Raw genomic sequence first — 69,056 nt, 5'->3', positions numbered from 1 at the left:
CCTGAGGCAGTGAGGGTCTGACTACCTTGCCCAGGTCCCAACATTAGGGCTTGGCCTCATGTCTAGAGTCTGCACTCTTGGTCTGGGCTGCCGCTGGCCGGTCAGGGTTGAATTTGGGCAAAAGGCTCTGGAGTATCAGCGCCTGTGAGTTCTGGATGTTTACTCTCAGAGCACTGAGGTGGGGCGACCGAGCACACAGGAAGCACACCAGTGATTGTTTTCACTGTGTCTGGCTCGCTCCAGGATTGCTTTTTCATGATTTGTTATGTCTGGGTTTATACCATTGACCTTCACCAGCCTGGAAGCAAGGCTCTCCCTTAGTGTCTGTCCTCAGTGGGGACACAGGGTGATAGGTAGACCCCTGTTCCATGGACTCAGGATGTCTGAGTAACTAGACTATAGGGGCCCCGAGAGGTGGTTACAGCAGGAGAGCATTTGCCTTGCATGAGGCCGACCCGAGATTGATCCTTGGCACCACACATAGGCCCCTTAACCCTGCTCCTCTAGGCTACCAGCAATCACTGAGCACCTGACGGAGCAACACTGACAAGATCCTGCCCTGTGGAGCCCTGGGGTCAGAGTTCAGGAAAGACAACTAAAAATAGGTCAACAAAGACCATAAACCAGGAAACAGTGACAAATGCCTGAGAATAACAAGGAACATAATCTGGTAACGACGTTAGGCTACCTCTGGACAAGATGACACTTAAATCCCAGAGTTGATAGAGGAAAAGGTGTCCTGTGGGATAGGAACGGAGAAGGGTATTCCTTCCTGGGAGCTCTGTGTGTGTTGGGGGGGGGGTGTACATATGTATATATTTTGGGCAAGACATTTCTTTTTTCTTTTTTTGCGTTTTGGGTCACACCTAGCAATGCTCAGGGGTTACTCCTGGCTCTGCACTCAGCAATTACTCCTGGCAGTGCTGGGGGACCATATGGGATTATGGGATGCCGGCGATTGAACTCTGGTCGCCCGTGTGCAAGGCAAATGCCCTACCAACTATATTATCGCTCTGGTCCCTTCATTTATTTCTGATTGTGACTGGTGGATAGGAAAGGTTGAAAGTCGTTATTGTGAGAGAGGAAGAATGTAGGGAAAGAGGTCAGCCAGGGCAGTCATGTATGGCTCTGTGAGTCGAAATAAGAAGGTGAATTTTATTCCAAGTAGACCTGATTCCAAAGAACAAAGCAGGAATGGAGACCATCCACATACTTGTTTTGGCTTTTCTTTTTTGATTCCTTTTTTTTTTTATTTTTGGGTCACACCCGGCAATGCACAGGGGTTACTCCTGGCTCTGAACTCAGGAATTACTCCTAGCGGTGCTCAGGGGACCATATGGGATGCTGGGGATTGAACCCGGGTCGGCCGTGTGCAAGGCAAACGCCCTACCTGCTGTGCTATTGCTCCAGCCCCTCTTGTTTCCTTTTCTTGTCCTCTTGGTTGACCCTCTGGTCTCATGCTGTGGACCACTATTTACATGACTTTAACCTGAGGTCCACATGGAGTATCCTGGGGGGGGCAGCGGGGGTCATATGGTGCCAGCAGAGAAAGGCATTCGAGCACAAGAAAGAGCAAAACTTGAGGAACTGGCCTGGCTTTCTTTCATAGTGAGGCTTTGATATCCCCCCGTTGAACACGAACAAGTACACAGAACGCCAACGTCACTCTGCCCATCACTGACTGTCATAGGTCAAGAACAAGACCTCATTGTAATCATATCCAACTAAGAAAAAAAATCATTGTCCAAAGCTCAAAGATGACCAAGCAGATTTCCCCCACCCCATCATAGTTACTATGGTGGCTGTTGCTTCCTTACCAATCACTGCTTTAGCCCCACTTCATTGTTTCTACCTTCTAGAACCAATCCAAGAACCAAGAACCACCCAGCTTCCTGACAGCCAGGAAGGCTCAGGTTTGATTCCCAGCACCACATGGTCCTCTGGCACTGCCAGGAACAGTACTGAGCATGATTCCAGGAGTGGGACCACCACCTAGAATGACTGACTGTCCTTCTGAAATAAAAATGACAACAAAACAACACAACGGTGCAAATTAAATAGAGGTCTGAGGAGCTAGTCCAAGGGCTGGAGCAGGCATGCTCTGCATACGGGAGGCTCAGGCTTGATTCCGGGTTTTGTTTGTTTGGGGGCCACACCTGCCAATGCTTAGTGATCACTCCTGGCTCTGCACTCAGGCATTACTTCTGGTAGTGCTTGGGGGACCCCCTGGGATACCAGGAATGGAACCTGGGTGACCACATGCAAGGCAAGTGCCCCATACGCTAGCTCTTCTCACCTTTCAGGCTCAAATCCGGCACGATGCGTTTCCCAGAACCGCTGGGAGTGACCCCGGCACTATACCTTGAGCACTTCTGGGTATGACTCTTAAAATGAAACAAACAATTTGCTGTCACCCTAAGCACCTTCGTGTATTCTCTCACTGTCCCAGCAGAATATTCAGGGGTCCCCACAATAGATGAGACAGCTCTGGGCAAACATGCGCATGCATGCTTGCACGCACGTGCGTGCGCGCACGCACACACACACACACACATTATTCTGGTTAGAGAATTTTATTTGTTTTTTTTTTATTGCTTTTGTTTTGAAACCACACCCTGCAATGCTCAGGGTTTTCTCCTGATGGTCCTCAGATTTGGTGACCACATGTGGTGATGGGAATTTGAACCGGGATCCTTTACATGCAAGGGAAGCACCTGATTATCTCAGGAAGATAAGACCGAAACATCTTTGTTTTTTTTTCCAGCATCTTTGGATTCTGCATATGATTTGGCTTGTAACATGTTGTGTTATTTACACACCAAGGCTGTGGAGCTGCAAACATCCATGGGGCTGCTGGAATCTAGTAACTGGAAGACACTATAAAATAAACAACATGGTTACTCTAAATAAAGTGCAGGAGAAGAAAATAAGAAGGTGGAATATGTCAAATAAGATACTAGGTAAGAGGGACAAGGACGTGGCTCAAGTGACAGATTCCTTAGCATTCACTTGACACGTGGAAGGCCCTGGGTTCTATCCCTGACACTGCACGGCCTCCTAAAGACATTTAAGAGCCATAGAAATTATACTTAAGATGTGGATTTTGTGTGGCTGGAGTGATAGCACAGCGGGTAGGGTGTTTGCCTTGCACGCGGCCGACCCGGGTTCGATTCCCAACATCCCATATGGTCTCCTGAGCACTGCCAGGAGTGATTCCTGAGTGCAAAGCCAGGAGTAACCCCTGAGCATCTCCAGGTGTGACCCGAAAAGCAAAAAAAAATGTGGATTTTGTTAATATGGATTATGATTTTAATAAATCAATGTGTAACACATTGCTTTGCTTGGGAAATCTCAGCATGGACTAGAAATTTAGTGATGCTAAGGAGCGATAGCACAGCGGGTAGGGCGGTCGCCTTACAAGCGGCCAACATGGCCAACCCGAGTTCGATTCCTCCGCCCCTCTCGGAGAGCCCGGCAAGCTACCGAGAGTATTCGATATGCCAGACACAGTAACAACAAAGTCTCCAATGGAGACGTTACTGGGCCCGCTCGAGCAAATCGACGATCAACGGGAGGGCCTTTACCTTTACCTTAAGGAGTTATTTATTCATTTTCAGTTGTGGTGATATTTGTGTTTATGTGACCAAGACTTACAGAGATGAACACTGAGACATCTGTAGACTAGATAATATTCTATCTGGGAGCTAGAGCGATAGCTCCAGGTAGAGTACATACTTTGCATGAGGGAGGCCTGGGTTTGATTCCTAATACATGGTCCTTGAACACTGCTCGGAGTAACTCTTAGCACATAATAAGGAATATATACCCTGAGCAATAGTGGATGTGGCCCCAAAAACAAAATAAATATGGTGCTTAAATTTTGTTAAAATAATTCAGCAGGGAGCTGGAGAGATAGCACAGCGGGTAGGGCGTTTGCCTTGCACGTGGCTGACCTGGGTTCGATTCCCAGCATCCCATATGGTCCCCTGAGCACCGCCAGGAGTAACTCCTGTGCATCGCCAGGTGTGACCCAAAAAGCAAAATAATAAATAAATAAATAAAAATAAAAATAAAAATTTCAGCAAAGGGGTACAAGGGGTGAGGTTACAGATGAAATAAGATTTTGTTGGCAGTTTTTAAACCTGGAGTCCTTCCTCCCTTCTTTCCTCCCTCTCTTCTTTTCTTCTGGTTGCAGTGCTGGGATTTGCTACTTTGCACTTGGGCACGTTGTGTGATGCGGGGGTTCAAACTGGTGACTTCACTAGACTCAGGCTTACATGGGAGGCTTTCACCACCAGACCCCTAACCTTATTTTTTAAAGCAACAGTGTTATCAGATATACTTGATAAACACAACTCATAACCATATAATTCAACAATTTAAACTGCAATTCAGTGTTTTTGGTATATTCGTAGAGTTGTATAATTATCATAATTAAATTTAGACCATTTTTATCACCCTCAAAAGAAATCCCATTAACAGTCATTTCCATTTCCCCACAAATCCAGTAGCTCTAGGCAACCACTAATCTATTTTCCGTTTCTATGTATTTTCCTATTCTAGACATTTCATACAAATGAAATCATACAATATGTGATTATTTGCGACTGATTTCTTTCACTTTTCAACGCTTCGGGAGGGCTGGCATTCCTGACGGTGGTGGTGGTGGAGGACCATAAGGTGTTGGGGATTGAACTCAGGGCTCCTACATACAAAGCATGGGTGAGAGCAATAGTACAGCAAATAGAACGTTTTCCCGACATGTGGCCAACCAGGGTTCAGTCCCTGGCACCCCGTATGGTCGCCTGAGCCAATCAGCTGCGTGTGGGCTAAAAACAAATCAACAAAAGAATGCATGCACCTTAACCATTTATAATCTCTCTGGCTGACCCCACTTTTCTGGTCTTGATAAGAAGGACACATACTCTTCTTTAGTCTTTGTAGTTTGTGGTTTGTTTGTTTATGTGCAGGTGTCATACCCAGCAGTGTTCAGGGATTACTCTTAGCTCCGTGCTCAAGAGTAATAGTGGATGCCCCCCCCCCAAAAAAAAAAGAAGTATGGTGTATTTTTGGTGGGTTTGGGGCACCATATTAGGTGTAGGGGATTGAACTGGGACTAGGTGAATGCAAGGTTACTTACCCACTATACTATCTCTTTGGCCCAGGTAAAAGACATATTGTAAAGATTCTTGGAAGAGGTTTGAACAGACTTAGGAGGGGAGTGTTGGGAGGAACCTGGGGACTTCGGTGCTGGGAAATGTCGGAACATTTTCTGACTAAAACCCAATCATGAACAACTTTGTAACTGTATATCTCACTGTGATTCATTTAAAAAAATAAATTAATTAAGATATAAAAAAAACAGATCCAGGAAAGGAAGTCTAGCTGCTAAATAAATAAAACCTAAAAAATCTGGAGCTGGAGAAATAGCATGAAAGGTAGGGCATTTGCCTTGCACACAGTTGACCTGGGTTTGATTCCTATATGGTCCCCCTGAGCACTGCCAGGAGTAATACTTGAGTGTATGAGCCTGTGCATCTCCAGGTGTGACCCAAAAAGCAAAACAACAACAACAACAACAAAAACCCTAAAATATCCCTCTTTAGGAACATTGTCTGACAGAAACCTGATCATGAACAACTTTGTAATTGTTAATTGTGTATCTCACAGTGATTTAATAAAAAACAAACAAAAAAACCCAACATTAGATCAAACCTCTCTTCACACTTAAAGAAATAGGGGGACATAAGAGGAAAAACTATATTCCCATATGTACATAGTCCCATGAGGGTGAGACTGGGTGCAATCTGCAGTCTGCTGAACTTTGGTTCTATCTACTTTTCATGTTGTCACACTCCCTTTTGATCTTCCACACACACACACACACACACACACACACACCCCAGCAGTACCACCACTTTTCAACCATCATTTGTAAGTATGTGACCTGCAAATAGCTTTGGAGACACAGTTTGAGAATCAGCTGGGCCAGATTCAGACTTTCATGGGCCCCAGTCTTGAAGTGTGGTCATCCATGGACGAGCAATGTTGGCACCAGCTCGGGCTTTGCACCACAGCTCAGTTTTCTAAGCCCCGATTCTGAAAAGTGACCACTCACGAATGAACAGTATTACCACCAGTTCCCAGAATGTCACTCCCAGAGGAACACAAGAATGGCAATGCTGTTAGAAGTTAGAGGCTGCTATTTCCACAAGAGGAACTGTTCTGTTCTTGACTTACATTGAATGTTTATTTGGAGTGGCTGGGGGAGAGTGTGTGCAAGAAGAGACCAGAAGACAACATGGGGGAGTAGATTGAAGTCTTTGGGATTGCCCCTGGAGGGAACCTAGTCAATGGTTAAGGGGCACCGTGGGAACCCCTTTATGCCTCCAGCACTGATGAGACTGTATGGAGAATAGGAGAAAAAGGTCAGGCTGAGGAAAAGACTCCATGTTAGGGGAGTCTCTGACTCTAGGTTGAGGTATTCAATGATCTTTTTGTTGTTATTTGCTTTTTTTTTTGCCACATCTGGCAGTGCTCCAGGCTTCTCTGCATTCAGGGATCACTCTGAATGGGGCTCAGGGGACCATATGTGGTGCCAGGGATTAAACCAGGGTCAGCCAAATGCAAGTCAAGTGCCCTTCCCACTGTACTAGCTGTCAGGTAGTCTCTGGCCTTTTGGCTATTCCCAGGACTCCCCTATTTTGTAGGTATTGCAGAAAGGCAGCCAGACTGCTGCAAAAGGGCAAGAAAAAGACATATTTCATAGACAGAACATTTTCTGAGGAGCTGGGAACATTCAGTGATAGAATGCATGCTTTGCATGAGTGAAGCCCTGGGTTTGGTTCCTGGAACTAACCAACCATCCAACAAAACCAAAACAAACAAAAAGTAGTATCTGCAGCTGAGAATGAGACTGAGAGCAAGATGGGAGACATAAACCTAGGACAGGAGGATGACAAACTGGTAAATGGAAGCCTCAACCTTAATATCCTTGGTGTTTCCCAAGTGGGTGGCCCGATCTTTCAGGATGCTCTAGAACCATGGTGGGGAGGGAAGCAGTCATCTCTTGTACTGTTTGGGGGTGACTTCTGTTTGTTGCTTAAAGAAGATAGATTTTCAGAGGGATGCTGAGAGATTTTTTTTTTTTTTCGGAAAAGGGGAAGGTAGGCCAGATTCCTGATCCCTTTGAAAATGAGTCGAAGGCAACAATGCCCCAGGGTTGCCACCCTCAAACGCCTCCTCTGGCTCCTGAACGACCATGATCCCAGAGGCACACAAACCAATCTCAGAACCCAGGGGCTTTTGGCATTAATTCCTCTAGGCTTATTACTAAAATATCAGAAATCTGAATTCGCGTGGCCGCTATTGCAGCCACACATCATATGCTCTTCATAATCAGCAATAGAAAACAAATGATCTAATGTTGAATGTGACCAGCGGGGAGAGAGAGAGAGAGAGAGAGAGAGAGCGAGAGAGAGAGAGAGAGAGAGAGAGAGAGTAAAGTGGAAATCTGCCACACAGGCGGGGGGGTGGGTAGAAGGGGGGTTATACTGGGGTTCTTGGTGGTGGAAAATGTGCACTGGTGAAGAGACGGGTGTTTGATCAGTGTATGACCGACTGAGACTTGAACTGAAAGGCTCTGTGACTGTTCTCACGGTGATTCAATAAACACAGTAACAACAAGTCTCATGATGGAGACGTTACTGGGTCCGCTTGAGCAAAATAAATTTAAAAAAAAAAAGAAGAAAGGTTTTGTGACTGTTCCCATAGTGATTCAATAAATAAACTAAAAAAAAAAAGAAGAAAAGAAAAGAAAATGAGTCGAAGGCAAGCCTTAGCACCAAGCTCCCAGCCAAACACCACAGGGTTTCATGGGCAGCATAGTGGTTAGGCCACATTCTCAAAATATCCTCTTTTTGCTCCCTTCTGTGGTAGTATTAGAAATCTAACACCCCCTCATCCTTCTCCAGAGCTCTATCTCTGGGTTTAGAAAGGTTTTAGGGGGTCTGGAGTGATAGAACAGCTAGTAGGATGTTTGCCTTGCATGCGGCTGACCCAGATTGAATCCCCAGCACCCCATATGATCCCTTGAGTCTGCCAGGAATGATCCCTGAGCTCTATCAATGTGTCCCTTTTTGTTTTCAAGTATTCCTCTAATGGGAAAAATATCCCTGGGGAGGGCAACAATGATAGCGAATCAGAGTGAAAATCAGATGGAATCAGACTCACAGCACAGTCAAGAGGAGCTGAGCTACCTACACCCGGTTAAGATCTGAAGATAAACTCTGGAGTGCTCTTGCTTTCGCCCAAATTCAGTACTCCCTGACATCCAAGAGGCCTTATTTGGACAGCCTTGGCTCCCGAATAGTGAGCCTGTATACAGCCACAGTCTGGCAGAGAGGCTCCTCAGGATGCTAGGGGTCTGAGGGGCAGGACAGGTGGGTAGCATCTCCCAGTGTGTTTCAAACTCAGGTTGAGACTCCAACTCTCTAACCCCAAAGTCCCAACCTTGAAGTCTGAACTTCGACCTGTGACACAAGCAGTGCCTTGGCGTCATTAGATATCAACCTGGAACTAGAACCTGTGCCTGATTCATCCAGGAAGCTGAATCCAGGCAAAACAAACATAGCTAAACAGTTCCTGCCAGCCTAACCAGCGCTGTGAGAGGTTGTTTGGCAAACAGACAGTAACTGTTTGCTTTGTCCTCCAGATTCCTGCATTCCTTTCACTCTGCCTGTCTCTGGGTTGGGAGTTTTCTGGGGCTTTTCCCGCTAATATGAGAAAGCGTTTTTATTTTTTAAGACCTTTTTCCCTCCCCCTCTGTGAAAGTAATTCCTGAGAAGGAGATGTGGCATTCAAAGGAATACAGTAGGAACCGATAGAGGAGTTCAGCCGTTTCTAGGAGGGAAGACAGAAGAGGGAACTGATATGGATTGGGGATTAGATGGAACAAAGGGTAGAGATTTCTGGGTCTCCTGCATCTTTCTGCCCCTCCTCCCGGTCCCCTGGGGAGCCACCTGTTCCATAGTTTAGTTCTCAAACTCCAGCTTAAACTCACTTTTTTCTTTCATGGTGAGTTTATTGTTTGGGGCACTAATTGGTGGACACCCATGACCATTTCATCTGGCTTCAAGTCCCCTCCCTCCCGGCTTTCTAATAAGAACGCGAAATAGCGTGGGAATCCCCCAGCAGAGGAAGCAACGGTGCGGCTTTAAGAGGAAGGGCGGGGGGACGAGGGCTCTGACTCAGACAAGCCTGCCATTGGCTGCTGGAGGGGATCCCACCGCCGGGATTGGCCGCGGCAGAGCCCGCCTCCTCCTGCGATTGGCTCCGACAGAGCGATATAAGGCGCTGGCTCGGCCTCCCGTTCCGCTGGAGCGAGCCGGCTGGGCATCGTGCAGAGGCGGCCGCCCCGCCGCTCCTGGCGCAGTCCGCACGCCTCCGACTCGGGTTCAAGTCTCGCAGGTGCTGCAGCCATGAAGGAGAGACGGGCCCCGCAGCCGGTCGTCGCCAGGTGTAAGCTGGTCCTGGTGGGGGATGTGCAGTGCGGGAAGACGGCGATGTTACAGGTGTTGGCCAAGGACTGCTACCCGGAGGTGAGCGCCACCGCCCGCCCGCCGCTCCTCTCCCCTGCCGGCCCGGGGCGCACCCCCGCCCGCCCGCCCGCCCGCCCGGGGAAGCGTCTCCCTCCCGAGCCCCGGCCGCGGGCTGGCTGGAGGAGCGCCTTCCCCCGAGACCTGTTCCACTTCTGCCCGCCAGCCTGGCTCCTCCTCGCAGCTTCCCCAGAAGCCCCAATCAGATGCCCTCCTCGCTCTCGGGAGAGGGGACGGGGACACCCGAGAGGATGGGGTTTCTTCTTGACGCAGTACCTGCTGGGCCCCTGTCCTCCTCCCAAGTCGGTCCTCGCAGGCCTGCAGGGATCAGGGGCTCGCAGGGAGAAGATCCAGGCTAGACTTGGTCTGTGGCTCTGAAACTGGGTGACCCCCCACCCTCCAGATCTGGGGGGGGGGCGAAAGGAATGCAAGTGTATCCCCACACACCTAGTTGCTGGGGGGCTGCACCCTGGCTGGAAGTCGGTCTTGGTCCCCGTTGACTCATGTGACTTCCCTGCCCCAAGCATCCCCCCTCCGCTGCTGCCACGTTCGCCTCTCACTAGACCGAGTGGCCCAGTGGGTAGCCAGCAGCAGCTGAGGGTTAAGAGGGGGCCGGTGGGGCTGAGTACTTCCTGTCTCCTTTCAGACCTATGTGCCCACGGTGTTTGAGAACTACACAGCCTGCTTGGAGACGGAGGATCAAAGAGTGGAGCTTAGCCTCTGGGACACCTCAGGTAAGAGTCCTGGCTCCAGACACCCCCCCCCCCCACACACACACACCCCAGTAGTCCCAGACCTCTCCTGGTCTGATGCAGCTGCTTTTAGAAACACTTTCCCCCTTGACTGGGGAGAAGGACTATGAGAAGGACCAAAGAAGGGGACCTGAAATTTCCTTGGCTGGGACTAGAGAAGGGGCTGGGTCAACTCAGTCTACTGACTGGTCGAGTAGTACAGAGTGGCTGAGCCCAAGAAGTCACCAATTTCTCTGCCTCTAGCTCCATCTCCCAGAGAGCTGGGATGGGGAGGCGAATGAACCCACGAATACTAATGGGATGGGGGGAGTCAGAGAAGGTGCCTCCATTTCCATTCCTGGCCACCCGACATGCTCCCCACCCCACCCCCCGAATTGATTGCCCAGAGAATTGCCACATGAGAGGACAGAGACACGATTGCTGGAGGCAGCTGTTTTGAGGGAGGGTTGTTCGGCTCAGTTTTCTCTCCTGTATCCTAACTCCACCGCCGCTGTGCTCTGCTGCAGCCGGGCTCCACTCGTCACATGCTGCGGCTCAGAGGCTCAGCGATGCATCGCCCATGTTTTGGAGGTTGGGGAGATGGCTTCATATAGCGCACTTCCATCGTGGGTGGGAGTGGCAGGGGATATGTTGGCTCCAACCATTGCCCCTCACCCCCAGCTCCCCATACTGGATCGCAGCAGAAGATGCCCTGTCTTTCTGGAATGTGGAAAGCAACGTATTTCCCCAGCCTTTCAGCCTAACCCCTACAGGCTAAACTGACCTCGGCTTTGATTCTGGCTCCCTTCTGTGACCCCTTTTCCCCCAATCATGATCAGAGATTGGCCTTAGAGTGATGATTAAGGAATAAAGACTAGGAATCGGAGAAAGAAAAGAAAAACCCACTCCTCTCCAAAAAAAAAAAATATGATATTCAGGCTGTTTAAAGAGGAGCTGAAAATCACAGGGGCTCCTGACACGTATAACAAAAATGCCAGCCTGCCCCTCCGAAGAATGGTGCCTCCCACGATTCAGTTTTGAAAAGACGGGAATGGGTCAGGGAAATGGATAAGCAGAGAACGAGACTTCTCTTTCTCCCCCCACCACAGCCAAGCCCAAAACCCAAGCCCAAATTCCTCAACCTGGTATGTCTTCCACTGCGGTCCGGCGGTTGGGAGGCGGCTCTGGTTCCCGGGCTGTGCCATGCTGGCTCGGCTGCCTGGAATGCAGCGTGGCTTGCATGACTTATGGTTTTTCGCCCGCTCGCTCGCTCCATCCTGCCTACCTTTCCATCTTCGCAGAATCTTCCTGCAGCTGCGCTCTCTTTTCCCTCCCCTGCCCCCAAATGCCACCACCCCACTACTTCCCCCACCCCCACCCCCACCCTCATCAGAATGCAGCCCTGAAATCCCAACCCAGATTGCTGAAAACCAGCAAGGGTGGTCTCTGTTCCCCACGTTGCATTCCATCCCCCCCATCTTAAAGGACACAGGTTCTCAGTACCCCACAAACTCCCTCTTTCAAAGTAGGTGCGTATAAGGAGGAGGAAGTGGTCAGGGGGATGTGGGGGGGCTTCCCCACCCCCAGGGCTTTCATTCTTCACTTGTATGCTTTAGGGGCGGAGAGGAGAGGGAGGGCCTGGAGCCCCGGCCCCCTTGGTGATGCGCAGTGACAGTGTTCTCTGTTCCCTGGCGCTGCAGAGCTGAGGCTGAGACCCCACCTCAGGGAGGGGATGGGGGCGGGCCGCAATCCTAACTCCCCTTTTCTCCTTTTTTTTACAACCAACCCCCCCCCAGCTTGGATTCCCCCCAGTTTCCATGGTGATTGCAATGAAGGGAGAGGGGCTGCTTGCTATTCTGAGCACGAATTGTCTGGGTTCCAAATCTGCTACTGTTTCTTCTCTGGGCTGGCACGGGGGGTGGGGGGGTCCAGGCTTGCCCCGGTATTCACTCAGGTGGACCACCTGGGTCTGCCCTGATCACGCCCCTCCTGAGAAAGGGCACAGTGAAGCCTTGTGATCCCTAGGTACTGGCGCTGCTGTCTTTAAGTGCCTCCGATGATCTTAGCATGATCTTAGGCGGATGGGGCAACAGCTTCCCTTTCACCCATTTCAGTGTAAGCCCATTTGCGGGGGAGGAGGAGGACCCCAAATCCCTGTCAGCTCTTCCCGTTCTGACCCCTAGGAAGAGAAGCATACCGCCAGTTATGTAACAGGCAGGTCTGATTCTTCCTTGGGAAGCCCCTGGAGCAGAAGCAGGGAGCAGAGGTTGGGTGAGCAGGGGAGGAGGCGCCTTCCTCTGGCATAGTGTGACCTTAAATTAATCCTGATGGGCACCCACAAAGCGACCACCCCCTTATTTTGCCTAGTTTCCCCTTTTTGAGACTAAGGAAGATGGTCTTCTTGGACTGCTGCCTGGTAGGGGGGGTCGATCCCAGGCTGCAGCATCTCCCCCTGGGAAGTGGGGCGACCAGTCTAAGGGACCCACACTTCTGTTCTCTGGGGTCTTTGGAGGCATTCGCAATAGCTCACCACCAGCTCTTTTTTCCTTCTGCCAGGATCTCCCTACTATGACAATGTGCGTCCACTCTGCTACAGCGACTCGGATGCGGTATTACTGTGCTTTGATATCAGCCGTCCGGAGACAGTGGACAGTGCACTCAAGAAGGTAGGGGTGGGTAAATGCTATGATATTTCATAGCCTAAGAACAAAAGGAGTCCCGGGACCTTGCCTTCATAGCCCCCTGGGTAACAGGAAGAAACGGGCTGGGCAAGGAAGAACTGACCCAAGGCCAGACCACTAGCTTGGTTCTGAGACTGGCATTCAGCTCCCCTGTCCACTCTGCTCCTGCCCTTCCACTCTCCTGTTCGGCTCTGCCAGAAACCAGAGAGAGAGAGAGAGAGAGAGAGAGAGGCATTGAAGATTCAGGAAGTCGAGGCTTGAGAGTCCGATAACCCTTTGACACCCAGATGTCACTCCCTACTGAGTCCCAGGATGCCTTGTGCATCTAGCCCTGTTTTCCAGAAAGCTCTGGGATTATTTCCTTGGCTGCTTCTTGTCATTCTGGTCTTGCACAGCTCATTGGACTGGGTTAGGGTCCAGATCCCGGCTGGTCTGCTTGGCAGAGACTGGAAGGAGACTTGCCCTGTGTCTCTGGTGGCTGTGTGGTTGAGCAGCCTCTTGGGCAGCATTCCTGTGGCCCCAGAAGCCTTGTGTGCAGGAAGATGATGTAATTAGTGCAGTGGTGGCGTTATGAGTCAGAGCAGTACTGGCAGGCAAGAAGTTGGATGTTGTGTTCTCCTGGTACCTGTCAGTCTGACTCTCCTTCCTTTTCTTTTCTTCTTGTACGGTTCTTCAGTGGAGGACGGAAATCCTGGATTATTGTCCCAGTACCCGTGTTTTGCTTATTGGATGCAAGACAGATCTACGAACAGACCTGAGTACTCTGATGGAGCTATCCCACCAGAAACAGGCACCGATCTCCTATGAACAGGTGTGTGTGTGTGTGTGTGTGTGTGTGTGTGTGTGTATGTAGGGGGGCTGGTTTCTGGGTATGGGCTGGGCAAGGCTCTCGGCAGACTTGACATGTGACCCTTGGTGGGTAGGGGATGTTTTGGGCACAGCTGTCATCAGCAAACTGATTACCAGGCTAGAGGTGGTAGGTTCCCGTTTGCTCTGATTTATGCTATTGGTTGACAGGTGAGCTGTTCCCACCTGTGCCCCCCCCCCCCCCCCATATTGCTTTCTGTGGATCCTCTGCATTAGAACCTCCAGAGGAGAATCATCAGGATTCTTGATTCCAAACCTAGAGTCACTGGGATGAAGAGCAGAGCTACATTTTAATGGAGTCCCTGAGTGGTGTCTTATGCTTATGGGAGTCTTTTAAACCCATGCGACACATTTGAGTCAACTGGGGAGCTCTTAAAATACTGATGCTGGGGCTGGTGCGATAGCACAGCGGGTCGGATGTTTGCCTTGCATGCGGCCGACTTGGGTTCGAATCCCAGCATTCCATATGGTCCCCTGAGCACCGCCAGGAGTAATTCCTGAGTACAGAGCCAGGAGTAACCCCTGAGCATTGCCGGGAATGACCCAAAAAGAAAAAAAAATACTGATGCTTTGGGGACTGGAGCGATAGCCCAGCGGGTAGGGCATTTGCCTTGCATGCGGCCGACTCAACCGATCCAGGTTCGATTCCTCCGCCCCTCTCTGAGAGCCTGGCAAGCTACCGAGAGCAGAGAGTATCTCGCCCGCATAACGTATTTGATATGCCAAACACAGTAACAAGAAGTCTCACAATGGAGACGTTCCTGGGCCCGCTCAAGCAAATTGATGAGTAACGGGAGGACAGTGCTACTGATGCTTTGGGTCAGAGACATGGCTCAATGGGCTGAGCATACACTCCACATGCAGGAGATCTGGGTTTGATCCCTGGCACCACATAGTCCCCAAGCACTGCTGAGAGTGACCGCCCCCCGCCCCCCCCCCCACACACACACCAGGCATTGAGCCAGTAACAGACTCTGAGCACTACTGGGTGTGGTCCCCAAACAAGTAAGACTTCCCCTGCAGAAAATAATTAGCAGAGGGTGATGCTGGGTCCCATTTGGAGTATCCCTGGGGAGTGACCCTAAACAAACAAAGGTGTGTTGTTAAGACGTTTTGGAGGGTTGCACTAATGACCTGACTGCTCCCCCATCCCCCTGTAGGGCTGTGCGATAGCCAAGCAGCTGGGTGCGGAAATTTACCTGGAAGGCTCAGCTTTTACCTCAGAAAAGAGCGTCCACAGCATCTTCCGGACGGCGTCCATGGTGTGTCTGAATAAGCCCAGCCCGGTGCCCCAAAGGAGCCCAGTGCGAAGCCTCTCCAAGCGGCTGCTCCACCTCCCTAGTCGATCTGAACTCATCTCTTCCACCTTCAAGAAGGAGAAAGCCAAAAGCTGTTCCATCATGTGAAGTGGGGGCCGGAGGGGAAGGCCACCTCCCACCTCCTCCCGCGGGGAGTGGAGGCACGGGGAGGGGGAGGAGGAGACCGTTTAAGACACTGGACTTGAGTTTTTCAGATGGCCACAGTGAGGGCTTGGAAGGAGACAGGAGTGGGACAAGGAAGGCGCCAGGCCCGGCTCGAAGAGCTAACGCCGAGAAGGAACCATCACACCCCACGCCAGGCGCTAGGTGGTGGAGGGGTCAGCTGCCCCTGTGCCCCCTACTCTGGAGGAAGGGAAGGTGTGGGGGGACGGAGGCCTGCAGGAACCTCACCTTCAGCGTCACGCCTCTTCCACACAGCGTTTGCACACGGGCCCCGGGACTTGAAGGACCCGGACCCCTTTCTTCCCCAGCGGGATGGCGAGTGGGGAAGCCCACAGGCATCTCCCCTGGGCGCGGAGCCCGGCGATTCACCGTGGAAAGCAGCCGGGCAGGAGCTGGCCAGAGCTTGTGGCAAGGAAAGTCCATCTCTGCACAACCCATGCCTCATGGAGCGGTGATGTCACGCATCTCCATGCTTCTCGCCTGAGTCCCAGGTCCACGCGAGATGGCCAGAACCCCGTCTCTCGTGTGTGGGGGGTAGTGGTGCCTCGGGGGGTAGGGCTGAGCAGGGGTCACCAGGCTTTTCTGCCCCTTAGGCAGTACGAATGGCGTTTGTTTTATAGACTCTTGTCTTTGGAATGGGGGAGTATTTCAATCTGTTATATGTTCTGTGTTTAAAGAAGAAAAACTATTTATTAATGAAAAATATAATGCATATAAAGCTCACTGCTTCTTTGATCATTTCTTTGGGTGGAGGTGGGGGGTTGAGCTATGCCTGGCTGTGCTCAGGGCGTATTTCTGGATCTGTGCTCAGGAATCACTCCTGGCAGTGCTTGGGGGACCATATGGGGTGCCTGGGATCGACCCCTAGTTTGACCATGTGCAAGGCAAATTCCCTATCCCCTGTACTACAACGCAGGCCCCAGCTCACTGTTTCTTAGATTTTTTTTCTGTTTCCTTTGAGGGGAAAATAGCCCTGTGGCACTTAGAGGAGACTGCAGCAGGGCTGCCCCGCCACTTCCCCACACCTCCAACAGGGGTCTCCTCCTACCCCGGCCCTGTCTTTGTCCCCAACTCCAACCAAGTCCGACTCAGCCAGTGAAGATGTCCTTAGCCCTAACATAGGTTTCTCTCAACCTTGGAACTAGTGATATATATATATTTTTTAGATTTACAAATTTTTGTGCTTGGATTTCAATTATACAATGATCAAATACTCATCCCTCCACCAGTGCCCATTTTCCACCACCATGGTGATATTTTTGCCTAGATAATGCCTCACTGTGGGGAGTTGTGTCACTGAGGAAGATTAATAGCATCCCTGGCCTCCATTTGCTCTTAGTACCACTACCAACAACGTCTTCACATACTGCTAAACATCCCTTGGGAGCAAAACTCACTCTGTGATGAGAACTGTCGCCACAGAGTCTGGAGGAGAAAGGTCAGATTGGGAAAGGTCATCAGGAGCAGATCCAAGCTGCTGAGAGAAGAATCCCTCCAGAAGAGGGACTGACTGACCCACTGCTGGGGAGAGGAACCCAGGGCTCTGCCACTCTCTGAGACCAAGGAGAGCTGATGTCTCGGGCTTTCTTGCTCTCTAATTCCTTTGCCTGTTGCTAGTGGCTCCCCTGTCTTTTCATTCCTGCTCTTTAATGACCTGAAACTCTCTTTTCTCTCCATTTCACAATATACTGGATATAAAATGTTATTACAGGGCCAGAGTGATAGATAGCACAGTGGGGAGGATGTTTGCCTTGCATGTGGCCGACCTGGGTTCAATTCCTGGCATCCCATATGGTTCCCCAAGCACTGCCAGGAATGATTCCTGAGTGCAGAGCCAGGAGTAACCCCTGAGCATCACTGGATGTGACCCAAAAAGCAAAAAGAAAAGGTTATTACGTGGGCCAGAAAAAAAAAAGGCTATTACATGGGCCAGACTCGGCTCAGAACACTGGTCTTCCATGAGTGAAGCTGCTGGTTTATTCCTTGACATTGCAGCCCTCTGTGCTATGCAACAAAGTGTGTATGACCATCTCCATTCCCGCATGGCAATGCAGAAATCAAAAGGGAAGAGAAGGGGAAAAATAATTTTTCTAAAAGCCATTGAGTATTGAGTAATTATTATATGATTGACACTATGTGGAGAGGTTTATTTATCACACTGAGTATCATAAATTATGATAGCTAACATTTGATTTTTTTTTTTTTTGCTTTTTGGGTTACACCCGACAATGCACTGGGGTTTCTCTTGGCTCTGCACTCAGGAATTACCCCTGGCAGTGCTCAGGGGACCATATGGGATGCTGGGAATCGAACCCGGGTCGGCAGTATGCAAGGCAAACGTCCTACTTGCTGTGCTATTGCTCCAGCCCCACATTTGATGTTTTCTATGGGTGAAGGATGCTAATGAATTAATTAAGCACTGCACTGCACTGTCCTCCCATTGTTCATCGATTTGCTCGAGCGAGCACCAGTAACATCTCACAACAAATTGTGAGACTTGGTGTTACTGTGTTTGGCATATTGAATACGTCACGGGTAGCTTGCCAGGCTTTGCCTTGCGGGCAAGATACTCTCAGTAGCTTGCCGGGCTCTCCGAGAGGGGCAGAGGAATCGAACTCGGGTTGGCCATGTTGGCTGCGTGCAAGGCAAATGCCCTCCCCGCTGTGCTACCGCTCCAGCCCAGTGAGATAATTATGTGATTAATACCTGTTACAACTTTGGGGTGTTACATACCTCATTTTATAAACAGCAGAACAGATCCAGAGAGATTAGTTAGGAGAGATTGGTCATCACTAGAGAGCGATCGAATCTGGATACAAAACTTGACAACCTGGTTCTAGGACATGTATTTTACTGTTTTTTTCTTTTTAAGACTACTCTTTTTGTGTGTGTGTGTGTGTGTGTGTGTTTGTGTGTGTGTGTGTGTGTGTGTGTGTGTGTGTTTTAGGTCATACCCGGCAATGCACAGGGGTTACTCCTGGCTCATGCATTCAGGAATTACTCCTGGTGGTGCTTGAGGGACCATGTATTTCATGTATTTTTTAACTGCTATGTTAGCCTATCTCTGGTGATGGCCATGGATCTGTTTTATTTATTTATTTAGGATTTTGGAGGGGTCACACCCAGCGGTGCTCAGGGGTAACTCCTGGCTTCGCACTCAGGAGTCACTCCTGGCAGTGTTCAGGGGACCATAGGCATGCCAGGAATTGAACCCCGGTTGGCTGCATGCAAGGCAAACACCCTACCCACTATACTATTGTTTCAGCCCTGCACATGTTTTATGTTTATTTAGCCAATTCTGATGGTGTTTGGGTGCTACTTCTGGCATTGTACTTGGGGGTCACTCCTGGCAATGATCAGATGACCATGTGGTGCTGAGACTTGAACTTGGTTCTCCGGCATGCAATGTGTGCACTCAGCCCATTGAGTGTATCCCTGGCCCTCATTTTCTGTACTTTCTAAAGGAGGAAATTATATAAATATCATGATATCAGGAGCTGGAGTGATAGTACAGCATGCAGGCTGTGTGCCTTGCATATTGCCAACCTGGGTTCGATCCCTGGCATCCCGTATGGTCTCCTAAGGCTGCCAGGAGTGATGCCTGAGTTCAAAACTGGGAGTAAGTTACCCGAGCACCTCCAGGTATGTCCCCAAAATAAAAAAAAATAATGAAATCATACTTCTAGTAAGTAATCAAACCAGAATTTAAACTGGGTCTCAGTGTTAACAATCATCTTGTGGACCTCTTCCTGCAGACCATGCTGAGCCCAAAGTTTGTCTGTGATTCTCACTGGACAGCAGTTCGTCTGCCTACATCACTGAACATACGTTAGTGAAGGAACTAGAAGACTGTGAGATGGCAAAATGATTAGGATGCATGTAACAACATGTGCTCAACCTGGATTTTACTCCTAGCACCATACCTCATGGTTCTCTGAGCATTAGCTGGCACAGCCCTGGAGATCCCTTACCACTGGGTGTGGTCCCAAGAGACCCCAGAGTACTGCAGCTGGCCTGTGTAATTCTTGTCACTATGGGGCCTGAACAGTATCACATCCTGAGGCCCTGGCATTGAACCACTGGCGCAGTTAGCCAAGTATCAATGTGCATGATCCCTGAGCATCTCTTGGAAGGCCCCTACCAAAGCCAAAATAAAACTAGCAATCAAGGCAATGATAATTCTTTGAGCACACGTAAGAGAGTTATGCACAAGTCTTAGGGCAACTCTATAGACTTGGACAAGCTTCATCATACTTTGGGGCTTTATTTTTAAAGCTGATAAGTTCCGGGTGGGGCATATGGTTCAGCACCTGAGAAAAAACCTGAGTTTAGTCTCTGGCACGAAACAAAACCAAACTAAACCAGACTGAACCAGGCCAATGCTGGTGAATTTCACGCTATGTAATCATTGTTGAGCACCCATGGCTTATGTGTGTGTGATCCCTGGTCATTGGCACCAGCAACAAGAGAAAGAGATTAAAAGAAAAAGGGGGGGGTGAGGAGAGAGAGAGAGAGAGAGATGGCAAATAATGGTGTCCTAGAAATAGGGAAAAAGTGTGAATTCTGAAGTTAAATGAACCTGGAGTTGAATCCTGGCTTCATTCTTTTACCTATGTGGACTTTGAAAGAATTGTTCGTCTTTTTGGACCACAATCTGATTTATCAGTAAAATGAAGAAAACACCCATCTTATACTATTAGGGGAACTAAGTAAAATAAGTGTCCAGCACAGGGATGGGCATTTAGAAAATTGTCAGGTAACAGTAGCTACTTTTGCATATTCAATTTATCCCTTTAGGCTTAGTGGGGATTCTGTCCTGTGAGTGGAGCGCCCTCCAGTGTTCCACAAGTGAATTACAACAAGGAGATGGCAGACTTTTTTTCTGTTCTCAGAATAGAGTGCAGAAATGTGCCTCTCCCAGGGTTACTTTGAGCCTTCTACCTGATGCTCAGGGCTGCAGGATTATTTTGGTCTATTGCAAGGTTCGATCTGAGGAGAAAACCTGGAGAGAGAGAAAAGCTGATGCCCCTCCAACATGCCATCCCCCCAACACTCAATATTCTTTCTTGTGTCTGTCATCTTAGAAGCTTAAAGTTTTGTTTTCTGATTTGTTTTGATAGGGAGGTACCAGAAGATTATTAAGTCTAAATCCAAAGAGAAACAACGTGATTTGGGGATGAAAAGCTGAGTAGGAGAATAAAGAAAGGGACTAGAAGAAGAAACACTATAATGCTAGTTCACCACCTAGTCAGATTTCAAAAGGCTATGATGCAGTCGGGATGCCAGTAAGATGTTGAAACACATGCTACATCTCAGTGATCTTTCTAGAACAATATTCCCCAACACACTGTCCACTATTGGTTACCAGGTATAGACAGGTTGAAAACCATAATGACATTCCAATATGGAGCACTCCATTTGGAAGACATCAAACAAGATGGGAAAATAACAGAGAAACCAGCTAAGCCCATTAAACAGAAACAATAATACAGAAGGCTCAACTAACAACAGTTTAGTAAACCCTCAGATAAGGACTTAATAACTCCATGGTGAGGTGTAAGTATTTTCACAAATTTCCTTTTTACTTTGGACAACCTGGCAGGCCACCGAATGTAGCCTGCCCACCCGGCAGAGTCTGGCAAACTCCCCGTGGGGTACCCAATATGCCAAATACCAGTAACAATGATGGGTCTCATTCTCCTAGCCCTGAAAGAGCTTTGAATATGGCACTTTAAAATCTCAAGGCTAGGATGAAGGAGACGTTACTGGGGCCTGCTCGAGGCAATCGATGAACAACAGGATGTTGATCGTGATCGTGATCCTTTTTACTGTGGTGCTTTTTGATAATTCTGTTAGCCATTTAGTTGTAACAAGCAATCACTGTATCACTGTCATCCTGTTATTCATCAGTTTGCTCAAGTGGGTACCAGTAAAATCTGCATTCGTCCTAGCCCTAAGATTTTAGCAGCCTCTCCTTACTCATCCTTCCTAACGGTGCCGCATTGGAGGCTCTTTCAGGGTTAGGGGAATGAGACACATCATTGTTATTGCTTTTGACATATTGAATATGCTACGGGAGCGTGCCAGGCTCTGATGTGATGTCAGGATACTCTCGGTAGCATGATGAGTTCTCCAATAACGAGAACTAGACTATAAGAGGCCTGGCATCCAGGAGCTTTGTTTTATAGTCTCTGGATCTTGGCTGCTGATGGGATTTCATGGCGCTGGGGGCAGTTTGTGGGTGTAACTGCCTAGCTACTGGAAAATGGGGGATCTGGGTAGAGGAGGCCCAGTCCTGATCTGAGCAGGCTTGGAGATCTCAGCCCCCGGACCCATGCACCTGGGTTCCTCTGCCGGTTCCTTCACGCGTGAGGCTCATCCGAGCGTGTAGAGTGTGGCCTTGAGCATGGCTGTGTTCAAGCAATATAAAATAAATTATTTTGTGCCTGCTAAGGCGGCAGGCATGGAGGATGATTGGGAAAGTGGGGACAATGATGAAGGGAAGATCACTCAGGTGGCGGGATTGGTGTTGGAACATTGAATGACTGTAACAACTGTATTATAAACGACTCTGTAAACCACAGTCTTTAAGTAAAGAAAAAACATCAATTAAAAAAAAAGGTTGAAAACCACTGGCCTATCACTTAAATTATAATGGCTGGTTGGTGGACTAGTCTGCAGGTGTAAAAAAGAATAAAAGAATGCTGTTTTAGAAGACCTTGGAATCCGTTCCGAGAACACATTATCCACAACGTGTTCACAATAACTAGGATTAAGGCATTTATTTGCACCATGGTTTCTAATATGTCCTCCTAAATCTGGGACTATCCCACGCAATGAATAATTCACAAATCACCACCGAATCACGACCATCCTGTTATTCGTCGATTGCCTCAAGCAGGCCCCAGTAACGTCTCCTTCATCCTGGCCCTGAGATTTTTAAGAAAGTGCTATATTCAAGGCTTTTTAGGAGAATGAGACCCATCATTGTTACTGGTATTTGGCATATTGGGTACGCCACGGGGAGTTTGCTAGACTCTGCCGTGTGGGCAGGTTACATTCGGTAGCCTGCCAGTGTGTCCAAAGTAGGAATAATAAGATATCATAATAAGATGTCGCAATAAGGATAATGAATAATTATCCCACTCTTATTGTAAAATAGTAGGCTACTGGCGGGGGCTGGGGGGCTGCCACACCTGGTGGAGCCCACACCCGCTCTGTGCTCAGGGATCAAGTCCGGTTGATACGGGGTGCTGGAGATGAAACCAGGGTTGGCAGTTTGCAAGGCAAGCACCCTACCCGCTATACTATCGCACAGGCCTACCCTGGCTACTACTAACCTTCAGTTTGTCCACCTGAAAAAAAAACAAAACAAAAAACAGGGCCAATGATTCAGTGAAGACACAAAAATCTCGTCTTTCCACTAATAGTTAAGTAATCAATTCTAATCTCGTGTTCATTATAACTAAAAAAGTCCTTAAACTTCTCGTTGTAAGCATAGGCCATCAACTGCATCAATTCCATCAATTGCAGTTTCTGGGAAAACCACTAAATTCCAGGAAGGTAGAGCGGCCGGAAAAAAAAGGACACACACACACCAAAAAAAAAAAAAAAAAAAAAAAAAAACCCACAAAACTCTTCCTCCAGCCAGCTCAAACGCGCTGGGAACCACATCGCCCGGCAGCCCCCGCGGCTCGGCCGGCGCCCGCGCCGTGCATTCTGGGATTGGTAGTTCTTCGCCTCGTCGGCCCGCCCGGCCGCTGAGCACCCGGGACTCGCCTTCCCAGCGGGCCGCGCGGCCGGGGCGGCATTTCGGCGACCAGGAAACAGGAAAGATGGCGACTGCTCGGCGACGTTGAGGCCGCGTTGGGCGGTTCAGACTCAGAGGGGTGAGTCGCGGGCGAGGGAGGTGGCACCGCGGACCGTGCAGAGAGGGCGAGTGTGGTGGCGGGGCTGTGGTCCCTCTGCCTCCGCTCCGTGGCGACCGAAGAACGCTGCGGGGCCGGGGCCCGAGCCCCGGAAGCTTGGTCGGGCGGAGCGGAGGAGCGAAGGTGCTCGGGCCCCCGCGGGAGCGCCGGCGCCTGGGGGCGCGGGCCGGGACCCCGGGAGGGGCCGCACGCCGGTCCTCGGCCCCCCGGGGCCCCGCACCCGTGATGCTCCGGCGTGATCCGGTTGCCCCTTGTTTCTCGTGGCTCCCCCTAACTCCGGCCAAACTTGATCCCTGGCTTCTCTTCCAGTTATTCTTTCCCGCCTCTGGACCTCCTCCTGGGTTTTTTCTTTTTCTGACTTCTTTTCCTCGCACACCTTCCAATTCCGCCTAAACTTAAATGCGCAAGCTCCACTCCCGACGGTCCTCCTGAGTCACCTTTACACATGAAAGGGAGCCCCTCGGTGTCCCATCGTCTTGGTGCTTATCTCCTACCTTTTTTTTTCTTTCTTTGCATTTTTGGGTCACACCCGGCGATGCACAGGGGTTACTCCTGGCTCTGCGCTCAGGAATGACCCCTGGCGGTGCTCAGGGGACCATATGGGATGCTGGGAATCGAACCCGGGTCGGCCGCGTGCAAGGCAAACGTCCTACCCGCTGTGCTATGGCTCCAGCCCCCATCGCCTACCTTCTGTTGTTCGGGAAGTTCTCTGCACAGGCTGACCTGGTTTTTGGTGTTTTTTTTTAATCTTCCGTAATTGACATAGCACCCGGCACTCGCCTTCTTCGTGTTGCAGCGGAAGCTTGAGAAATGCTTCCTTGCATGAGAAGAGAAATCTGCCCTGCCCTTCCAGTATCTGCAGGTTTGTGAGGAAACTGGTAGGAAGCAAAGTCTAGGAAGCGGTCGGATTATCAGGCCCTTGTGTCCAGCGAAACCTGTAATAACAGGTGGCTAGATTTATCTACTCCTTTTTTTTTTTCCTTTTTGAATCACACCCAGCGATGCTCAGGGGTTACTCCTGGCTCTGCGCTCAGGAATTACTCCTGGCGGTGCTTGGGGGACCATATGGGATGCTGGGAATCGAACCCAGGTCGGCCTTGTGCAAGGCAAGCGCCCTACCTGCTGTGCTCTCACTCCAGCCCCTAGAGTCACCTACTCTTATCCTCACTTCTCAGTCTCTTCTAAATGCATGGGGCTCAGGCTTCGCCCTCAGCTCTCAAAACAACTTCTAAGCTCACCACCACCCATCTGTTTTCTGAATGCAAGGGTCACTTCTCCATCTTCTCAGCCTTGTCAGTTAGGTCCATATCTTCTTGAAACTCAGTTTTGGGTTCTTTGGGGCCAGACTTTCCTTTTCCCCTTCTCTTTTCTCACTGCTGTTTTGTTTGTCTTTTCTTTCCTTTTTGTTTTGTTTTTCTGGGCAGTGCTCAGGACTGCTTCTGGGGTGATCATGTGAGGCTGGGGATGGAACCCAGCCTCATCCGAGTTATCTCTTTGGCTCCTTCTGTGCCTGACCTCTAAATATTACATTGTTTAGACTTTAATCTTGGGGCCTCCTCTGATCTATTTTTTTCCGTACAGTCATGTGTTACCTAGCAATGATTTGGTCAATATCAGACAATATGACAGTGGTCCCAGAAAGTGATACCATGTAATTAGGTGGCTAGTAGGCTGTACTCTATAGATCTGGCAAATCACCTAACGTTGCATTTGTCAGAATCTGTCTCTGTCATGGAGTGATGCGTGGTCACATACCGCCAACTTAAGTAATATTATGTAATGTCTATGACTTTAAAAGTAATTTGTGTACTGAACTCAAATTTTTGTCACCGTACTGTTTTCCGAGTTCCAGCATTTCATTTTCAAATTGACTTTCTCTAATGGCCACTAGCGGGGAATCCTAGGTCCACTCAGGGTAATACTTGGCCAGCCTAGCCAGAGCCTCGGTCACGTGATGCTGCTTTGGGTCCAGCAGTTCTGGAGATGGGGGTTGGGGAGGGTGTTCACCAGGCATCCCCTAGCGGTGCTTGGGACGCGACAGGACCATATACCTGATGGTGCTGAGGGGCCAGGTTCTGTGGAGCGGCTTGGTGCCTTGGATTGCAGGGGACGCAGTGCAACACACTAAGCAATGTCCTGGCCCCACTACCTGATTTTCCTACTCCTACCACTCAGACCCTCAACATCACCAAGATGAAACTTTATTCCTTCCTTGTCTTCTCTGGTCACTAGTGGCCCGACGGACTATTACATTGCCAAGGTCTTAACTTAGAGCTGTCTCTGTGTCCCCTTTCCCTTTTTCCCTTCATGGTCAGCCCTGTCGGTTCTGCCAAAGTAGACCCTGAAGCTGTCAGCTTCTTTCCATCTTGTTGCTACTTCCCTAAAGCAAGCGCCTGTGATCTCTTGGCTGGACTACTCTGATAGCACTGTCACTCATTCTGTTTGCACTCTCCCTGCTGTGTATTTTCTCAGTTTGGTGAGGGTGAGCCTCTGCCCAGCAGAGATCCTGGCTCTGTGCTCAGGGTGTCCCTCCCACTAGCGCTTGCTGTGTGCTGAGGGCATCGTGGTGCTGGAGCTCAGACCCAGGCCTCCTGCAAGCAAGTCAAAAGCTGCAGTCTCTGAGCTAGCTACCTATCCTCCTACTATGTAGTTTCTTGCCAGATACCAAAGGGATTCTTTTTTTTTTTTTCTTTTTGGGTCACACCCGGCGATACACAGGGGTTACTCCTGGCTCTGTACTCAGGAATTACTCCTGGTGGTGCTCAGGGGACCATATGGGATGCTGGGAATTGAACTCGGGTCGGCCACATGCAAGGCAAATGCTCTACCTGCTGTGCTATCGCTCCAGCCCCCCCAGGGATTCTTTAAAAATATAAAATATCACAGAATTTCCAAATATTTTTTTAGCCTTGAATGAAACTTTTTTTAAACACCACGATTTTCAAAGTTGTTGACAGCACAGTTGTTTCAGGTGTTCAGTATTTCAACGCCAGTCCCACCACCAATGTGCCCTTCCCTCCACTAATGTTCCCCAGTTTCACACCCACACCCCCAAGCCTGCTCCCTTACAAATAATTTCCTTTATATTGCTTTTTACAACATACATCTCATAACGGTGTTGCTAAAATCATGGCCTGAGGATTTACTGAGCTGTTAGGGGCGAGTTGAACCTTCTCTTACTGTTTGCACTCACTGAGTGGGCTTTACTCAGTTTCCCCATCTAATTTTCTGCAGCTCTGTAAAATTTGGAGATATGCCACTGCGCATGCGGCTGTTTGCTTGAGGGGCGTGGGAGCTGGGACGCCCAGCTGCAGGGGTCTTTCTGGTGTCCCTCTGCTATCGCTTGTGAAGCTGGGCCGCTCTCTGGCAGCAACAGGAGCCGAATATGGGTGGGTAGAACACTGAGTCTTTGGCAGAGTGGGGGCTCATCTGCCCCCATCCCACTGGGGGTCCAGAGATCTGGATCTAGTGGCAGCAGGGCCCACCTGGAGTAACTCAGCTGCCAGCCTCTCTCTGAGGTCAGTCCTGAAGCCAGGCTGTTTCTCTGGCCACATAATTTCCAATTGAACACACTTTCAAGGTTCCTAATGTAGTTAAAATCCAAATTCAATGAAAACCATGGAATCCAAGTTTCTTTTTTCTTTCTTTGTTTTTGGACCAGGGGGTGCTCAGGGCTTACTCCTGGTTACATGCTCAGAGATCACACCTGCTCAGAGGACCGTATGTTTGTTTGTTTTTTTATTTTTTATAATTTTATTTATTGAATCACCGTGAGAGCAGTTACAAGGCTTTGGGTTTGTGTCTCAGTCATATAATGAAACACCTGTCCCTTCACCAGTGCCCATTTTTCCACCACCAAAAACCCCAGTATACCCCCCACCCCCACACCTTCCCCCTACCTGTGGGGCAGATGATTTCCACATTACTCTCTCTATACTTTGATTAAATTCAGTATTTTGACACCAGACCCACCATTATTATTTGGGATTTTACCCCACACTCAGATCTGAAAAGGCAACAGTAGACAATTTCTTTTCTATTGCTGGTTAAGAATAACATATGATGTCACGTGGCTGCAGCAGTGGCTGTGTGATTTTGAAATTCTGAAATATTAACCCTTAAATCTGGAGGGATTTCTGCCAAAACATGCTGGGTTATGAGATTTGTTTCTGAGTCTCTGGGATCATGGCCATTGAGCAGCTTGATCAGGAGCCATAGAGGCCGTTTCGTGGGCTGCAACTTGGGGTCTCGTTGGGATGGGGAGGATAGGGCCGGCTCCACCCCTATTCCGTGAGGCCCCCTGTGTCTCATCACTGTGGGCCCAGACTGTCCAGTGGCCTCTGGAGGATGGCGGCCACTGGGCCACCAGGAGGAACAGGCCAAGGCACAAAAGTATTCCCACCTGGGTTGGCCCAGCGCCAGTAACCTACTGCAGGGACTGGACACATTTCTGCCAAAAGCCGCTGGGTTTTGAGATTTGTTTCTGAGTCTCTGGGATCATGGTCATTAAATGGCTTGATCAGGAGCTAGAGAGGCCGTTCGTGAGCGGTGACTCTGGGTCTCGTTGGGGTGGGGAGGAAAGGGCCGGCTCCACCCCCATCCTGTGAGGCCCTGTATGTCTTCTCACTGCCCAAACCTGACTGTCCAATGGCCTCTGGCGGATGTCGGCCACCAAGCCGCCAAGGGGGCGCAAGCAGAGGGACAGCACCCTTTTCCCTCAGGGGTGGCCCGACGACAGTAACCTACTGCGGGGACCGGATGCATTTCTGCCAAAAGCCACTGGGTTTCGAGATTGTTTCTGAGTCTCTGGGGTCATGCATGGCCATTAAGCAGTTTGATCAGGAACCAGAGAGGCCATGCCTCCAGTTATAGCTGAGCCCGAGGTGGTTTGTGGGTGTGTCTCCCACATACCTAACTTTTGGTCGTTTGCTTTCTTGGTAAACTTGGCCCCAAGTTTTTGGGGTCTGGCCAAGGGCACAGCAGCAATTTTGGGGTATCTGGAAGTCTGAAGGTGTCATCAGGCTGCTGATACACTCGCCTCACAGGTACAGATTGACCTGCTGGCGGCACCAGACCCCCAAGGGGACCATGTGTTTTGATCAAACCAGGATTGGCTGCGTGCAAGGCAAACACCTTAATCCTAGTACTATCTCTCTAGTTCCATAAAATCCAGATTTCTTTACCTTTAATGATTTGGCTCCTCTCCACCTGAATTCGTGTCTAGTCGAACTTCCCCAGGTCATAGTCACTGAACCACAGAAATCGCAACTTTTCCTTTATGCGGCAGGGACAGAAAGGGCTATTACAAGCTAGTTTAAGGTAAAGGTAAAAGGTAAAGGCCCTCCCGTTGATCGTCGATTTGCTCGAGCGGGCCCAGTAACATCTCCATTGGAGACTTTGTTGTTACTGTGTCTGGCATATCGAATACTCTCGGTAGCTTGCCGGGCTCTCCGAGAGGGGCGGAGGAATCGAACTCGGGTCGGCCATGTTGGCCGCTTGTCAGGCGAACGCCCTACCCGCTGTGCTATCGCTCCAGCTAGTTTAGGAAACTAATATTCCAGCTTGGATTTTTGGAGATAAAACAAATTCGCAGAAATGATTCCAGACTTGAGGAGAAGGAAGAGGAGGGAGTGGATGTAGTAGAGGCAGAGTCAGACTTGCTATTCTTTTGCTCCTACCTGAAGTAGATGTAATGGTCTCAGAAGCTCCTCAGAATCTCATGGCACTAGACTGAAAAAGAAATACCAGAGTGTCTGTGCATTCTTATTTTGGATCTGTTTCCTGTGTACTCTTGGTCACACTTCACCGACTTTTCCCCTTTGCATAATCAGAGTTGTTTTTGTTTTTCCGGAACACCTGGCTTTTCACTCAGATTCCTCCTAGCATTGCTTAGGAATTGCTGGGGATTGAGCCCAGGTTACCCCCTCACAGGTCACTCCTGGCATTGCTTCATGTTGCTGGGGATTAAGCCTAGGTTAGCTGAATGCAGGGCAAACATTCTGTCCACTGGCCCCTTTAATTTCCTTTTGTGTTTGTCTTTCAATTTAAAATTATATATATATCCCTATCCAGACTCTGAGAAGACTTGAGTTTTCTAGACTTCTCATTTATAAAAAAACGAAAGAGGGGCTGGAGCAATAGCACAGTGGATAGGGCACTTGCCTTGCACGCAGCCAACTCGGGTTCGATTCCCAGCATCCCATATGGTCCCCTGAGCACCGCCAGGAATAATTCCTGAGTGCAGAGCCAGGAGTAACCCCTGTGCATCGCCAGGTGTGACCCCCCCCCAAAAAAAAGCAAAAAAAAAAAAGGTTGCTACATTTGTGTCTCAGAGTTATTTTGAGATTCAAATATTAGGTTGATAATCAAGCAAACCACTGTATTTTCTCTCCGGTGTGATATATCAGTGTGATATATACCAGGTACTAAAATGGATTATTTAGTGAGTGTCTACATATTACTATGACTATTAAAAAATTATATATATGTATATAATTTATTTTACTGAATCACCGTGAGTTATAGTTACAAGAGTTCATGTTTGAGTTTCATGATCAAACACCCATCCCTCCACCAGTGCACATTCCCCACCACCAATATCCTCAATGTACCCCAGCCTCCCACTGCCTCCATGACAGATAATATTCCCCAAACTCTCTCTACTTTGGGGCATTATGTTTTGCAGTGCAGATGATGAGAGGTTATCATGCTTGCTCATTTATAAAATTATATTTTTGAAAACTTTTTGTACTGATCGTTCTGTGATTTACAATATTGTTAACAGTGGTTTCCCATTAAATTTAGATTTTATTTGGGGTGCTAATTATAATGCCTGATCTCAAAAGTTAAGCTTTTGGCACCAGAAAGGTAGTACAGCGGGTAAAGTGCCTGATTGCATGCAGCCCTGGTTCAATCTCTAGCACCTTACATGATCTCCTGCGAACTGCCAGGAGTGACCCTGAACACAGAGCCAGGAGTAACCCCTGAGTGCTACCAGGTGATGCTCCAAAACAAAAAAAAGAAAGAAAATGGGGGGGAGGCTTTTAAAAATTGACCTTAAAATGACTTCTTATTTGTTTAGTGTATGTGGGGAATGGGTAGAGGGGGAAAGGGTACTCACCTGGTGATGCTCTGGGCTTCGTCTTGACTCTGCACTCAGGGATCACTCCTGGCAGTGCTTGGACCATATGTGATGCTGGGGATTGAACTGGGCTTGGCTGTATGCACAGCAAGCGCCTTAACCCCTGTTTTACATCTCTGGCCTGAGAACTTGTGTTCCTGAATATATATATATATATATATATATATATATATATATACACACACACACATATATATGTGTATATATATATACATATATGTGTGTATATATATATATATATATATATATATATGTTAACTGATCCTAGTGGGCTGGCAGCCTAATAGAGTCCTAAAGTAAACAGTAGAAGATATTTCTAGAGGTAACTAGTACACTCTTTATTCACTAGTGTTTCTTTTAATATTCTTGCAGCCTAATTATAAAAATAAGGATGGTCATTATATACTTACTTTTTATTTTTAATTTTTGGCTGTGCTTGGGGGCCACTCTCAGTGGTTCTCATGGAATCAAGTGGTACCAGGATTCAACCTGGGCTCCACGTTCAATGCAAAACCCTTTGACCATCTTCCTAGCTCACTGTATTCTTTCAAAAAGAAATCCGGAGGGAATAGTAGAGTGAATGAGAGTGGAGTCAGTTACTCTGTGAAGTTACTTTGAGCTTCATTTTCCTTATCTACAAAGTTGGCAAGCAATATTGGTAGAGAGGGTTCTTACCAACCTTATCTAGGGTTATTCTGAGAATAAGTAAGTTATATATGAATATTTGTGGCTCTTTGTTTGTTCTTGGGCCATACCTAGTGATGCTCAGGGGCTACTCCCAGAGCGTTGTTCAGGTGACCACGCACTGCAGTGCTTTGGACTGTCTCCCGGTCCCTCTAAACACTTTTGAACACAACTTAATACATAAAGACTTCTCTCACCATGGCAGATGGCAGGAGAGCTGGCTGACAAGAAGGACCGTGAGTTATCACCTTCCAAGGAGGAAAGGAAGCGGTCTCGGACTCCCGACAGAGAGCGGGATCGAGACCGGGACCGGAAGTCCTCCCCATCTAAAGATAGGAAGCGGCATCGGTCAAGGGATAGACGACGAATCAGCCGTTCTCGCTCCCGGTCCCGATCCAAGTCCACAGAAAGGTAAATTCACTTTCTTTGTTTGTTCTTTATGATGGGAGAGTGTCTCAGTCTTCTTCCTTGGCTCTTACAATGTCCTGTACAGAAGACATTGTCTTTCATACTCTTTAAGAAGGGACTTGTCATACTCTTTAAGAAGGGACTTGTAAAGTGATCCAGAAAGATAGTTCTGTTCACATGATTTGTGATCAATCATTGACATTAATACAGCTCATGCAGTTCAACTCTGGTAGATAAAATCTTAGAATTCCTTTATAACTTTCCAGGAAATAATCCCCAAATTTGTAAATATATTACGTTGGTTAGAAAAGAGCATGGCAATCTTTTAGTGCTGCTGTGAAGCAGAGTACTCTGCAAATACCCAGTAATTTTTTATATTTTGCCTTCAGAGAACGACGGCACAGAGAACGAGATAAGGAACGGGACCGGAATAAGAAGGACCGAGATCGGGATAAGGATGGGCACAGACGGGACAAGGATCGCAAACGATCCAGGTACCCAGGAGCTGAAGGTGGCCTTCGGGCATATTTCATCTCTATTCCAACTCATCATCTCTGCATCTGAGCCTGCTTGGTTTTGTGGAAAAGTAACTTTCTTAAAGTAATCCTGCAGTTAGTTGAGGGCAGGCCTGTGTTTTGCATCTTCTTTCTGTTTGTTTGTATGCTTGTTTGCTGTACCCAGCAGAGCTTGGGGTCTAGTCCTGACTAGTATCTGGGGATCCAAGCATACATCATCTTTAGAAATACATAATCACTTAGGTCATAACCCTTTGAGCATCCACTTCCTCTTAGAACTTAGAAATTTTTTTTCGTTTGTTTGTTTTTTCCATTTTTTATAATTTTATTTATTGAATCACCATGAGAGCAGTTTCAAAGCTTTTGGGTCTAAGTCTCGGTCATACAGTGAAACACCCGTACCTTCACCAGTGCCCATTCTCTACCACCAAAAACCCCAGTATGCCCCCAACCCCACACCCTCCCCCTACCTGTGGGGCAGAAGATTTCCACATTACTCTCTCTCCACTTTGATCACATTCAATATTTCGACACCAGACCCACCATTATTATTTGAGATCTTACCCCAACACTCAGATCTGCTGAAAAGGCAACAGTAGACAATTTGTGTTCTATTGCTGGTTATGAATAACATATGATGTCGCGTGGCGGCAGTAGTGGCCGTGCGATTTTGAAATTTCAAAATTTTAACACTTAAATCTGGAGGGATTTCTGCCAAAAGCCACTGGGTTTTAAGATTTGCTCCTGAGTCTCTGGGATCATGGCCATTGAGCAGCTTGATCAGGAGCCAGAGAGGCCGTTTGTGGGCGATGACTTGGGGTCTCATTGGGGTGGGGAAGACAGGCCCAGCTCCACCCCTATCCTGTGGGGCCCAGCAAGTTTTGTCACTGCGGGCCGAAACCTGACTGTCCAATGGCCTCTGGAGGATGATAGCCATCGAGCCGCCAGGGGGAAGTAGGTGGAGGGACAGCAGCCTTTCCCCTCTGGGGTGGCCTGGTGACAGTAACCTACTGTGTGGTCCGCACGCATTTCTGCCAAAAGCCGCTGGGTTTCGAGATTTGATTCTGAGTCTCTGGGATCATGGCCGTTAAGCAGCTTGACCAGGAGCCAGAGAGGCCTTTCGTGGGTGATGACTTGGGTTCTCGTTGGGACGGGGAGACCAGGACTGGCTCCACCCCCATCCTTTGAGGCCCAACAAGTTTTATCACTGCGGGCCCAGATCTGACTGTCCAATGGCCTCTGGAGGATGACGGCCACGGAGCTGCCAAGAGGGGAGCAGGCGGAGGGACAACACCCTTTCCTCCCTGGGGTGGCCCGGTGACTAACCTACCGCGGGGTCCAGACACATTGCCAAAAGCTGCTGGGTTTCAAGATTTGTTTCTGAATCTCTGGGATCAAGGCCGTTAAGCATCTTGATCAGGAGCCATAGAGGCCGTTCGTGGGAGATGACTTGGGGTCTCATTGGGGTGAGGAGGACAGCCCCAGCTCCACCCCCATCCCGTGAGGTCCTGCGTGTCTTGTCACTGGGGGCCCAAGTCTGACTGTCCTAGTGGCCTCTGAAGGATGGCGACCACTGGGCCACCGGGGGGAACAGGCCAAGGCACGAAACCTATTCCCACCTGGGTTGGCCCAGCATCAGCAACCTACTGTAGGGACCGGACGCATTTCTGCCAAAAGCCGTTGGGTTTCGAGATTTGTTTCTGAGTCTCTGTGATCATGGCCATTGAGCAGCTTGATCAGGAGCCAGAGAGGCCATGCCTCCAATTATATAGCTGAGCCGGAGGTGGTTTGTGGGTGTGTTTCCCACATATCTAACTTTTGGCCGTTTACTTTCTTGGTAAACTTTGCCCCAAGTTGTTGGGGTCTGGCCAAAGGCACAGCAGCAATTTTGGGGTATCTGAAAGCCTGATGGTGCCATCAGACTGCTGATGCACTTGCCTCACAGGTACAGATTGAGAACTTAGAAATTATTTTTGAAAAAGCTTCCAATGTCCCAAGTATTTCTTTAGCCATCGTAAGACTAGTGATATATACGTTATATATTTTCTTGGGATGTATAATGTATGTTTGCTGGGCCAGTACCTCAGTATCTTGTTCCTCTGGAGACTTTTCTGTACCATCTTTTTTAGGCCCCAGGTGAGGACAGAATCTTATAATAGATGCGGGGAAAGGGCTGGTAGAAAAAAGATAGGCAACTGTCTGGGAAGGGGGTAGGAGGGTGGGGTACAGGTTAAAGTCATTAAGAATTACAGAGTTAATTCAGTAAGCAACTGCTATTTGAAGAAAACTTTTTTTTTTGGGGGGGGGGGCGTCACCCGTGGCAGTGTTCAGGGGCTACTCCTTGCCCTGTGCAGTGCAGAGAGAGATGCGGGGCTGGTATCAGACAGTTGAGCAGTCTCTTTCTCTGGCCCCTAAAAAAATTTTTTTTAATACATATTTTTGTCACATCCAGTGATGCTCAGAGTTTGCTCCTGGCTCTGTACTCAGGTATCACTCTTGGTGGCCTTGGGGACTATATGGAATATTAGGGATTGAACCTGGGTCAGTCATTTGCAAGGCAAATGCCCTACCCACTGTATTATTGCTCCAGCCCTGAAGGAAAAATGTTTGACCTCGGTAGTGAAGCCCCACTTCCCAGCAGAAATTATTAGTCTTGGAAAAGGAGACTCAGGTAGGGTGGGATCATGTTTGGATTCTGAGCTGGCAGAGTGACCCTGACAGCACAGGGTGCATCGCCCATGCTGGATGGCCATGGACCAGTCCTGTTGAGTAAGGGGAATACTCTATCCTGTTTGGGGGGCCCAGCTTGAGTCCCATCCAGACACTGGGGTGAAAGAGCAGTTTGGACCTCTCTTTTCCCTTTTCCTTACAGTTTGTCTCCTGGTCGAGGAAAAGATTTTAAATCTCGGAAAGACAGAGACTCTAAGAAGGATGAGGAAGACGAGCATGGTGATAAGAAGCCGAAGGTAAAGATGTGGACGGGCTGTCTCATTTCCCCCTGCAGTTCAAGCACAGCTTTGCTGACCTTCAGAGGGGGTGGCCTCTAGGGCTGAAGCGCTTGTTTTCTCTTTAGGCCCAGCCACTATCCCTGGAGGAACTTCTGGCCAAGAAAAAGGCCGAGGAAGAAGCTGAGGCTAAGGTAAGAAGGGCGGGTCTGTGTATGTGCCGGTTGGCCTGGGTCAGAAGAACACAGTTGGCAGGCACGCACATGCTCACAGTCGTGCAGGCTGGAAGTGTGAAGTCAGCAGGCAGCAGGCTTGTCTCCGCTCGGGCGCCCAGGGCTCGCCCATGCATGTCTTTCCGTTGTCACCTCGTTCTTTGTACAGGATTGCTCTGGCAACTTGTGCATGCAGATGTCTTCTTCATGGACCTCAGATTGGATTAGGGTCTGTCCTGAAGTCTCGCATTACTTTATAAAGGCCTTGTCACCAAATACAGTCCCTTTCTGAGGTCCTAAGAGTCAGGGTTCCACAAAGGAGAATGTTGGAGGGCAAATAGCTCACATGGGGGTCTAGGCCCACTTCATTTTCTTTTTGGGGTTTTGTTTATTTCTGTTTTTGTTTTGGGCCATGCCTGTTGGTGCTCACTCCTAGCTCTGCACTCAGCAGTGACTCTTGGCAGTGCTTGGGGGACCATGCGGAATGCCGGAGAACCGAACCTGCGTCGGTCAGCTGCGGCAAGGCAGGTCCCCTACCTGCTGTCCTATTGCTCCAGACCCCTGCTTCTTTTTTTTTTCCAGGTTTAACGCCTCAGCCAATGTTTCAGACTGCCTTCCGTGTTCCTGTCAGTTCTGTCCTACTCTCAGACTCTCTGTTTACAGTTTCTGTCTGTTTTGTAGCCCAAGTTCCTCTCCAAAGCAGAAAGAGAGGCTGAAGCTCTAAAGCGCCGGCAGCAGGAGGTGGAAGAGCGGCAGAAGATGCTGGAAGAGGAGAGGAAGAAAAGGAAACAGTTCCAAGACCTGGGCCGGAAGATGCTGGGTTCGTTTCCTCCCCTCGCTGTGTGTCCCTGGAGGGAGGACAGAGGGGTAATGGCATGGTCACGTCACTCTGGGAAGCTGGAAGCTTGTTTGCGCTGGAGTTTGGAAGACGGAAGGGTGGGAGATATACATATATATTTTTTTAATTGTATTATTGTTTTTCTTAAATTTTTATTAGTGAAACCTCATGAGGTACAGTTGTAGACTTACAAATTTTTGTGCTTGGGTTTCAGTTATACGATGATCGAATACCCATCCCTCCACCAGTGCCCATTCTCCACCAACACCAGTCCCAGTATCCCTCCCACCCCCCATCCCCTCATCCCACCTTACCTCTGTGGCAGGGCATTCCCTTTTGTTATCTCTCTCCTTTTGAGTGCTGTGGTTTGCAAAAGAGGCATTGAGTGGCAATCTTGTTCGGTCTATAGTTTACTCTCATCACGCATTTCCCATCCTGAGATGAACCTCCCAACAAGGGGTGGGAGAGATTTATGAGAAAGTATCTTCTTGAGGTCTCTGTTGGTGTTTCACAAACCTCCCCTTTTTGGATTCTTTTTGGATTCTCCTTTTGCTTTCCACCGAGTTCTCTCAAAATCTTTGCTTTTGTTCTGCAGAAGACCCCCAGGAGCGGGAACGTCGGGAGCGCAGGGAGCGGATGGAGCGAGAGACAAATGGAAACGAAGATGAGGAAGGGAGGCAGAAGATTCGTGAGGAGAAGGATAAGAGCAAGGAGCTCCATGCCATTAAGGTGCAGGCACTGACCCTGTCTTCACTTCCATCACATACGAAAGTGGGATTTAAGGATTTGGCTGTCCTGGTCTCTGCATTTCAGATCTGGGACTTGAGTTAATGGGATTTGGGTTCTGTTTCTGGGCAGGAGCGCTACCTAGGTGGCATCAAGAAGCGACGCAGAACGAGGCACCTCAACGATCGCAAGTTTGTCTTCGAATGGGATGCATCTGAGGACACGTCCATTGACTACAACCCCCTGTGAGTGGCTCTGGACAGACAGAGGCAGTTCTTAGAGCGACCTGGCGATTGTGACGATAGATGTATGATAAACAGGGTTGAGAAAATTGGCAAACTAATCGCCAGCCTTCTGAGTGAGGAGCGATCCACACCAGGTTGTGGAACTGGTATTTCTTTTTTTTTTTTAATTTAATTTTTATGTATTTATTGAATCACCGTGAGAACAGTTACAAAGCTTTTAGGTTTAAGTCTCGGTCAGACATTGATGAAACAAACACCCATCCCTTCACCAGTGCACATTTTCCACCACCAAAAACCCCAGTGTACCCCCCAGCCCACACCCTCCCCCTACCTGTGTGGCAGGCAGATGGTTTCCACATTACTCTCTCGCTATTTTGATTACATTCAATATTTCGACACCAGACCCACCTTATTATTTGGGATTTTGCCCCAACACTCAGATCTGCCGAAAAGGCAACATTAGACAATCTGTTTTCTATTGCTGATAATGGCATAGCATATGAGGTTGCACGGCCGCGCTATTTTGGAATTCTGAAATCTTAATAAATCTTAAATCTGGAGAGATTTCTGCCAAAAGCCACTGGGTTCCGAGATTTGTTTCTGAGTCTCTGGGATCCTGGCTGAAGCAGCTTGTTGAGTAGCCAGAGTGCCCAATCGTGAGCCGTGACTGGGGTCTCGTTCGGGCAGGGGAGGGAAAGGCCGGCCCCACCCCCATCCCATGAGGCTCCACGTGTCTCATTACTACTAGCCCCTACCTGGCTGTCCATAGGCCTCTGGAAGATGGCAGACCCCAAGCCGCCAGGGGGAGCAGACCAAGGCACGAAACCTATTCCCACCTGGGGTGACCCGGGGCTAGTAACCTAATGCTGAGTCCAGATGCATTTCTGCCAAAAGCCGCTGGCTTCCGAGATTTGTTTCTGAGACTCTGGGATCCTGGCTGAAGCAGCTTGTTGAGTCAGGAACTGGTACTTCTTCTGTACCAGTCTGTCCTTCCATTCCCCAGGTGCAACAATTCCTTCTCCTTTCCCTTCTCGGGTTTAATTGCAGGTACAAAGAACGGCACCAGGTACAGCTGTTGGGGCGCGGCTTCATTGCAGGCATTGACCTTAAGCAGCAGAAGCGAGAGCAATCACGTTTCTACGGAGATCTAATGGAGAAGAGGCGGACCCTGGAAGAGAAGGAGCAGGAGGAGTGAGTGGGCAGAGCCGGGCTGGCTGGGCAGATCCCCAGGTCTCCAGCAAGGAGGTGAGACGCAAGTCCACATATTCCTCGTGTCCTGCTCCAGGGCCAGACTCCGCAAACTTCGTAAGAAGGAAGCCAAGCAGCGCTGGGATGATCGACATTGGTCTCAGAAGAAGTTAGATGAGATGACGGACAGAGACTGGCGAATCTTCCGTGAGGACTACAGCATCACCACCAAAGGCGGCAAGATCCCTAATCCCATCCGATCCTGGAAAGACTCTTCTCTGCCCCCACACATCTTGGAGGTCATTGATAAGTGTGGCTACAAGGTAAGGAGGGGCAGATGGGCTCAGAAGACCTGCCATGTCCTTATTGCAGACTTTTAATTAGCATCAGAGAACTTGGTTCCTCGATTCACGCCTTCTCTGCTGCTGGGTGCCAGGGTGACATTGTCTCGCACTTCCGGTCTTTGGTCAGCATTGACCTTTGACAAGCATTGGCCTTGGAGGTTGTGTTTCTTCTGGGCACCCATTCCTCTGTCGTTGGTGTCCTGCTGTGTTGGCATATATGCCCACTTTGTGAGCATAATTTCATTGCTGTCTGGTTCGTTCAGGAACCAACACCTATCCAGCGCCAGGCAATTCCCATTGGGCTCCAGAATCGTGACATCATTGGTGTGGCCGAGACCGGCAGTGGCAAGACAGCGGCCTTCCTCATCCCATTGTTGGTCTGGATCACCACACTTCCCAAAATTGACAGGTGGGCTCCCTTGACACCCCTTGGAGCAGGTGTGACTGGCTGGGAAAGGCGAAATGGGCAAGTGTTTTGGTTTCTGGTGTTGGAGATCACACCAGGAAATAATTAAACCCAGGGAATAATTGGATAATGGTAATCAGAGTTATATTTTATTCTGTGTGCAGAGGTCATCCCCTGGAGTAGTTGACTCTCTTGAAGTTTCCGCTTGCTTTTTTTGGGAAGCCAGGGATCAAACCCAGCGCCTCAGTCATGTGAGGCACAAACCCTACCAAAAGGCCATAGCCCCAGTGACATGGAGTCTCTGAATTTGTTGGGTTTTGGGCCACATCTAATGATGCTCAAGGGTTAGTTCTGGCTCTGCGCTCAGGAATTACTCCTGGCGTAGCTTGGGACTATATGGGGATGCTGGGGATTCAGCCTGGGTTGACCACATTCAAGGCAGCTTTCTATCTGCTGTTTGATCTCTGCAGCCCCTTGGATTTTTTTTTTCAGGGTCACACCACATTTAGGGGGCTGGAGCGATAGCACAGTGGGCAAGGCATTTGCCTTGCATGCAGCCAACCCGGTCGGCCCAGGTTCGATTCCTCCGCCCCTCTCGGAGAGCCCGGCAAGCTACCGAGAGTATCTCAAACCGCACAGCAAAGCCTGGCAAGCTCCCCGTGACGTATTCGATATGCCAAACACAGTAACAACAAGTCTCACAATTTGTTGTGAGACATTACTGGTGTCTGCTCGAGCAAATCGATGAACAACGGGAGGACAGTGCTGACAGTGCAGGGGTCACATCCGGTGATGCTGGGGGCTGTGGCAGCTACTCCCAGTTATACTCAGCCTGGTCCAGGGACAAGTGTTGCTCTGGCCTGGCAGTGACGGGGGAGGGGGAACTATCAGAACTACCCAGTGGTGCTCAGGGCCATGGGACACTGGGGGCTGAACTCAAGGCGCTGTGCATGCTTTGCTCGTGCCCTGCCATTTGGGCTGTCTATCTCATCCAAGAGTCTCTTATTTCCTTCTTTTTGTTGTTTTTATTTTTGAGGACCACGCCCAACAGTCCTTAGAGGTTGCTCCTGATGCAGTGCTCAGGGTCATTCTTTTTTTTTTTTTTTGCTTTTTGGGTCACACCGGAGATGCACAGAGGTTACTCCTGGCTTACGCACTCAGGAATTACTCCTGGCGGTGCTCAGGGGACCGTATGGGATGCTAGGAATCGAACCTGGGTTGGTTGCGTGCAAGGCAAATGCCCTACCCGCTGTGCTGTGGCTCCAGCCCCCGTCTCAGGGTCATTCTTGGCAGTACTTGGAGGACCATTTGGTGCTGGGAATCAGTCTGGACTTCCCTCATGTGCTTAGCCCTTGAGCTTTCTCTTCCACCCAAGTCTTTATTTATAAAGGAGACGATTATATCCTTTTTCTGCCACACTCCCCATTTCCATAGTTGCCCTTAGCCCAGGAGATAGCCAGCGCCCGGGCTGGGTTGGATCCCCAGCACCACATGGCCCCTGAGCCCTAGGGTCACCAGCAGTGCCGGGCTGGCCCTGGTGGGTCCTGAGCAGCATTGCACCCTCAGACCTTGCACTGCACCAGGGGCCTGGCTGGCCAAGAATCACTGGTGGGGCTGCTGGGTCTCCTGAGTTCACTTGGGAGGGTTCCCCACCCCTCAAAAAAGAGTGACCTTATCCTGCCCCTGTTGGTGGTTAGCTAAGAACCAGAGCTCTTGAAACTGGGGTGTCCCCTTGACTACAGGATCGAGGAGTCAGACCAGGGCCCTTATGCCATCATCCTGGCGCCCACTCGAGAACTGGCTCAGCAGATTGAAGAAGAGACCATCAAGTTCGGGAAGCCGCTGGGCATTCGCACCGTGGCCGTCATTGGTGGCATCTCCAGAGAAGACCAGGGCTTCCGGCTGCGCATGGGCTGTGAGGTTTGTTCTCCTTGGGGCAGTCTGTTTGCAGGGAGTGGGGTGTTTCTAGTTTTTCATATATGCGGTCAAATGAAGAACGGGACAGATCTGCAGGTGCTGTTGTGTTGACACACCGAGGGTAGCATGGCACATACTTTCCCTCTCAGGGCCACTGAGAGAGTGGACAGAGCTTTCCCGTTACGGAGGGAGCTGAGGTTGGCCCCGAACCTGCCTTCATGGGACCGGAGCAATAGTACAGTGAGAAGGGGCCTTGCCTTGCGTGCAGCCGACCCAGGTCCGATTCCTAGCATCCCATACCCCAAGCACTGCCAGGAGTAGTTCCTGAGTGCAGAGCCAGGTGTGGACCAAAAATCCAAAAAGCCGCAGATAGTCACACGCAGCTGCCAGCGAGCACGCCAGGTTCATGTCTGTAAGAGTCTTCATTTGTTCATACAGGACTTAGGTGTTGCCTTAAGCTGGGGAGGAAAACTTTTTATTAGCGTTATTCTGAAAAAAGATTTTTTTTTTAATGTGTATTTTGGTTTTGGGCCCACACCTGGTGTTCAGGGGCGATTCCCACCGACATACTACCCCAGTGGGTTGTCACTTCAGCGTGGTTTAGTACTATGTGGTGCCTCCCTCATGCACAGTATGCATTCCGACCCATTGTACCACCTCCCTGGATCCGGAGAACTTTATTCTTTTTGAAGAAATCTGCTTCAGGGGCCAGAGAGATGGTACAGTGGATACACTTGCCTTGCACGAGACTGACCTGGGCTTGATCCCTGGCATCCCTTATGGTTCCCAAGCTCTCCATGAGTGATTCCTGAGTGCAGAACTAGGAGAAACCACTGAACATTGCTGGCTGCCTCAAAAACAAAAGAAAAAGAAATCTGCCTTAGAATTAAGTGTTCCGGGACAGGGGAGACAGTGCGGTAAGGCACTTCCCCTGCACACAGTTCACCCTAGTTCGAATGATCCCTGAGGACACAATCAGGAGTGAGCCCTGAGCACCAGTAGCTGTGCCCCAGCCCTCTGTCCCCCAAAGTTTGTGCTGACTTCTTAGTGTAACTCCTTTATACAGTCCGTCCATAGTATGTCTTAGTTTCTCTTGCATCTATGACAGATCCTTCTGGTTTCGTCCCCTTGTCTATGCCCTGAACATTACCCAGAGACCCCATTTACCCTAAAATACATCCAGGACCATAACGGTGATTTTATGACAATACTTAAAACTTTCCACTGTCGAACGTAGCTGGAGGTTAGGGCCCAGGCTCCTTAGGATTGGGGGGTCCGTGGTACTAGCTGACGGGAGGGAAAAGTCGGGGATTCCTGCTGGGCCATGTGTGATGTCCTTCTCCTTCCATTCCCCCCCCCCCCCCCAGATTGTGATCGCTACCCCTGGGCGTCTGATCGATGTGCTGGAGAACCGCTACCTGGTGCTGAGCCGCTGCACCTATGTGGTTCTGGACGAGGCAGACAGGATGATCGACATGGGCTTTGAGCCCGATGTCCAGAAGATCCTGGAGCACATGCCTGTCAGCAACCAGAAGCCAGACACCGATGAAGCAGAGGACCCCGAGAAGATGCTCGCTAACTTCGAGTCCGGGAAGCATAAGTACCGCCAAGTAAGGCGCTTCCCTGGACTGGGAAACAGAGCGGGTTCCCAAAGCCGCCCTGAAGCCACCCTTGCCCTCGTGGCTGAGAGTATGCATTCCCTAATGGAGTAATAGGCAGACTGTGGAGTCCTCTCAGGGTCCTTGCTGTGTAACCAGCTGGGAAAATGAGTCCAGAGTCACACCGCCGTCTGGCGTGCCTAAGGGAGGGACAGAGGCCCCGAGTCCTGGCAGGGGGGCTGTGGGAAGGCAGAGGCCGTCCAGGTTGGCGCCGTGGTTCATTTTAGATCCTTCCTTTGGCGTTGCGGGGGAGGGGGGCGTGCGCCACACCTGGCTGTGCGTGGGGGTCTCCTAGCTCGGTGCTGGGGGCTGCTCTCAGCAGCTCTGGCAGGTGTGTGTCGGGGGGGATGATCTTGTAGTCCCGGGGATGAAACCCAGGCTCCCCGTGCAGAGCACTCTGTGCTCCTTGGCCGGTGCTGTGCTGCCTTCGGTGATGGTGGGATGTGGCTGGCCGCGGCCCGTGGCTGAGCCTCCCGTTCTCACAGACCGTCATGTTCACGGCCACCATGCCGCCGGCTGTGGAGCGTCTGGCCCGCAGCTATCTCCGGCGCCCCGCCGTGGTGTACATTGGCTCTGCAGGCAAACCCCATGAGCGTGTGGAACAGAAGGTCTTCCTCATGTCAGAGTCAGAGAAGAGGTACGGGGGGCGCTGAGCCGGGGGGCTGCTCCCTGTGAGTGTGGCTGGAGGGTGGTCTTTCTGCCGCGTGCAGGGCCGTTGCCTCGTCTGGGTGCCGCAGCCATGGGCGGCCCTGCCTTTGCAGCGTGGGGTTGGGCCTGTCCTCTGGGGCGAGGTAGCATGCGTCTCGTCTTCTCTTCTCTCCAGGAAAAAGCTGCTGGCAATACTGGAGCAAGGTTTTGATCCACCCATCATCATTTTTGTCAACCAGAAGAAGGGCTGTGATGTTTTGGCCAAGTCCCTGGAGAAGATGGGGGTGTGTCTGGCAGGGGGAACAGAATCCAGTTTCTCTGCTGCTGCTGCTTGAAGCGAGCCAGGTCCCCCGGGCTCTTGCTGCTCTGTTCTGACCTCACGGTAGCCGGCCAGCCGGCGCCAGGGGACGAGCAGTTTCTGCCGGGGAAAACCGACTGGTGCAGCCGGAGTGCCCGGCTCCTCCTCCCCGGGGGCCGGGCCTGGAGAGGTTTGATGTGACCTCCCAGTGGCGGCAGCAGGCCCTGGAGGTGTGGCCTGGAGCTGGGCAGAGTTTGCAGAGGGGGATGTGGGCGGGAGAGGTGTGGGTCCTCCGTGGCTTTGAATTTGGATGCCAGGGCCTGAGGGGAGGGATGTTGCCCTCCACTTAGTGTTTCAGCTTTCTGCGACTGGGGGGTCCCTGCGTTCTCCCCTCACCCACTGGCAGCCCCTCACGTGCCCAATTCTTCACACGCACATGCTTTCCCGTTGCCCTGCCCGCTGCTCTCCCCTTTTCCTTCAGAGGGTGCGGGGGGTTACTCTCGGCTCTGGATTCAGGAATCACTCCTGGTGGGCTCAGAGAGCCATGTGGGATCAAACCCGGGTTGGCCGCGTGCAGGGCCAGCACCCGCCCTCCCGTGCTCGCTCTCGGGCCCTAGCCTCCCCTTGCTCTGCGTGACTTATTCTTTCTCCCGTGTCCTTCCGTTGCCCTCTGCTGCCCTCTGACCCCAGGCCCTCTCCCTGGCCTCGGGTTCTTTGCTCACTCACCTTCTCCCGACAGTACAACGCTTGTACCCTGCACGGCGGCAAAGGCCAGGAGCAGCGTGAGTTCGCCCTCTCCAACCTCAAGGCTGGCGCCAAGGATATTCTGGTGGCGACGGACGTGGCAGGACGTGGTATCGACATTCAGGATGTATCCATGGTCGTCAACTATGACATGGCCAAAAACATTGAAGGTCAGTGGGGGATCTGAAACGCTGCCATCTCGGGTCTTTCGGCTCGAACTTGGGGCACTGTGGCCGCCTCCGTGGGGAGCTAGTCCCGGTGGGAGAAGTACCTGCTGTTTATTGTGCACGGGGTTGTTCACCGCAGATAACACTGTCTTCATTGTGTGTGTGTGTGTGTGTGTGTGTGTGTGTGTGTGTGTGTGTGTGTGTGTGTGTGTGTGTTGGGGGGGAGGCAGGTCCGCGCTGAGCAGCCCTCGTGTTTTGTGGAGGAGTAGGGGGTCCCACAGTGCATTTCCTGCCTGGAGGTGTGGTCTGGAGGGGGGTGCCCTCAGAAGTGGCGGACATCTGTCTGGCCCAGGCCCTGACTGGTTTGCTGCTCCCCTGCCCAGATTACATCCATCGCATTGGCCGAACGGGACGAGCGGGCAAGAGTGGTGTGGCCATTACCTTCCTCACCAAGGAGGACTCTGCGGTGTTCTACGAGCTGAAGCAGGCCATCCTGGAGAGCCCAGTGTCCTCCTGCCCCCCTGAGCTCGCCAACCACCCGGATGCCCAGCACAAGCCAGGCACCATCCTTACCAAGAAGCGCCGGGAAGAGACCATCTTTGCCTGACGGACTTGTCGCCCGGGTTCAGGGCATGCTCCGAAGCTGCTGCTTCAGGACTCTCAGTCTGGGGACTTCAGAAACAAGCAGCTTCCTGCCCAGTCTGCCCTGGGTGTGGGGCCGCGAGGAGAGGAGCTGCTGGCAAACCGGCCGCCAGGGCGTTAGACCTCCCTGCCTCCCTGGGCAGCCTCGGCAGTGGCGTCGGCCTGGCAGCTCCGGCAGTTTCTCGGGCAGGCGGCAGCTGTCGGGAGGGACCTTCCTGGCAGAGACCGAGCTGTGTAAGCCACCGCCACGCCGCTGCCCTCGATGACCTAGGGGCCTGGTACCGAGGACGTGGTCATGCCTTGCGCCCTCGGCACTTCGCCTGCCGTTTGCCTGTTGGATCGCAGAACAAGTCGGGAGCGTTGCCGAGAGCCGTGCCAGCCCGTGCCGAGGGGTGCTGTGCACTCTAGGCGTCCCTCACCCAGGGAATTTTTTTAGTAGTTGTGGGGACAGGGTGAGCTGGCTGTGTCCATCTTTGTCACTGAGTGAAATTTCTGTTTTCTATTCGCTGAGAAGATAAGTTTGTATGTTCTGAGAATAAATACATGACTGTTACGACTGCCTGCTTCTACCTCAGCGCTCCGGGTTCTCCCTGGTACCTCAGAAGATGTTGGTCACTGCAGGTGGACTCATGGCATGAAAGAAAATGACAGAGAAGACCCCGGGTCAGGGCTGCTCTCGCCCCCAGAGGCCCAGAGGCAATGGCAGAGCTAGTGGTGGCAGAACCCCGATACAGCGCTTCCCTGCGCGGCCGCAGATCGCAGAGCTCCAGCCTGTCCACCGAGGAAAGCGAGGAAAGCGGTGCGATGCCGGGAGGTGAGGCAGGATTGGCCACTCTCCCACCTGTCTGTCACTCTCCACCCACAACTCGCTCCTACCTATCGATCGCTCACTGTCCCACCCCTCACTCACTCCCCCACCCGTCACTTTCCTTATGTCACTCACTTTCCCATCCCTCACTTTCTCACCCTTCGCTCACTCCCCCACCCATCACTCACTTTCACTTGTCACTCTCCCACCTGTCACTTCCGCTTGTCATTGTCCCTTTGCTTAGGGTGCACAGAGATGGACACAGGCCTCAGGAGTGATGGGCGGAGTCTGCCCGCCCAAGTGAGGATCCTGTGAGCGCTGCAGCACCTGGGTCCTCCCCCTGCCCCCCAGTATTGCTCCTACCCTGGGGCCAGAGCCATTGTACAGCGGGTAGTGTGTTTGTCTTCCTCTTGGCTGGAGCAACGGTACAGTGGGTCGAGTGCTTGTCTCGTATGCGGCTCATCTGGGTTTGATCCCTGATATCCCACGTGGTCCCCCAAGCCCTACCAGGGGTAATTCCTGAGTGCAGAACCAGGGAGCACCACTGGGTGTGGCCCCCAACCAAAAAACAGATGTTGCTCCTGCCCTCCGGAGCAAGAACAAGTTCAAGCTGCGGCTCCTCTCTGGCCTGCGATGCTGTGACTCGGCTTCTCCGCCTCCTAGAACAAGTCTTCTCTGTGCTGCTCAGGGTTTGCCTCCAGGCCCTGAGCGTGGGGTGGGGGTGGGGCATCCCCAAGAACAGCACTTCCCGCTGCTCCATCCCGTTCCCTTCCTTCCCCGGGTCCTCGGTGGGGGACGCGACCTCCAGCCTCCGCGCCCCGAGCTGACAAACCCAGACAGGAGCCGAGCGGCGGTGCAGGATGTTTATTAGTGATGACGTGAAGTGGGGCCGGGTCTGTGAGCATGCGCTGGATGGAGGTCACACACTAGTCATAAGGCAAGGGGAGGCAGGGAGACGGCCTCGGGCTGTTGGCTGTGACCTCTCTCCCTAACGAACCCAAACTTCACAAGCGGTGAGTGAGGGAATGGAGTTGGGGCCCACGATTCCCCAGGAGACATGGGGGGCAAGGACAGGAATGACAGGATGCGGGGGCAAAAGGAGGGGGCAGGGAGGGCCCCGAAGTCGTCCTTGTTCTCTGCTACACAAGCTCTTGCTTCCCCAAACCCCCAACCCAGGTTGGCTTCCATCTGTCATTTGGCTCGATCCTGCGCCTGTTCCCCGGGCCTGAGGTGTCCAGACGCTTCATGGCAGGGTGAAGCGAGCCCTGCCCTAGTTCCGCCTGCCGGGCACCGGCCCGAGCTTCACCTGCTGCGGCTCCAGCCTTGTGGGTGTGATTGTCTATTTCTGAGTGTGGCAGTGAGGTGAGTGAGGCTCCCGGGGCCCCAACACAAGCCCGCGTTCCTGGCGGCTGGGACTTGTGCCCAGTCGGGGACCAGTGTCTTCCCTCAGGCCACGGCTGCTGGGACCCCAGCCTCTTGTCACCGGGAGGGGCACCCCTTCCCTGAGTCTGGTGGGAAGGCCCCTGCCGAGGGGTCCTGGCCGGGGGCACTGTCCAGTGAGGCAGTTTCTTGTGCGGGAGGAGGAGGTGCCGGGGTGCAGCGCACACAGCTAGTACCTGAACGGGAGCCTAGGGGGTCACTGCCCAGGAGGTGAGGGGCCCTCTGTTTCTCCCAGAACCGGGGCACCACAGGCAGCCGTGGCGCCGGGGCTGGGCAGGGGGTCGTGGGGGCCGAGCCTAGTGCCAGCCTAATGCCAGCCTAACTCCAGCCTACCCGGAGGGGGTCCAGCCAGCTGTGCCTGCGCTGCCGGGCGGGCAGCCGGAGGCGCTCAGTAGCTGTCCTTGGGCCAGGGCCGGTTGCGCTGCCAGTTCCGGTCATTGTGGTTGTGCTCCGAGTCCTGGACTAAGAGTCGGTCTTGGGGGTCATGCCCGTTAGCACTGGGCAGCCCCGAAGTGTGTTGGCGGTGAGGCTGGTACAGGTCCTGGTAGGCATCCGCGTAGTCCTCCTCCAGGTGGCGGGAGCTGCGCTGGGAGGAGCCGGTCCAGGCCTGGCGGGAGCTCTCACTGGCCTCGTCCGATGGCATCAGGCTGTCTCGCTCCAGCGGCGAGTGCTCCTCACCGCGCTCCCCCAGCAGCTGCTGGCTCTGTGGCAACACAACAGCTGGAGGTGGGGGACGCAGACGGGGCCCCCATGGGCTGGGGGACTCAGCTCCCTCAGGTCCTCTAAATGCCCAGGAGGTAAGGAAAGGATGGCGCTCGGGGGCACTCTCCCTCTTCCGGAACGGAGGACTAGAGCCTCCTGGGAGATTCAGCCTGTGCCGTCAGGAGGGCTGGGAGGTTGGTTCCCCTTGAACGCGCTCATCAGCTGATTCCCTTTGCTCACGGGAAGTCCCTTCACCCTCCTGCCCGACTCTGAACTTCGAGCTGACTTTCCTGCCCCTCTTCTGGTCAAGGATGACGGGGCTGGAGAAAGGGCAGGACTCTGAGTGGCTAAGCCTGCCCACAGGAAATGGTTACCTGAAGTCCAGGAATGGTGCTGGGAGGGCCCAGAAGCCCAGGGCCCGGCGCTGGGTGGTGGGTGGCTCTCCAGTAAACCTCCAGATATTCAGCCAGGTGCTCACAGGCATCCTCCAGCTGGTTCTCATCCAGAATCACATCAAATGACTCCTGGGGGGGAGGACAAGTTGGGGGGGGGGGGGCACAGCTGGCTCCCTACCGGCCCCCTCCCCCGCAGCCCTCCTTCAGCTCCGGAAGAGCCAGAGGGCACTGGGCGGGAGGGCTGCAGGCACTCACCGGGGGGCACTGCACCAGCTTATCGTACGCCATCATCTGCACAGTGAGGTGCTTCATCTGAGACTTCCCCCGAGAGCGGATGAGCCGCTGCAGGACCTGAGGGAGGGGAGGGCAGAGGGGGCTGGAGTCCGGCAGAGCAGAACGAGTTCGGGGGGCAACCATGCTGGGGGGGCCCCTCCACCGCCGTGACTTACCTTCGGGGATGAGACTTTGACAAAGACGATGATGGGAGCGAGCGAGGTTTTGGCCAGCTGCGCCGGGTGGTTGATCGTGTCCGCATCCAACACCACCAGCTGCAGGGACTTGGCCAGCTCGAAGATGCGTTCAATCTCGCTCTGCACCTCAGCTGGGGTAGGGAGAGGCAGAGGGGCCGCCTGTCAGCAACAGCTCCCCCACTCCTCCCTTCAGTGGGCAGCGAGGGCTCCCGAATTGTGGGGAGCAGGGAACCAGAGGGAGAGTGTTCCTCGGGTCTGGGGGCTCTGGACAGCAGAGGGGGCTGGGCAGGGGGTGAGGGAGGAGGAAGGGACTCCCAGAGGCGGGGCTGTGCCAAGAACCTTGGGGGACCCTCACCGATGCTGGAGCGGGCAGACGAGCGCTCGATGATGGTCCTCTTGCCAGGATTGTTGAGCACAGACCGCTTTGCCAGCGAGAGGTCAGCGGTGACGCGGGTGATGGAGATCCTGGCGGGCATGGAGAGTGGCCGTGTGCCCTTCTGTGGAGCGGCCAGGCCCCACTCTGCCCAGGCCCGTGAACTTGCCCTTACTGCAGCTCACGCTCCTCTTACCTGCCATCAAACCTGTGTTTGAGGAAGTCGAAGAGAGCCTTCTGCATCATGTCTGTGACCTGGCGGGAGGTGTCGGGCAAAAGGCACGGGGTTGGCTGAGGGCCACCACCTCAGGCCTGGCCCAGAGCGCAACCACTTCTCCTGGAAACCCTGGGGAGAATCCGCCTCCCGTTGTCCCTGGGCCCTGCCAGGCTCAAGAAGACTGGGACCTGGGGCTGGAGTGATAGCACAGTGGGTAGGGTGTTAGCCTTGCACGCGGCCAACCCAGGTTCGAGACCCAGCATCCCATAGGGTCCCTTGAGCACTGATTCCTGAGCGGAAAGCCAGGAGTAACCCCTGAGCATCGCCAGGTGTAACCCGAAAAGCAAAAAAAAAGAAGACTGGGCCCAGGGCCCTCTTCCTACCTCGTAGCCTTTCAGAGAGGGTCCCACCAGCACCACAGGCCGCATGGAGGGCACCACATCATATGGGGGCACATGTTCCGCCTGCAGAATTGAACTGTGGTCAGGCCATGCCAGCGCCCTACAGCCTGCCAGGGTTCGGGCTCAGCACTCGGACACCCTCCCCCTGCTCTCCTGCCCCGCCAACGGTGGAACACAGCCCTCCAGCTACAAGCCACGAGCCCCTCTCAGCCCACATGCATTCCTTGACTCACCTGCTTTTGCTTCTGCTTGGCTTTTTGGAAAAGGAAAGAAAAGATCAACATTGGTGACAGAAGAGAAGGTCCCTGGGGCATGGCTTTCCCTTCCCTAGGGGAGACCCGGCTTCACCCAGCTTCCTGTCCCTCCACAGCCCTTTCCCACACAGTTCCCTGGGGAGAAGCTCCCTTTCCCTCTTCGTGACCCACCTACCCACGAAGGGGGGGGGGGTGTTGGAGAAGGCTACCTAGAGATGGAGGAGGGGAGCGTCGGTTGCCGATGTCACTTAGGCTGGAGGGGTTCCCGGATCTCCTGAGAGCAGAAAGGGAGGTCAGTTAAGGGTCTCTGGGTGGGTGCTGCGTGTCGCTGCCTAGCTGTCTCCTTAGGTCTTCCCTAGCAAGAAGGGTGGGTGTGCATATGCTTGGATCTGTGCTGAGGGCCACTGGGGCGGAGGTGTGTGTGTATGAGGGTAGGGGTGGCACTGTGTCCTAAGGGAAGAGGGCACTGGTCTCAGGGTGTGTGCTGAGTCAGCCCTGCTCTCACCTGGCCTTCTGCTCCTGCTTCAGCCGGATGCTCTCCAGGCGCTGGGGGCTGGGGATGAAGGCGATGTCGCCGCCCTCCTTCACTAGCCGCCCGATCCACCAGTCATTGCTGTACTTCTGCAGGTGGCGAAGAGGCAGGGAGAAGAAGGAAGCGCTAGGCCCAGTCCTGGCTCTCCCAGGTGAAAGGCCCAGGAAGGTGCTCGGGAGTTCAGGGCAAGGGCGGGGGGGGGGGGGGGGGCAGGAAAAGGCGCCAAGGCTAAGTGACCTTGATGGGGACCGGTGAGGCAGCCAGTCTAACTCTTTACTTGGTGGGAAGGGGATCTGCCCAGGAGAGGCTCGGGAGCCAAGACCCTGACTAGTACTTCGGATATGAGGGGTGGGCTGGTGTGTGTCAGGGTTAAGAAGGGAGGATTTTCGGGGCCGGAGCAATAGTACAGCGGGTAGGGCGTTTGCCTTGCACACGGCTGACCCGGGTTCGATCTTCGGCATCCCATATGGTCCCCCAAGCATCGCAAGGAGTTACTCCTGAGTGCATAGCCAGGAGTAACCCCTGAGCATCGCTGGGTGTGACCCAAAAAGCAAAAAAAAAAAAAAAAAAAAAAGAGGGGAGGAGTTTAGGAGTGGGAGCAGGGAAGGGGCAGCGGCCAACCCAGGTTCAAGCCCCAGCATCCCAGATGGGTCCCCAAACCCTGAGTGCAGTGCCAGGAGTAACCCCTGAGGATGGCTGGGTGTGGCCCTCCAACCATAAGAGGGCCAGAGGAAGGGCCTGGAACTTCATCAAGAGCGGGTAATCAAGTGGCTTCACTTGGGGTACAGGGCAAGTCACCTCTTTGCTCGAGCTCGAGCGGGCCCAGTAACGTCTCCATTGGAGACTTTGTTGTTACTGTGTCTGGCATATCGGATACTCTCGGTAGCTTGCCAGGCTCTCTGAGAGGGGCGGAGGAGTTGAACTCGGGTCGGCCATGTTGGCTGCATGCAAGGCAAACGCCCTACCCGCTGTGCTATCGCTCCAGCCCAAGTCACCTCTTTAATGTGCAGAAAGTCTTTGGCCTCAAAGTTGACTCCGGAGCCCTGGACCGGGCACTCCTCATCCAAGACGCCACAGTAGCTGACATTGGTCCTCACAGCGAAGGCCACAGGTTTGTGCTGGAGAAGGAGCACGGGAGCAAACGAGGAGCACCTCGGAGCACACCTGCCCGGCAGTGCCCCCAAGAGCACACAGGCTGCCTCCCGGCCTGCCCTGACCCCACCCCCCCCTCCCGCCCAAGCTGCTACCTTGGCCCTTTCGAGCTGCTGCTGGGCCTGGCTCTCCACCTCCCGCCGGGCACTCTCCCGGTCCTCCTCCAGGGACACGTCGGAGTCCAGAGACGGGCGGCTGGTGTAAGAGTCAGCTGAACCCTGGCACGGGAGGGGGAAGAGATGACCCTGGGCTCGGGCACACAGGGCACTCCGGAGGCCCCCTCCGAACGCACGGGCAGGCTCCACTTCTCCCCATCATTCCGCGGCGTCCACAGGGTGGCTCGCCCTCAAAGCACCTCTCCCGTCTCCCAGAGCAGGGCTGAGTGCCTCTGGGGCCCGCAGCAAAGTCTGCCCAACCTCTTTGCAAAGAGCGGGCCCCTCCCCCAGGCCTATTAATACTGCAGCTTTGAATAGCGCCTTCCCTTCCCTCCTGCCTCCCGTTTCTCCCTGTCCTCGAGGCGGAGGGAAGGGAGATGCACTGAAGAGAAGATAGTGGAGGAGATTCTGAATTCAGAAGACCCAGCCCTCCGTCCACATTAGCCTGCAGAGCAGCCCGCATATTATCCCTTTCAAATGCCTGGTGAGGGGCTGGAGCAATAGCACAGCGGGTAGGGCGTTTGCCTTGCACGCAGCTGACCCAGGTTCGATTCCCAGCATCCCACAGGGTCCCCGGAGCACCGCCAGGAGTAACTGCTGAGTGCAGAGCCAGGAGTAGCCCCTGTGCATCGCCAGGTGTGACCCCAAAAAGCAAGAAATTAATTAATTAATTAATTAAATGCCTGGTGGGGGGAGGGAGGTGCATTGAGACAGAACAGGGGATAAGGTGCCTGCCTTGCTGACTCTAGTTTGGTCCCTGGCACCACATACGGTCCCCTAAGCACTATCAAGAACAGCCCCTGCGCACCCCTGGGTGTGGCACACTGGCCCCCTACAACACAAATGTCTGGAGGAGCATCCCCAGCTAGGAACAGTCAGAAGGGACTTCTTGGGGCTGGGCTGTGGCTTTGTGATTCTAGAGCATTTGCTGCGCCCTGTGTGTGACGCCCTGGGTTCAATCCTCAACATCGCAAAAACAACAAAAACACAGGTCTCTACTCAGTCCCTTCCCTTCCGGGGTGAGAGGGTACAGAACTGCCAAGGAGGGAAAGTCCCCACCTGCCCCCCTCTTTGCTCTCACACCTGCTGGGCGGTTGGCCAGGTGTGGACAGCAAACAAGACAGGCTGAGAAGACAACACAAAGCTGAACCACACCTCCCAGCTGGCCTACCTCTCCCAATCCCGGGGGAAGGCCAGGTTGGTGCCAGGCAACACAGTCCAAGCGTGGGAGCCTGGAACTGTCAGGGGGGTCTTTGGTAGCTGGGCCAGAAGTCTGAGTTCTGCTGCTGGAAGGGTCTCTGGGAGGTCAGAGAGATCCTTCAAACTAGGAGGAAGCTGCAGAATGCAAGGATGCCAGGTCCGGGTTTCCTCCTCAGTCTAGAGGAAAGGGAATTTCTCTCTCTCTTTTTTTTTTTTTTGTGGGGTGGGGGGGCTCTGGGCCACACCTGGCAATGCTCAGGGGTTACTCCTTACTCCTGGCAGATTCGAGGAACCATCTGGGATGCTGGGAATTGAACTTAAGTCTGCCGCCTACAAGGCAAGCGCCTGACCTGTCGTATTATCTCTCAGGAAAAGGAAATCTTTGGTTTTCTGCCTCAGTTTCCCTCTTGTGGGTAGAGGTCTGAAGTGATAATTCCATCAGTTCCGAAATAGAGATAAGATCCTGCTCTCTGTGTGTGTGTGTGTGTGTGTGTGTGTGCGCGCACACACACACGCGTGCACGCACACAATGTTCTCGGGCTGCCTACCTCCAGAAGGAGCAGAAACCAAACTCTCAGTGGAGAAGACAAACTCACACCCCTACATCCACTGTAAGCTCAGCTCCAGTCAACTACTGGCAGGAGAACCATTCGGCTTGGAGTCAGCCTCGGCCCCAGGGCCCAAGCTAAAGACTTTTCGAACGTCCAGCTCGAAAGTGTGAACGTAGCGCAGATGGGGGAGGGACACGACGCCTTTCGTGTCACAGAGCCAGGGAGTCCTCTCAAGAAGGAACATGGCTGGCGTGGCAGCAGGAGACGGAGGCTGCGCCCCAGGAAGAACCTTTGCACTGTCAGCAGGAGGCGGGAGGCCTTCCCTGCCTCAGGACACAGGGGACAGCTCCACGGGTTCTGACCGTCTGCAGGGACACAGGAGACAACTCCACGGGTTCGGACCGTCTGCAGGGACACAGGGGACAGCTCCACGGGTTATGACCGTCTGCAGGGAGCAGGACAGGCGGCAGCCCAGTGACAAGTAGAAGACAGACCGCCACTGGCTCTGCTCGCAGCCCGGTTCAGAGTCTCACATCCCAGCCTGACATGTGGGTCACCAGGCCTCTTGGCCAGGCTTCGGGCTGCAGGCCCTCTCGAAAAGGAATGGACCAGGCTCGAGAGGGAACCTCTCCTGCACAACGGCCAAGGCCTTGGCGCTCTCCCAGGCCTCCGGTCACTTGAAGTCGGCAGAACTGGGCCCCAGAGCACACTCGGGGGAGTCTCATCTCCCCTTCCCCTCTCTTACACCCAGAGATTTAGTTCTCTGGAGCCGCCAGGAGTTTGGCACAGTGCCCCGGTGGTGCCCCCCTTGTTGGTGAGTGTGTAGGCAGGAGGCAGCGGCACTCTCGCCTGGCACGGGGGAAGGAGAGGAGGGAGATGAGCCGGTGGATTTATTTAGAGCCTGATCTCCCTCCTACTGCTTCAGAGGGGGCCTCAGAAGAGCAAGGAGCCTGGTGAGAGGAAGGGAAGAGGGGGAGGGAGGGGAGCCAGGAACCAGAGGAGATAGAAGGGCACATGGTCAGCAGGGGGCTCACCCCATACCCACTACAGAATCTCCCCTGCAGTCGCCCTCGCCTTCTCACCAGGGGTGGGAAGAACCTTCTAGGGTCTTCCAGTTCACACAGAGAGAGGTTTCTTCGTGAGCACACCTCTGCGCCCTGTGCCAAGCCAGCCGTCCCCTCAACTGTCGGAAACAAGTGCCCACCAGAGCCTTCACCCTCCTCTGCCCTAGTTCCAACGGAACGAGTCCCAGAGGCCCAATGGGGAATGGGCCCAGGAGGGGCCCCACTGCAGAGAAGGGCCCGGGGTTGTTTATACTGAGCCCCAGAATCCACGGAGCCTGGCAGGAAGAAGTGGCAGAAGCCTCAGACGCTGCCCCACCACGCTCCACGGCGACAGACACTCCGAAGAGTCAACCTCGTGGAGGCTTGCAGGAAGGAGGGCGCTGCAAAGCTGAACCCCATCTTGCCCCATCTTCCCAGGCACTCTCCTCGCGCAGGGCTCCGGGAATCACTGCCTAATGAGCTGATTTGACTCAGTGGGTCAGGAGATAAAAGCGAAGAGGAGAATTAAATATTTATTGGTTGCCTGGTTCTCTGAGCAGAGCTTCCTCTCCAGCCCAGGCCCTCCATGCGGCTCTGGCCGCTCAGCAGGAGGCGTGGAAGGGATGGGGCTCTGCCAGCTGGCCCAGCCTGGTGCCGGGTGCCAGTTTCCAGCCCGAGCGAGAAGCTGCCTGGAGGCAGAGTGAGGAGATGGGGTGATGTCCAGGGGTGGCCAGGAGGGAGCCGTGGAGGTGCTCAGGTGGAAGAGCCCGCTTAGGAGGGGTCGGGGTGACCCTCTGATCTCCTCTTGCCCCCCGGAAGTGTCCCCTGGGGGTCTGCATTCCCCTCCCCCACCGCCCGCCTCTGCAGCCGCGGTGCCCGCACCCCGTGAACTCTCCCCCCCACCCAGAACTCCGGATCCTCCAGGGCCCGCCAGTCCTTCCCTCCCCTCGCTCCTTTCTTCCCCGCGGCTCCGGAGCCACCTGCTCGACTCTTCTGTCTCCAGGCGATGCCCCTGGGCTGAGACATGGGCCTGGGGCGGGGGGGGGGGTCCCGGCACTGGAACCCCCTCGCCCCTTTCTGCACACGCCTTGCCCCGCAGCAGAAGCATCTGTCAAAGTCCTGCACTGGGGGGGGGGGGGCGAGTCCAGGGGACAGCCAGGGTTCCCCAACTTCCCCACCCCCACCGCGGGCACTCACCGCCTCCGAGTCCTCCAACCCGGGCACGTAGGAGTCGTCATACATGGGGAGTCCGGGCGGGGAGGTGGGGCGAGGGCGCGGGGGCGGGGGCGGCGGGCCGCGCCCGGAGGGACCAGCGAGCCCCGCAGCCTGCGGGCGGCGGCCGGGAGCCAGCGAGCGGCGCGCAGGAGCGGGCGAGCGCGCAGCCCCGCGGCTCCAGCCCCGATCAGCTCCCGCCCCCCGCAGCCGCCGGTCCCACCCCGCGCGCCCGAGGAGGCCGGCGCCGCGCCGGGAACAATAGCGCCCGCCCACCTGACCCCCTCCCGGCAGAGGCGGGGCGCGGGGAGCGCCGAGGGCCGGGCCCGAGGTGGGTCCCCCCCGCACCTCCAGCCCCGCGGGGCTGCGGGAGGAAGGGGCGGGGAGACGGACGCGCCGCGGCCCCGGAAAGGCCCGGCCGGGGAACAAAGGGCCGGGGGAGGGGAGGCCGGGGGCGCCGGGAGCCGGAGCAGGGGTGCGGCGGGCGGGGGGAGGCGGGAGAGGCCGGCCGGGGGCCGCGGGGCGGCGGCGGCGGCGGCGGGCGAGAGAGGCGGCGTGTCTGGGCCCTGGCTGTCCGGGGGACCCCCCAAGCAAAGCCCACGATGTTTTCGGGAAGGCGGGACCTGGGGATCCCAGCCGAGGCGCGCAGGTAGCTCCTGGCCGGTGCTCGGCCCCCCGCAGCGCGGGCCCTGGGGGGAGATCTGGGGTCCGGCCGACCGCACCTGTTGCGCAGCCCGGTTCACCCCTGCCGGGGACCGGGGTTCTCTTCCTCACCTGCTCGCCAAGGATTCCTGCCTAGGTATCCGTGGGGACCGGGGCAGCGAAGGGCGGTTCTAAGTGCGCCTAAGGGATCGTGGGGCCCTCTTGGAGGGGGGCCTGGCCGCTCTAGGGCCGGGAGGAGGAAGGGCAGGGGTCCCCGGGTGGGCCACTGTAAGGACAGATTCCTGCCTAGCAAAGGTTTCGCGGTGGGGAGGAAGCCAGACCGACCGGCCCTTGTGAAGGAGTCCGGGGATTGGAGGCCGCCACAATGGCCCCCTTCTTGATGACCACCGCCCCTCAAGATCCACCCATTTGAACTCCGCTTTTTTCATCTCCTGCGCGGAATCGTTCATTTGAATGTTGAGTGCCCATCTATATTCTTGCCTGCCCAGCCCCAGATTTTCACACCGATGAGGGCGAATAAGACATCTGCTCACTTATTGACCTTCCTGGCCTAACAGGGACTCTGAAAAAGCAAAACTCTGATAGGGTTTGAAGGGTCTCAGGGAAGAGAGCCTGAGTGGGCCACTCCGGCCTACTGGCTTCCCTCTGAGCGACCTCTCCATCTTCCCTGGACAAGAGAGCTGGCAGGACCCATCTCAAGGCTGACTTTAGCCTGCCCTGTGAGTGGTGCTGTCCAGCCCTGCCCAGCATCACCTCCTGATGCATTCAGCAAACAATATGGGAGCCCCTCTGTGGAGGGGACCATGTACCCGTGGGGGGCGGTCAGCTTCCAGAGCTGAGTCCAGCACCACAGCCAGCTGAGTGGGCTGTGTGTTGGCTTCTCCTTTGGGACGTGTCTAGACAATCAGGTTTTTGATCTCTGGGGCCCTCTCCCAGTTCCTCAGAAGTCTTTGTGTCCTTTTTATTTTTCCCTTTGTCTTTTCTATTCCTTTTGTCTTCCCAAGGGGGGCAGAAAGGAAGCACCCAGTGAAAGAGATAGACCCAGGAGCCGGTCCTGGTGAAGCAGACAGCCGTCCAAGCCCTGCTCTCTAGGGGAGGGCTTGCGCATTCCCCAGTCTGCTCTCCTGGCCTGTTCTTTGGGGAGCTTCCTGCACCGCCAAGGTGTCCAGGCTTTGTTGTCTGCCTCATTCTTTCCTACCACACAGTGTCTTCATTCCCATCTGGGACAGTGGTGTCTGAGACTGCTCGGGAAACCCGGGTTGCCATGTCAACTAGCCTCTGGAGACGGGTGCAGGCTCCTCATACCTGTGCCTATCCTCTGGGTCTTGCAGGAGCCTCACAGCTTCTCTCATTCCTTATCTCTGGTTTGCTATTCAGTATCCCTTCTCAGGTCGCGCCTGGCCAACACCTACCTGCTCCAGTCTCATGCCAGCCCCGCCAATTTCTGTCCTATGAAATGCCTTCAGTCTGCACATGGCCTCGAACCCCTTAACCCTATTTCTCCTCCGTGGCTGAGCATAGGATGGGGAAAGGTCTGAAGGAAGGGCGCCTCCTTCTCTCTCTCTAGGGGAGGGCTGTTAGATTGGCAGCTGGCCAATTCCAGCACGTGGAAGCCGGACATGGGGGAAACACAGGTGGAGGCAGGGGGGAAAAGAACCCTGAGGGGCCAGATCGGGAATCGGATTTCTTGAAAGCTTCCAGAATATACACTTGCATCTTCTAAGTGCCCCAGAGAGCTGGGCAGTTATCCGTCTTTGAGCATAAAACGGGGAAACTGAGGGAGGAGCTAGGACCTGTGGAACTCCATTTTCCTGGCAATCTTTAAGATACAGACCAGGCCAAAGCCTCCCGCGGTCCGGCAGCAAGGCTGCCCCAAGGGACCGGGGAGAGGATGGGGGAACTGGCAGACCCCACCTTCTCCAGTGTCCTTTCTGGCCGGTCCATCAGTCCCCGGGCCGCCGGGGCCCCAATGCTTAGGGGCCCCAGTGCTTAGGAGCCCTGGGCACTCCCGGCCTTTCTAACCTGCTGCTTCCGCCCTGACCCTCACCTCCCGCGCACACCTCCCTCCCTGCAGGCTTTCCTGGCTGCGGTCTCCCTCCACGCAGCCCTTTTCCTAACGTGGAGTGGGGCTCTCCTCTCACCCACGGGGGAGGGGCCCGCCGTTACCTCATTCAGCAGGAAGGTTGCACTGGAGTCAGAAAAAGACATAGACGGGCCAGCGGCCTCTGCCCTCCCGGGGCCGGGGGCTCCGAGGTGGGAGCAGGACCTGGCGCTGCCTCGCACGCTGCCTCGCGCCTGCACGCCGGGCCTCGCCCGCAGCCCGCGGCGCCGCTCGCTCGCTCCCTCCCTCCCCTCCGCCGGGTCCCTCCCTCTTCCCTCCTCCCCAGCTCGCGCCCGCCCGCCTCCCCTCCCCTCTCCCTCCTTTCTCGCCTCTTCGGTCACGCTCCGCCCGCCTGGCCTCCCAGCCCTGCTCGCGCATCTCTCCTCGGCGGGGCCCGTCCCCGGTAGACGCGGTACCTTTCCACTCCGCGCCCTTCCTCTCCCCATCCCCGTCCCCCCCAACCTCCCCCAGAGGGGGGGACGCCGGCGCTGGCACCGGCTCCCCGCCGGTCCCCGCACCCCGCTCTGAGCGCCGCGCCCGCCTCCGGCGCGCGGGGAAGTTGCGGGGCGAGGCTTGAGCCCCAGGAGGCAGGTCCGCGCCGACGCTGGCGCCCCGTCCGGGTGCCGGGGAAGCCACGTCCGCCCCCCCCTTGGCAGGCCCAGGCGTGTGGCTCCTGCGGGACCCGACCGGAGGCAGCCCGGCGGGGATGCCCCGGCTCGAGGGGAGCCTCTCGCGGCGACCGCTCTCGCCCTGGGGGTGGCATCCGCCGCCCGGCCCGACCCGGCCCGACGGCTGGTCGCCAAGAGGTCCGGCCCGGCCAGCAGGAGGCGCTGCCCCGCGCGGATCCGAAGGGGCGCAGCTCGGATCTGACCCCGGCCCAAGCCAGGAGCCACCTCCCCCGCCCCCATCGACTTCCCAGAAACCGCTGCCCCCTCTCCAGACCCCGGGTCCGGACTCTAGGCTGTACTCGCGCCCCACCCCCGGGGCTCCTTGGCCATCCTCGGTCGCTCCTACCTCCATCCTGGCCTCCAGGGCCGCCCCGTGGAGTCCGGCAGAGTGTCCGGGCGGCGGGGAGCGCAGTCTCGGGACTGCTCAGGCCAGTACCCCCTCCCGCCCCTCTCTACGGGCACGTCAAGCAGGACAAGCCCAAGTTCCGGCGGGGGAAGGGGGGACGCCGGCGTGTAGCCCAGCCAGGGCCCTCGCTGCACCCTGGCGCCCCGTCCGAGCGGACCGGCCTCTCATTGGCCCTTCCGTCCTCCCCCCGCCCCCCCCCACGCTCATCTTCCTGAATCTTACTCATCTTACATCTTACTGGGGTCCCCAACTGCGCTGACGGACACCTCCGGAAGGAGACGGACCTAAGTCATCAACTTCCCTCAACACTGCTCAGAACTTTCCTCCTTCCGAGGAGGGAGCACCACTGTCCTCTGGGCCCGTCTTTTGCATCCCCTTCCCGGAGAGCCCCTGGGACCCGTCCTCCACTCTTCTCAGCCTGGGTATCTTGGAGGAATTCTCTTGCGCCACTCGCTCCCATTCTAGAGGCCTCTGAGAGTGGGGATAATGGACTCTCTTCCCTCCACCCCGCCCACCCCCGGCCCCTCAGGCAGGACAGAACCCGCAAAGTGCTCTGGAGAGTACCTCCTCCCGCCCTCTGTGGTCTCGCCCAGTCACCCACCCTCACTGCTATTGGCCTCAGTTATTCCGAGCACCTAAAGATGCTGTGTGTGTTTTTTCAATGTGTGCAGAGCTGTTTATGGTTTGTTTTTGCTTGGGTTTTGGCTCTTAGAGAGGGCGCAGGAGCTCTGCCTTTCATTTCCAGATAACCTGGAGGGAGAGAGGCTCCCCCTTAGTACACCCCCCTGACCACAGCTAATGGACTAGCTCCTCTGGGCCTTGGGGCAGCTTAAGTTTCCATAGGAGCCCGGGGAGAGAGGGGTTTTGGCCAAGGAAGAGATCCTCCCTGAACCTCTCCCCTCCCTCTTCTCTCCCTGATCCTATTGCAGGAACAAGGTCTCTCCACCCCCTACATTAAAAATAGAAATATCAGTGCCTTTTCTTTGAGCCTTCCAGAAGATTCTCTCATGGGGGCAGGTCTGCACACCTTTTCCTCAGTTCCACCCCAACTGCAGGATCACACACCCCTTCTCCCCGAGTCCCTCTCCCTTCCGCCACCAGAGAAGGTAGAAATCTCTGAGCTAGAACTAGGAACCTAGCCCCTAAGAGACTGTCCTCTCCTCTCTTAGTGAGATGACTGGCAAGGTGAACCCCTTGGGGCCTGTCCAGCACCCACATGCTCTCTGAAGCCCCCATTCTGACCTGATCCTTCAGACCCCCGCTGAGAGGACCAGACTAGATGTGCCCCTGGAGCCAGGCCTTTGCTGCCCTCTTCCCTCAGACTGGACAAACCCCCTTTCTCTCCAGGGTCCTCTCTTCCTCTTTCCTGGATATTGAGAGGGTCCCTGGTAGTCTGAGCACATGCAGTTCTGTGCCAGGGGGTTGCCCTATTGATCCAGAGTTGGATTGAACCCCACTTACCTCCTCTGCAAGGTAGAATCTGCACAACTGTCCTTAGTGGCCCTGGCATTTAAAAATACGTGTACCACAAGGACAAAACAAACCTCATCATGTCCATCCCATTGCATCTGTTCTACTGACACTCAGAAAGCTCTTTCCTCATCCAAGAAAGCGCTGCAGAAGTTGCTTCCACAGGGAATCCCTGCTGCCAACTCCAGAGATCCCTTGGGGAAGTCCCACCAACAGCCGACCTCAGCCCTTTCTGCTACAATCTCCAAGTCTTTCCTGGGCTCCGCCCCTGGGCCTGGCGATATTTGATGCTTCCAGGCATTTTCAGGCTCTATCCCCTGACACAGCATTTGCTATAAATATGTCTGAAGAATTTCTTACTGACAATACTCAACAAGATTGCACCTTTCTTCCACCAGGCTGTCTGGAGGGATTGCGCACTCCGTGGTTTCCAGATTCACAGGGTAGTCGCTGTGGCGGCTCCGTGGATTGGGGGCCTCCTGGGATCCCTGGGAAAGAGGAACTTGCGAGGATTTCATTGCTCAGACATTGGTGCATAGTAGGAGGGTGCTTATTTCCGTCGGAGATGTTTCCCACTCATTGCTTGTGAAGGGAATTACAATTCCACAGAAGAAACCGAGAGGGGCTTGCAGGGGTGTGTGCAGAACTCAGCTGCTGTGTGGAAGTAGGACTGAGAGGCAGGACCCTAAGGACGGCCTGGGGCAGGAAGACTGGACCCCACAACTGTTTTCTCTTCTGCACATCCCATGGGTTCAATTCTACTCATTTCTCCACTCTCTAATATTTATAAGCTTCTTTTTTTTTTTTTTTTTTTTTTTTTGCTTTTTGGGTCACACCCGGTGATGCTCAGGGGTTACTCCTGGCTCATGCATTCAGGAATTGCTCCTGGCGGTGCTCAGGGGACCATGTGAGATTCTGGGAATCAAACCTGTGTTGGCCGTGTTGGCTGCATGCAAGGCAAACGCCCTACCCGCTGTACTATTGCTCCAGCCCCGCTAATATTTATAAGCTTCTGAAGCATCAGTGGTGAGCCAGGGAAGCTGGAGTTGAGACAGAACGGGGTTCTGAGATGCTGAATGTGGATGCAGGGCTGAGCTGTGAGAGCTCTTTGGGGAAAGACTGTGTGAAGGGCAGCTGAAGCATCCCATGATTTTGCAGAGACTTGGAATGGAGGGGATTTTGGCACTTATTATTATTCATTATTATTATTATTATTATTATTATTGGGTTGGAGTGATAGCACAGTGGTAGGGTGTTTGCCTTGCACGCAGCCAGCCTGGCTGAACCAGGTTCGATTTCTCTGCCCCTCTCAGAGCCCGGCAAGCTACTGAGAGTATCTCGCCCGCACGGCAAAGCCTGGCAAGCTACCCGTGACGTATTCAATATCCCAAACACAGTAACAACAAGTCTCAAAATGGAGACGTTACTGGGCCCGCTCGAGCAAATCGATGAACAACGGGAGGACAGTGTTTGACAGTGTTTGATTATTATTACTGGCTTGGGGATCACACCTGGCAGTGCACAGGGCTTGCTCCTGACTCTGTGCTCAGGGATCACTTCCAGGGCACAGAAGTGTGAATTGTTTAGATGTGTGAATTGTTTTTTTTTGTTTGTTTGTTTGTTTTTGTTTTGGCTTTTTGGGTAATGCTCAGTGATGCTCAGGGCTTTCTCATGGCTCTGCACTCAGGAATTAGTCCTAACATTGCTGGGAGACCATATGGGATACCGGGGATTGAACCCAGGTGGGTCCTGTGCAAGGCAAATGCTGTACTATCGCTCTGGCCCAGAAGTGTAAGTTGCTAAAGGGAGGTTGTGTGTGTCCTCGGGCCGGCTCAGAGGGATGAGCAGAGCATGAGGCTGATATACAGATGGTTTGAAGACAGGCTGGGCTGTCTCCTCTGCCCTGCGCCCCCTTCCATTCTGCACTGCCCCCCCCAGCCTTTGCTGAGGTTTAAGGGCTCTTTTATCTCTCATGGGAGCCCTGAGCTCTGTCCTAATCAGAGAAAGGGCAGGGAGGAGAGAGGTTCTAGGGACCAAGGGGATGTGTCTGGGTTCTCTTCCAGCTGCTACGCTCTGTTCTCTGCGCCCTCCCCGCCCCCCAGACCCATCTCTGTGCGTCTCTCAATGTTGAGGAGCTGACTGTGGTATCGGCTTCAGCTCCGAACAAGCACATGGCGCCCAGCCTCCCTGGGAATGAATTATTGAGGAGACCAGGCCTGGCAGCTCATGGGCTGCCTGGCTGCCCTTCGCCAGCTCTGAGGAGGGCGAGGCCTGCGAGCCTGGGAGGGGAGGGGCGGCAGGGAGAGGTCCAAGCAGGAGGTGCAGTCTCAGGAGATGCTTCCTGGGGGGAGGAGGAAGGCTGGTGAGGAGCTGGGACCCTTAATCACGCAGCAGAAGCTGCAGTGCCCCGGCTGGAGCAATAGCACAGCAGATAGGGCCTTTGCCTTGTATGCAGCCGACTCGGGTTCGATTCCCAGCATTTATATGATCCCCCAAGCACCGCCAGGAGTAATTCCTGTATGTAGAGCGAGGCAGGAGTAACCCCTGTGCATTTCTGGGTGTGACCCCCCCAAAAAAAGAAGCTGCAGTGCCTCCCCCCCAGCAGACAGGAATTGAGAGTGGGGGATTTTATTTGACCCCAACTCCTGCTAATACTCAGGGTTCTGTGTGCGCTGAGAATCTCTCCTGCACCTGCCCCTATAGAGCTAGCTCTCAGCTTTCGGCTGTTTTCCTCAGCAGAGACTGGAAGGTCTGTTTGTTTTGTTTGGGGGCCACACCTAACAGTCTTCAGGACTTACTCCTGGCTCTGTATTCGGGAATAACTCCTGGGGATAGTGGGGTGCTGGGGATCGTATCTGGGTCAGAGGCATGCTAGGCACATGCCCTACGCGTGCTACCATCTTGACAGGAGTGTCAGCCCAGTGCTTGGGTTTGCACTTCCCGCACCTCTGGAACAGAGCCTTGGTGCTCTATCCCTCTTTGAATGGCCTGGAATTGGCCCTGGCAAGGGCACTAGGTTATTAGGGAGGGTGCGGGCTGAGCCCTAGCCCCACCCCCTAAAGACTGGCCGCTTTGCCATGGGCCCGTACCTGGAGCTGCCCGGTGCCTGACCTGGCATGAGCCAACATCCAGATGCTTGCATGGGCTGCAGCATTCTGAGCCTGAAAAGCAGGGACAGATCCCAGTGCTATCACTTTCTAATTGTGGGCATGTAACATATGATCTCAGAAACCACTTTCTTATCTTTGGAAAGAGGAAAGATTGGCACTTTCCTAACAAGAGATCATGTTGGAGTTCCACAGGACCTTAGTGTTTCAGAAATGTAAATTGCTGGCCAGGGATGTGGCTCGGTCTAGAGGTCCTGGTTTGATCCCTGGCACTGCACAAACTAAAGGTAAGCTGCTGCTGAGTCCGTGACTAAAGACCCTGCTCGGATGCATGGTCCCTGAGTGCCATTCTCATTGCCACCTCTGTTCACTGCATGTAGCTGAGAGCTCTGCTAAGCTCTTCCGTGCTACAGTTTATTTCCTGCTGTGATGCAGAACCAGAACCACCACTAAAGAATGTGATTTGTGCAAACTCCACCAGTAAAGGAGTGCGGCCCTCCCAGTGACCCAAAGACTGAGTGTGAGCACCAGAACCTGGTGTGGCAAGCTCCATAACCTAGCAAGTAACTCCCACCCCCATAACTGCAGCAACAACATTAATAAATGGGGGGACTGTCAGTTGCTGGTCTGGAGGTATGTCAGGAGTGAAGCACGCTCCCAGCACTCTCAAGGATCTCCCTGGGCTCCATCCCTGGCATTACATGGCCCTGGCAGTGCCCCCGGGGTGGCCCTAAGGGACACTGTCCAACCACTAGTGCTGCTTGACCTAGGGGGCGATAATATCATGTAGTTGAGAGAGCCTGCAGAATCCCTGCTGTTGACTGACCCTTTGTTGCTCCTTCATTTCTGATGCTAAATGACCTTTTGTTTCTCCCCGACAGTGCTCAGAGGCTACGATGTGCTTGGTTCTCAAGAGTTTCTCTCTCTCTCCCTCTCTCTCTCTCTCTCTCTCTCTCTCTCATTGAAACACCATGACATACACAGTTATAAAATTGTTCATGGTCAGCTTTCAGTCATAAATGTTCCAACAACCTTCCCTTCACCAGTGTACATTTCTGACCACCCTCAGGGGTTACTCTTGGCATTTGTTCTCAGTGGTGTTTGGGGGACCGTGAGGGGGCAGGAATGGAACCCAGGCCTCCTGCATGGAAAGCAGGTGCTCATCCGCAGAGCTCTCTCCAGTCCCTAAATGACTTTTCTTAAAGGTCAGCTCACAAGCAGTTGTGGTCAGATCTAGGTTCAGAATCAAATTTTCAGATTCCACCTCCTGAGTTTTTCCCATGATGCTTTGTGAGCCAAGGGGTTGGGTTCACTCTGACCTTCTCTGCACTCAGCATGGGGACTTAACCCTGAGTGTATCCGTGCTGGAATCCCCAAAGATTAGTACTGAATCACGATGGAGACGATACTGGGCCCGCTCGAGCAAATCGATGAATAACGGGAGGACCGTGACCATGACCTTGGTCTTAATCACACCACATCCCCTTTCTCTGTCAGCAGTGATTGTCAAAAACTTGTTTTGAGTTTTCCCTGAGGAAGCATGATTAAATCGGGTATTTCTTGTTTTGTTCTTTTTTTTTTCCTGCAGGGCAGGGATCAAACAGGTCTTCCTCATGGAAGAAATGCACTTGAGTGATGGGCTACATCCTGGGCACAGTGGGATGCAATTACAGAAAGAGCCCTCCCCCCCTTTTAAATGGAAGCAGCACTTATTGTAGAAAATCAGAAAATACAGACATAGCTTTGTAAGTCCTGGTTTTGATTCTCAGAACCAGAACCCCCCCCCGCCCCAAATACAGATAAAACAATAAAATACATGAAAACAAGTAAAAGAAAATATAAAGGGAAAGGCACAAGTACACATGCGAATATAGAAAGATTATTTTAGTTTTCACTAAAAGAATTTTGAGCATGGCTATTAGTTTTATTGATTGATTAATTGATTGATTAATTGATTTTGCTTTTTTGGGTCACACCCAGTGATGCACAGAAGTTACTCCTGGTTCATGCACTCAGGAATCACTCCTGGCAGTGCTTGGGGGACCACATGGGATGCTGGGAATCGAACCTGGGTCGGCTGCGTGGAAGGCAAATGCCCTACCCACTGTGCTATTGCTCCAGCCCTGGCTTCCAGTTTTAAAAATAATTTTGAGGTACTGGAAAGAGCACAGTGGGTGAGGCACTGGCTGACCAGATCCGGCCTGATTTTGATCCTGGCATCCTGTACAGGCTTCGAAGCACTGCCAGGAGTGACCTCAGAGCATTGCCAGATGTGGCCTAAAAACAAAAAAAAAATTTGATGTTTTTAAAAAATGAATTTTGACTGCTGATATTTGGATACAATTTTTTTTGTTTGTTACTTACAAATTAGTCCTTGCTACTTTCATTCTCTCTCTCTCTCTCACTCTTCTATTTTTGGGTCACACGCAGCAGGTGCTGAGGGTTTACTACTGGCTCTGCACTCAGAGAATCACTCCTGGCAGGGTTTGGGAGGCCATATGGGGTACCCGGCATCCAACCTAACTTGGCCACATGCAAGGCAACTACCCGCTTTGCTATCCCCATGCAAGACAGAGTGAAGGGAAACCTTGGAGCCTAAACTGGCTCTGAGGCCTACCAATATTTGCCACTTAGGGCTTTCTTCATTTGCAACAGAAAATACAGAACCTATACCGTGTGTGTGCGTGTGTGTGTGTGTGTGTGTGTCGGAGGGAAGCAATTGTATTTACCTGCACGGATTTACCGTGCAAGAGACCAACCTGGGATTGAGCTCCAGCACCCCATGTGGTCCCCTGAGCCTGCCAGGAGTGATCCCTGAGCACTGCCAGGTATGACCCCAAAACAAAAACAAACCAAACCCCTCTTTCCCATGACTTCTAAAACCAAGAAAACACCCCAACCTACTGCTACCCAGACACAGGAGGCCATGGGCAGGAAAACATCCCCAGTTCCCCAAGCACCACCACCACCAGGACAACAGGAGCCAAACTGGCGCTGTGGACACAGACAGGAGTGATTCCGGGGAGGTGCAGGATCCTGTCCCACCACTGCTGCCAAATGTGCTCCGAGGGAAACACAGGAACCACTGGCTAAAGGGCTTTATTGACAGTGAAACAACTTAGGCGGGAAGGATGTCCCGTAGCACAGGGGACACAGTGATGCAATACACTAGAATACATATTTCGAGCAGTGTTTTAGGGAACATGCACAGTCAGGACTGAGGACATGACACGGGCAGTTGAGGCACATACAGGGAACCTCTGTCCTGTCCATTAAACAGTGGGGAAGCATGGACGATGTGGGGATGGAGAGCAGGAGGCCGGAGGCCGAGGAGGGCTCTCCTGCCGTCTCACTGACCAGTACTCTCTGGCCAGGTCCTGGGTCCTTATCAGTACACAAGTGTGGGGCCAAACACCACCCCCACCACGACCAGAAAACACGACCAGAAAACCTGGCAGCCCCCAGCCACACCTGCCATGGTGCTGGCAGAGAAATGGCCCAGAGTCACAGCTCTAGGAGAATGTGACCCTGTCTAATCTCCCCAGGTGGGCTGGTCCAGGCTGAGAACTCTGGGGGGCAGCCAGATTTCCCTTTCTGCCTCAAGGACCAGCAGCCTCAAGGACCCGCAGCCTGCAGCCATAACTGACACCCTCAAAACCTAGAAACAGCCCAGATCCACAACTGAACCTCATCAAACTGCCAAGCCACCAAGTTGTCCCAGATCTATAGCTCCTGGACCCGAGGCCACACAACACCTCACATTTTATACCACTGTCAGCCCCGAAGGATCACAGCAGACCTGCTGGGAAAGTTGCACAGAAGCCCCCAAGCTCCATGAGCCTAAACAATACCACAGGAGGCTCAACTGGCACTAACCGGCACAGCAGATCCTCAGACAGTGACTTCAGTGACATCCCGTAGATATGACAATCATCAGAAGTGGACTAAATACTGTAGCACTGTAGCACTGTCCTCCCATTGTTCATCGATTCGCTGGAGTGGGCACCAGTAGTGTCTCCATTGTGAAACTTGTTACTGTTTTTGACATATCGAATATGCCACGGGGATCTTGCCAGGGTCTGCCATGCGGGTGGCATACTCACAGTAGCTTGTTGGGTTCTCGAGAGGGGCGGAGGAATCAAACCCGTGTTGGCCGCATGCAAGGCAAATGCCCTATCCGCTGTGCTATCGCTCTAGCCTAAATCACTCCAAGACCGAATACTAAGTTGTTGTTGGTTTTTTTTTTTTCTTTTTGGGTCACACCCGGCGATGCACAGGAGTTACTCCTGGTTCATGCACTCAGGAATTACTCCTGGCGGTGCTCGGGGGACCATATGGGTTGCTGGGAATCAAACCTAGGTCGGCTGTATGCAAGGCAAACGCCCTACCCGCTGTGCTATTGCTCCAGACCCTGAATGCTAAGTTTTGATATTTACAATTTCCTTTGTGTGGTAACAAACATTGCACTGCACTGCAGCACTGCCCTCTCATTGCTCATCGATTTGCTCTAGTGGGCCCAGTAACGTCTCCATCGTGAGACTTGTTACTGTGTTTGGCATGTCAAATACGTCACGGGGAGCTTGCCAGGCTTTGCCTGCGGGCAAGATACTCTCAGTAGCTTGCTGGGATTTCCGAGAGGGGCAGAGGAATCAAACCCGGGTAGGCGGACAATAGGAAGTAAATTTGGTTGTGCCTGCAAGGGAGACAGTCTGGGGTAGTGGGCGGG

General features: G+C 53.1%; 3 protein-coding genes across 4 annotated transcripts; 2 read left to right on the top strand and 1 right to left on the bottom strand.

Moving 5' to 3' along the window:
* The first annotated feature begins 9,458 nt into the window (after positions 1–9,458).
* RND1 (Rho family GTPase 1) lies at positions 9,459–16,075 on the top strand. Its single transcript, XM_056120139.1, has 5 exons — positions 9,459–9,599; positions 10,243–10,330; positions 12,884–12,993; positions 13,685–13,819; positions 15,036–16,075. The coding sequence occupies exons 1-5, from the start codon at positions 9,480–9,482 to the stop codon at positions 15,279–15,281; spliced, it is 699 nt and encodes a 232-aa protein (XP_055976114.1). The 5' UTR covers positions 9,459–9,479; the 3' UTR covers positions 15,282–16,075.
* A 7,035-nt stretch (positions 16,076–23,110) lies between these two features.
* DDX23 (DEAD-box helicase 23) lies at positions 23,111–45,563 on the top strand. Its single transcript, XM_056120124.1, has 17 exons — positions 23,111–23,245; positions 31,315–31,520; positions 31,907–32,011; positions 34,905–34,998; positions 35,106–35,171; positions 35,871–36,009; positions 36,623–36,756; positions 36,886–36,998; positions 38,046–38,189; positions 38,284–38,509; positions 38,794–38,939; positions 40,679–40,856; positions 42,221–42,463; positions 42,997–43,148; positions 43,335–43,443; positions 44,197–44,371; positions 44,752–45,563. Exons 2-17 carry the CDS (start codon positions 31,315–31,317, stop codon positions 44,973–44,975), a joined length of 2,454 nt encoding a protein of 817 aa, XP_055976099.1. The 5' UTR covers positions 23,111–23,245; the 3' UTR covers positions 44,976–45,563.
* A 1,780-nt stretch (positions 45,564–47,343) lies between these two features.
* CACNB3 (calcium voltage-gated channel auxiliary subunit beta 3) lies at positions 47,344–58,916 on the bottom strand. Of its 2 annotated transcripts, none has more exons than XM_056120133.1 (13): positions 58,745–58,916; positions 51,850–51,972; positions 51,598–51,720; positions 50,576–50,691; positions 50,280–50,344; positions 50,050–50,069; positions 49,799–49,879; positions 49,395–49,453; positions 49,181–49,290; positions 48,805–48,956; positions 48,611–48,706; positions 48,335–48,484; positions 47,344–47,961 (listed from the first exon to the last, which is right to left on the bottom strand). In XM_056120133.1, the coding sequence occupies exons 1-13, from the start codon at positions 58,784–58,786 to the stop codon at positions 47,647–47,649; spliced, it is 1,452 nt and encodes a 483-aa protein (XP_055976108.1). In that variant the 5' UTR covers positions 58,787–58,916; the 3' UTR covers positions 47,344–47,646. The 2 variants fall into 2 exon arrangements, with proteins under 2 accessions (XP_055976108.1, XP_055976107.1); XM_056120132.1 differs by lacking the exon at positions 58,745–58,916 and adding an exon at positions 55,901–56,252.
* Between the last annotated feature and the right edge of the window lie 10,140 nt (positions 58,917–69,056).

Source organism: Sorex fumeus, unplaced genomic scaffold (assembly GCF_029834395.1).
Source record: "Sorex fumeus unplaced genomic scaffold, SorFum_2.1 ptg000042l, whole genome shotgun sequence".
NCBI classification, from domain to species: Eukaryota; Metazoa; Chordata; class Mammalia; order Eulipotyphla; family Soricidae; genus Sorex; species Sorex fumeus.
Note: the sequence above shows the minus strand (reverse complement) of the source record. Positions and strands in the feature narration are given on the sequence as shown.

Coding starts and splice junctions, on each gene's coding strand:
- RND1 (XM_056120139.1), top strand. CDS start 9,480: ATGAAGGAGAGACGGGCCCCGCAGCCGGTCGTCGCCAGGTGTAAGCTG. Junction 12,994..13,684: donor TGGACAGTGCACTCAAGAAG/GTAGGGGTGGGT, acceptor ACGGTTCTTCAG/TGGAGGACGGAAATCCTGGA. Junction 13,820..15,035: donor CACCGATCTCCTATGAACAG/GTGTGTGTGTGT, acceptor ATCCCCCTGTAG/GGCTGTGCGATAGCCAAGCA.
- CACNB3 (XM_056120132.1), bottom strand. CDS start 55,945: ATGTATGACGACTCCTACGTGCCCGGGTTGGAGGACTCGGAGGCG. Junction 51,973..55,900: donor GGTTGGAGGACTCGGAGGCG/GTGAGTGCCCGC, acceptor CTCCCGTGCCAG/GGTTCAGCTGACTCTTACAC. Junction 49,291..49,394: donor AAACACAGGTTTGATGGCAG/GTAAGAGGAGCG, acceptor CATGCCCGCCAG/GATCTCCATCACCCGCGTCA.
- DDX23 (XM_056120124.1), top strand. CDS start 31,315: ATGGCAGGAGAGCTGGCTGACAAGAAGGACCGTGAGTTATCACCTTCC. Junction 36,010..36,622: donor CCTGGGCCGGAAGATGCTGG/GTTCGTTTCCTC, acceptor TTTGTTCTGCAG/AAGACCCCCAGGAGCGGGAA. Junction 38,510..38,793: donor TTGATAAGTGTGGCTACAAG/GTAAGGAGGGGC, acceptor TGGTTCGTTCAG/GAACCAACACCTATCCAGCG.